Source organism: Hordeum vulgare, chromosome 7H (assembly GCF_904849725.1).
Source record: "Hordeum vulgare subsp. vulgare chromosome 7H, MorexV3_pseudomolecules_assembly, whole genome shotgun sequence".
In the NCBI taxonomy this organism is placed as follows: Eukaryota; Viridiplantae; Streptophyta; class Magnoliopsida; order Poales; family Poaceae; genus Hordeum; species Hordeum vulgare.
Genome location: NC_058524.1, coordinates 228,230,763 through 228,302,851, shown reverse-complemented (window position 1 = coordinate 228,302,851; position 72,089 = coordinate 228,230,763). Strand labels below are relative to the sequence as shown.

General features: G+C 45.3%; 1 protein-coding gene across 1 annotated transcript; it reads left to right on the top strand.

Moving 5' to 3' along the window:
• The first annotated feature begins 34,647 nt into the window (after nucleotides 1-34,647).
• Nucleotides 34,648-36,452, top strand: LOC123410851 (BAG family molecular chaperone regulator 1). Its single transcript, XM_045103787.1, has 2 exons — nucleotides 34,648-35,483; nucleotides 35,606-36,452. The coding sequence occupies exons 1-2, from the start codon at nucleotides 34,995-34,997 to the stop codon at nucleotides 36,086-36,088; spliced, it is 972 nt and encodes a 323-aa protein (XP_044959722.1). The 5' UTR covers nucleotides 34,648-34,994; the 3' UTR covers nucleotides 36,089-36,452.
• The last annotated feature ends 35,637 nt before the right edge of the window (nucleotides 36,453-72,089 follow it).

The window sequence follows — 72,089 nt, the reverse complement described above, 5'->3', positions numbered from 1 at the left end:
TGCGACACCACGTCCTGCTAGAAATCTTGATATGTCGTTTGTGCCTGATACTGCTAGAGATCCTATGCGTGATACTGCCTTGCCTGATGATGCTAGAGATGCTATTTTGCCTGATGATGCTATGCTTGATGCTGCTTTGCCTGATGATGCTAGAGATGCTATTTTGCCTGATGATGCCATGCTTGATACTGCTTTGCCTGATGATGCTAGAGATTCTATGCCTCATACTGCCTTGCCTAATGATGCTAGAGATGCTATTTTGCCTGATGATGCTATGCTTGATACTGCTTTGCCTGATGATGCTAGAGATGCTATTTTGCCTGATGATGCTATGCTTGATACTGCTAGAGATACTACTTTGCCTCATATGCCGCTAGGGGTATTCCTTGATGCTCATATTGCTAGATTTACTGCCAATGCTCGTGATGCTTCTGAAACTGCCGATACTATTGAGATAGAACCTGCTTTTGCTCCTGCTAAATCTAGCTCTCCTAGATATGAATTACCTGATATACCTGAGGGTTATGTTATGGAGGGGGAGATAGTTGAGGATTTTCTTGCGTGTAAGGATGCCTATAACGCTGAGAAATTACTCCTCAAGTGGAAGGAAAATTCTCTGAAAGCTAGGATGAAATACGACCCGAAGTTTGCCACTTCACCTATCTTTATCACCGATGAGGATTATGAATTCTCTGTCGACCCTGAGATAATCTCTATAGTCGAATCTGATCCTTTCCACGGTTATGAATCTGAGACGGTCGTAGCCCATCTTACCAAACTACACGATATAGCCACCCTTCTCACTAGTGAGGAGAAGATCCGCTATTACTATATCCTTAAGTTGTTTCCTTTCTCTCTAAAGGATGACGTTGAAGCCTGGTTCACTTCTCTTTCTCCTGGATGTGTGAGTAGTCCCCAGGATATGGTCTATTACTTCTGTGAGAAATATTTTCCTGCCCATAAGAAGCAAGCTGCCTTGCAGGAAATATACAACTTTGCTCAACTCAAAGAAGAGAGTCTCCCACAAGCTTGGGGGAGGCTCATCCAACTATAGAATGCTTTGCCTGATCACCCTCTTAAGAAGAACGAGATACTTGATATCTTCTATAACGGACTTACCATGCTTCTAGAGACCACCTAGATAGTTGTGTCGGTTGTGTTTTTAGGGAACGAACTATAGAACAAGCTGAGATTCTACTGAATAACATCTTGATCAACGATAATGCTTGGACTATTCCCGAACCACCTCCTAAGCCAACTCCTAAAAAAAAGAGGTATTATTTTCCTCGGTCCCGAAGATACGCAAGAAGCCAAGAAATCTATGCAAGAGAAAGGCATTAGAGTTGAAGAAGTCAAAAATCTACCGCCTATCGAAGAGATCCATGGTCTCGATAACCCGATACAAGTAGTAGAGGTGAATTATCTACGTAGATTCAATGAGAGTGACATTCCTTTTGACAAACCTGCTAGCCTATGCTTTGATGAATTTGACAACTTTGTTGCCTAACAACAGAGTTTCAATGATTGTGTTAGCAGACAATTGGAACAAAGTACTCGTATGCTTAGTCATTTAAGTGCTTGTGTAGACAGAAATGTCAATGATCTGAAGCTTCTGAGTAAACATGCCTCTATGATTACTACTCAGGTAGAACAAGTACTTAAAGCTCAGAATGACTTGCTCAATGAATTAAATGACAACTCTGTCAGAGTCATCACTAGAGGTGGCAAAATGACTCAGGAACCTTTGTATCCTGAAGGCCATCCTAAGAGAATTGATCAAGATTCTCAAGGAATTAATGCTGATACACCCAGTCATCCTAAGAAGAAGAAGAAGGATGATAGAAACCTACATGTCAGTTCACCAAATACTGTCACACCTGAAGAACCAAATGATATTTCTGCGTCTGATGCAGAAACACAATCTGGTGATGAACATGAACCTGGTGACAATATGGACAGCGATGTTCATAATAATGCTCAACCTGGCAATGATAAGGATGTGGATATTGGACCTATGGTTAATCCTGATATCCCACAACCTAAGAGATACGATAAGAATGACTTCACTGCTAGGAAGCATGGTAAAGAAAGGGAGCCATGGGTTCAGAGACCTATGCCCTTTCCTCCTAAGCCATCCAAGAAAAAGGATGATGAGGATTTTGAGCGCTTTATTGAAATGTTGAGACCCGTCTTTCTGCAGATGCGGTTAATTGATATGCTCAAAATGTCTCCATATGCCAAGTACATGAAAGATATCGTGACTAATAAACGGAAGATACCTGATCTTGAGATCTCCACCATGCTCGCCAATTACACTTTCAAAGGTGGAACTTCTAAGAAACTTGGTGATCCCGGAATGCCCACTATCCCTTGCTCCATTAAAGGAAACTACGTAAGAACTGCCTTATGTGACCTTGGAGCCGGTGTTAGTGTTATGCCTCTCTCTCTTTATCGTAGACTTGAACTGGATAAGTTGACACCCACTGAAATCTCTCTGCAAATGGCCGACAAATCAACTGCTTTCCCTGTCGGCATTTGCGAGGATGTGCCTGTTGTGGTTTCTAACGTTACTATCTTGACGGACTTTCTTATCCTGGATACTCCTGAGGATGATGCCATGGCGATAATTCTTGGAAGACCGTTCTTAAACACCGCAAGGGCTGTTATAGATTGCAGCAAAGGCAATGTCACCTTCCATGTCAACGGTAATGAGCATACAGTGCACTTTCCGAAGAAACGATATCAAGTACATTGCATCAATGTTATCGAAAAAACTTCATCGATTCTTATTGGGAGCTTTGAATGCCCTATTCCTCGTGTTAAGATGAAGTATGCTTTGTTTGTTGGGGAGATTCATATCCCCATTGAGGTGACTTAGTGGCTATTTGACAATTCTCCGTTTCCTTTTGCGATTTGAAAAAGTTTTGTCATGAGGATTTGATCAACCCCATTGATGGATTTCTTTCGATGACCATGAAATGGATGAATCAAGGAGTCACATACCTCTGTTTTAAGCTTTCACTTTCTGTTGCTTAGAAGGAAAATGGTAGATTTATTTTAGTTTTCCTGTTTTTTGTTTTAGCGTCCCGGAGAAAAGTACCCCGAAAATAAAAGTTCTCCGATGGTCCTGAAAATCAAATATGATTTTTTCTGGATTTTTTGAAAAATACTGGGACTCAGAGTTGCCCTAGGGGCCACACCAGTGGGCCACAAGCCCTGTAACCACGGCATCCCCCCTGGTCGTGGCTACGAAGCTTGTGGGGCCCACAGGGACCCCCTCCACTCATTCCAGCTCCCATCCTCTTCTTCTACCTCCAGAAAAAATCGTTTCGCAGCTCAAACCCGTGTTCTTGCTCATTTGGGTGTGATTTTCAATCTCCTTGCTCAAAGCACCATTCTCTGAACCGTTTTGGGGAAATTACTCCTTGGTAAGTGACTCCTCCATTGGTCCAATTAGTTTCTACTCTAGTGCTTTATCCTTCGCGTATTCTTGCTACCTTGGTGACCCTGTTCTTGAGCTTGAAATGTTGATTTTAGCTGGTCCCAAGTAGTTTTAGTGCGTGATACGGTCTCTAGGCACTAGTAGGAGTAGTTGCTACGAGTTGGGTTAATCCTTACTCACTTTTCTTTCGAAGTCTCTAGAAATTTCAGAATTTTTCACAGTTAGAAAAGGGAAAAAATGAGGAGGTTCTTGAGAGGCTCTTCAAGCCATAACCCCAAGGAGGATGAGAAGAACCACCCCAAGTACGTGGTTCCTCGAGTCATAGAAGTTCGAGCATGCGAGTGGCCAAGTGATGAATTTTTGCGCGCCGCTGGGCTTTATGAAGACTTTTATTACTTGGTGGAGAACACAGGTCTTACCGCGTTCGTTGAAGATAAGTGCCCACAATACGTCCTCCTCACCAATATTTTCGTTCAAAGCTTCAACTTTTATCCGAGGAAGAATCCTCCTATGGTTGAGTTCATGTTATACGATATCCCCCAGCGCATGACACTACAGGATTTTTGCATTGTGTGCAAATTACCTTATGTTGGGGATATTCATGATCCTCGTCCACGGGACTTGGAGGCTTCCATAGATACTATTGTTGTTGGAGAGGAGAGAGGAGTGTCTCGCGCTAGAATTGCTAGCATACATTTTCCTGTGCTTCGGGACTTCTCATTATTTGTGGGAAAATGTTTGATTGGCCGAGGGGAGGCTGGATCACTGAGCTCTCCAGACCTTGCGGTTTTGCGCGAAGGCCTTTATAATAATAAGACTTATAGCCTAGGTGCTATAGTAGCTCAGCGGTTGAACACAAACCGTTCCAAAGGTGTCGTCTATGGAGGTATCTATGCTACTCGTCTTGCTAGACACTTTGAGATACCTATTAGACTTCATGAGGAAGAAGAAATGCTTCTTCCTGAGAAATATCTGGATTATGACAACATGGTTCGCCATGATTTTCTGGATAGAGATGCTAGTAGACGGATGATTTATAACCTGGTATTTAGTCAGGGTACTCGAGAGACTATTACTTTGCCTGCTCCTTCTTTGTTCAACCTTTATGCAGGCAGGTACATTATTATGCCCTTGGACATCTACGCGTATTGGGGCCTAGCCCAACCACAGGTGCCCGCGCCTGAGCTACGAGTCGAGTACTACACACCAGTTTATCGGAGGGAGCCGGAGGAGCTCGCACAGCAGTGGCACCCTCGGTCCAATCCGGAGGTTCCAGATGCTTACTACTCACCTTGGGAGTAGACCAAGCTAGGCCAAAATCCTAAGCTTGGGGGAGTACGTGTTTGCACCAACTTTACATTCATGCTTATGCTTTCACTTTGTTAGTCGGTGTTTACACTTTGCCACTGTATTATCCATGCTAGTTTATTTTCGTCTTCTTGTTTTCTTGTTTTGTGTCCTTTTGAGAAAACCCAAAAAGATTTTCCTTTCTTCTTTTGCTTGTTGGGAGCTTTCCCGTGTAAATAGTTTTCTTTTTCTTTGAGTCGAGGTAGAAGACCATGGTTACAATGTTTAGTGGCTCTCGCATGCATACCTATTCATTTGTTAAAGAGACATATTACTTTGTCTTCTCCTTTGTGTTTGCCTGCATATTCAGCCCAGTCCAATGCACGAGCACTCTTATTATTGTTCACATCGTTCGATCGTGCAAGTGAAAGGCAATAATGATGATATATGATGAAGTGACTGAGACTGGAAAAGCTGGTATGAACTCTATCTATTTTGTTTTTGTAAATATGACTAGCTTGTCGTCCCAGGTTCAGCTTTGTTCAGAGAGAACCATGTTTGCAATGACAACTTAGAGATCATAGTTTCTGATGCCATGCTTAATTAGCTAGGAGCTTATAATGGTTTGTCTTGAATGCCAACATAGATTTCGAGATGACTATGATGTAGTTGATAGGATGGTATTCTCCTTTGAATGATTCAAGTGGCTTGACTTGGCGCATGTTCATGCATGTAGTTGAAACAAAATCAACATAGCCTCTATGATGTTTGTGTTCATGGTGATTTATATCCTGCTCATGCTTGCACTCAATGTTAGTCAAACTCATTGCATCTTGATGACTATTGTCGCTCTCTAGTTGGTCGATTCCCAGTCTTTTGCTAGCCTTCACTTGTACTAAGCGGAATACTGCTTGTGCATTCACTTCCATAAACCCAAAAGGTTTTCCATGAGAGTCCACCATACCTACCTATTTGCGGTATCTACCTGTCGTTCCAAGTAAATTTGCATGTGCCATTCTCTAAACCTTCAAGAAATAATCTGTTTTGCATACCCGAACCGCTCATGTGGTGACATGGGGATATTGGTATCTTCCATGTTAGGCGTGTTATCCTCGACATGTGTTTATTCACTGTCATTCATGAGAAAGGGGCCGGTAATTGGAATGCCCAGTTCCACGCTTAAATCAAAAACATAACTGTAAAACAAGACTCCCCCGGATTGATGTTAGTATGGACGGTACCCGAGGATTTGGCTAGCCGTGGAGTGTGATTGATTGGTGGTGGGGGAGTTCAAACTTTACTTTTCTGTTTGGGAACCGCCTATAGCATGAGTAGCATGGAAGATATTGAGAACTCTTGGTCTTTGCGTTGACAATGAAAGCATGCCACCCAAAATTATTATCTCTGTTTTCAAAGCTTGAGCTCTCGCACCTCTGCAAATCAATGCTTCCCTCTGCGAAGGGCCTGTCTATTTATTTTCCTGTTGAGTCATCCTCTGCTTATATAAGCACCAATTAGAGAGCACCTCTGTCATTTTTATGCTTTGCTTTTGATATTTAGTATGACTATGACTGGATCTTCGTTGCTATGAATTACAATGTTTAGTCACCCTTGATCTTTCAAAGTGCTCTGCATTTATGTTTTGCGGTCTCACAAAGAGCTAGCGAGATACCACCTATTCATATTGCTTCATGCTTGTTTTGATTGAATTGTTGGTATCTGAAACTCATTATTATTTGCTCGCTAGCTGATTATGCCATTGATATTAGTTTACCGTGCGACATTTGTGTCACTTGCTTATGTGGTTAGCTTGTGATCTTGCTGAAATTCTGGTTATGAGTTAGACATAGTTGCAACAACAAGATCAAACAGAGTTTGTCAAAGTTTTTCTTTCTCTTTCAGTTTTTCAACTGAGTTGCTTGAGGACAAGCAAGATTTTAAGCTTGGGGGAGTTGATACGTCTCCATCGTATCTACTTTTACAAACTCTTTTGCCCTTGTTTTGGACTCTAATTTGCATGATTTGGATGGAACTAACCCGGACTGACGCGGTTTTCAGCAGAATTGCCATGGTGTTGTTTTTGTGCATAAATGAAAGTTCTCGGAACGTCCTGAAAATTTACGGAGAATATTTCTGGAAAATATGAAAAATACCTGCGCAAGGATCCACCGGAGGGGACGGGCCAGTGGGCCACAAGCCCTTTAGCCGCGGCCTCCCCCCTGGCCGCGGCTACCAGGCTTGTGGGGCCCACGTGGCTCTGCCGCCCCCAATTCGAGCGCTATTTATTCCCTTTCGCCCCGGAAAAAAATCAAGACAGAAGAGTTCGTCGCGTTTCACGATCCAGAGGCGCCGCCACATCCCGTTCTTGCCCTGGAGGGCAGATCTGGAGCCCGTTTTGGGCTCCGGATCAAGGAGACCGTCATCATCAACCTTCTTCCCTCTCCAATTCCATGAAGCTCTTCATCGTTCGTGAGTAATCTATTTGTAGGCTCGCTAGGCGGTCATGAGTAGGATGAGATCTATCATGTAATCGAGTTAGTTTTGACGGGGATTGATCCCTAGTATCCACTATGTTCTTAGATTGATGTTGCTACTACTTTGCCATGCTTAATGCTTGTCACTAGGGCCCGAGTGCCATGAATTCAGATATGAAATTATTATGTTGTCGCCAATATATGTGTGTTTTAGTACCGATCTTGCAAGTTGTAGTTACCTACTATGTGTTATGATCCGGCAACCCCGGAGTGACAATAACCGGAACCACTACCGGTGATGACCATAGTTTGAGGAGTTCATGTGTTCACCAAGTGCTAATGCGTTGGTCCGGCTCTTTATTAAAAGGTGAACCTTAATATCCCGTAGTATCCATTTGGACCCCGCTGCCACGCGAGGGATGGACAATAGATGTCATGCAAGTTTTTTTCCCTAAGCACGTATGACTACACACGGAATGCATGCCTACATCACATTGACGAACGGGAGCTAGTCACATATCTCTCCGTGTTATAACTGTTGCATGATGAATGTCATCCAACAAATCATCGATCCATTGCCTAGGAGTTTGTCGCACTGCTACTGTTACTTGCTTTGTCCTGCTGCTGCTGCCACTACTGTTGCTACTACTGCTACTTGTTGTTGCTGCTACTGTTACTTGCTTTGTCCTACTACTGCTGCCACTACTGTTGCTACTACTATTACTTGTTGTTGCTGCTACTGTTACTTGCTTTTTCCTGCTTCTCCTGCCACTACTGTCGCTACTACTGTTACTTGTTGTTGATGTTACTTGCTACTGTTGCTACTTGCTACTGTTGTCACTACTACTGTTCCTTGTCACTGTTGTTACTCGTTACCCTTCTGCTACCTGCTACAATACTTTTCTAGCGCCATTGATACTTCAGTTAGGAATAATCTGCCGTCAACAGATTCTTTCCTAGCACCGTTGCTATCATACTACCTTTGTTGCTTATATCCTGCTTGCACATACTAATCTTTCAGGTGTGGTTGAGCCGACAACTCAACTGCTAATACTGGAGAATATCATTTCACTCCCATCGTGTCGAACCAACAAATTTGGGTTGAATACTCTACCCTCGAAAACTGTCGCGATCCCACACGCTGGTGGGCCATTGCAAGACAATTGCTAATTGTTGAGCAACTGGAAGCAATGCACATTGATGATTTATATCATGGAGATCACCCCCTGAGTGTTGTAAATCATGCATACATATGACATATAATATGAAGAATTTGAGAATGCATGTTGACAAATGGTATCTGACGAATTTCAGCATGCGTGCATTAATATATTGAGGAATAAGCATGTGAAGACAAATGTGCAAAAGCGTCAGAGTACCATCGGGCTTAAGTTACAACTCATTACATAAAACAATTCAGAAGAACCAAGAGTTTGTAACTTAATAAAGTTCATAAGCCCCAAAATATATCCCGCGTGAAGACTAACTCTCGGATTTATCCCCATTTGTCATCAAGTGACGAAAAGGGACAAAACTAAGGACTAACGCCCCTTGAAGACTTTCACTTCTTGGCAGTTGAGGAAGACGTGTGAGGATTCTTGGGAGCAGGCTTCCTCCTTGGACCAGTGGTAGTGTCTTCTTGGTCTTCATCAGGTTCTGCAGTGCAGAATGAAGAAAAGGAAATGTCCTCAAGGTCTGGAACTGGAATTGGCTTGAATTTCTTCTTTGGTGGCCATGACCAGTCAAAGTCCTATGTAAACTCCAAGTCTTCAAGTTCTGCTGGAGTCTTCAAATGAGCCAGTGTGGCCCATGTGCGATCAAAAACCTCATGAATATAGTGATGATTAATCTTCACTGCACTTTGAGTCTCATTGAGGGTTTTCACAATGGTGCTGAATTGGCGTTTGACCCATTTTTGATTGCGATCGACCTTTTGATGAAGACTGAGGAGTCGCTCTCTGTTATTCATCACCCGTGGGGCAACTGGGCTTGGCGGCTATGTTTCAGTATCATCCCATGAAGAATATGCATCTGGTTCAGGAAACTCGCCATCAAGGGTCGACTGCCTTCATCGATCACACACTTGCCTTTTCCTTCAACTGGCTCAAAAGTCTACTTGTTGACTCTGATCGGAGGCATATATCCAATGTGATTATTGAAATCAGCATGATATTTGATGTCTGACCTGCGTATGATGAATCTCATGATCCATGGAGCGTAAATCTTCAGGTCAAAAGGTGACATAGCATTGTCAGCCACAGTCCTCAAGAAGAAATCATGAAGGTTTATGGGGATGCCATGGATGATGTTGAAGAGGATATTCTTCATGATGCCTACAACATCTTCTTCATCATCATGGCCGTTGATTGGAGCAAGGACAGTGCACAAAATCCGGTAGACAGTCATGGGTTCGTACTTCAGATCCTTGACCAGGAAAGTCGTTCTTGGTGGTTGGTCCTTGGCCAAAGCCTTCATGAGGACTTCCATCAGCTTATTGGGCAGCTCACGTTCATCATACATCTTCACGGCATGTTCTGAAGGAATTAACACAGGAAGTACTCGCAGTAGCTCATTTGCACGGGCCTTGAAGTGTGTGTGCTGCGTCATCCAATCCAACACCCAAGTGTTGCTATCTGATGAATCTCCAAAGATGTGCAAAGTTACATAGAATTGAAGAATGATGTCGTTGTTCCAATCGCAGATATCAGTGCAAAGTGATAGCAGTCTTACTTCACGAAGAAAGTTGAGGACTCGGGCAAAGCAAGGAATTTCTTCAAGATCAACATGAGAAATATGCATGTGCTGAAATATTTTGTTTCTTCCACAAAGCATAGATGCATAATAGTTGAGCTGAGTCCTTGTCCAAAACTTCATGTGTCTGATGTGAGGCTTTTCATAAGGATTTTCTCCGATCAAATACATGCGTTCTTCATAGAACGCTTCCTTCTGAAACTTTGGCCTCTTGGAGAAGGGATGATGCTGCATAGGCTGAATGTTTTGCTACTTCCCTTGAGGAGAGACGATCATGGCAGTCTTAGGATTGACAACCACAATAGCAGTTTCTGTAGTTGGCGCATGGGCATTTTCTTCAGCATGTTCCTCAGGATGAGGAATTTCATCAGCATGTGCCTCAGGTTGAGGATTTTCTTCAGCCTGAGCCTCTGGTTGAGGGTTTTTCTCAAGAGGAGGAATCTCTTCATGCTGAGCCTCACGTTGAGGGTTTTGCTCGGGATTTGGATTTTCTTCAGGCTGAGGATCTTCTCCTTGGTTTTCCTCAGCTTGAGGATTTTGCTTGGAGGAGGAGCCAAATTCTTCAGCTGTTGCAGTTGATCCTGGAACAAGTTCTTCAGGAGGAATGAATGTCTGAGGACTGTCATCAATTTGAATTTCATCATCAGTGTGTTCCTCAGACTCAGCAGTCTTCATTTCCTCATCAGTCAGATGCTTCCTGTCTTCGCTCTCGAAGGGAATCATTTCATAGGATGGAGCAATCTTGAGAGGCACAACATCCAAAGGAGCATTTTCATCAAGGGATTTGAGGCGCTTGGCCTTAGTTGATTCTGGTGTTGAGGAAGCTTTTCTTTTCTTAGATTCCTTTTCTGCAGCCCTGGTTTTCTTCACGTCTGATGCAGACGGAGTCATTTTCTTCACCTTTGAGGATTTTGGTGAAGACATTTTCTCTTCAGGAGGCGGAGCCGTATCCGTCCTCGTAGTTTCCTCAGCTGGAGCAGATTCATCAGCTGGAACTTCCTTAGCTATTTCCTCAATAGCCGGTGCATCAGCACGGCTTTCTTGAGGCATTTCCTCAGCAGGGGTGGTTTGTTCTTCCTCTATCTCAGGCTGCTGTGGTTTTGCTGGAGGGGCAGCCTTTTTGTTGTAATCATCAACAGCGCTGGTTGCAAACTTGATGAAATTGTTCTTGAGTCTTTGACGATCAGATAGCTTGGTATACTTGTGTGTCAAAGTCTTCAGTTCTGCCTGGGTTGACACAAGAGCATTAGGCGTCAGACTGAGGAGATTTTGTCTGAGGAATTTCTCCTTCTTCATCTTAGCAGCCTTTGCTTGTTTGGCTTGCATCTCCTTCCACTTGGCCTCATTGATGAATGTGGCCACCATATGGCTGATGCCTGGGGGAAGCTTCAAGTCATCAATGGGTGTGTTGGGGTCATCATACCAAACATTCATGTAGTCCTAAAGGACTTTTGGGTCCATGGCCAGAGGAATGGCGCTGCCTGAAGCTTGAGCGACCCACTCCTGCTTGTTTATGGTGTTTGCTTGCAGTGTCCCATCATCATATTCATCACTTCCTTCTGATGCAGAAGGGACTTTGATGATTTTGCTTGGGCTGGATTTGTTTCCTCTTCCAGCGGTCATCTTAGTCTTCAATGGTGTTGGTGAATACTTTGTCTCTAAGCTCGTTGCAGAAGGAACAGAGGATCTGGAGACAGTAGGCAGTTGCTTCACAATCTGCTTGTGTTCAGGCTTTGAAGCCTTTGGTGTTGCTGAGGGTTTTGGCGTAGATGCAGGCGCAGCCTTCTGAAGCAATTTCTCCTAAGGCTTTGAAGCCTTTGATTTTTGTGGCACAATCTTCACTTGAGGAATGGTCGTGCCAGAAGTTTCAGCAGCTGAGAAGGTGGTTGCGGCAGCAGCAGCAGATTCTTGGTTGAATTTCCTCACAGCGGCTTCTGCTTGCTTCTCAAGTTTTGACAAGTGTTTTGTCTTTTCCTCGGGATAGTCATCAATCGTCTTGAGGCTTGAAGGATGGGCATCCTGATGATCCTCGAGAGGAGGCCTTTTGCCAGGTGACTTAAGAGCGAATTTCTTCGCGTACTTTGGAGTGACGAATCTGTATTCCTTCCACTCCTTAGCCCACCGGCGTTCTATCTTTTGGAGCCTTATTTTCCTCTTGGGCATTGTTTCTTGCTCATATGGTGTGCAATATTCCAAGTATATATCCTCAGGGATATCAATGGCAGTGTTTTGTTCGAGCTTCTTGCCACCCTTTTGCTTCCTGTCATCTTCCATTTTCTTCAGCAGAGGCTTTTGCTGAGGAAATTGATCTCTTGAGGATTCTGATGACACTAGTAGATTTTCTTCAAGAAACGTTGCAAATGAGTTAAGTTGATGAGAACCTAGAGATTCATTAGCTGACATTTTGTACCTGTGAATAGAGTATAGTTGCGAGGAATTTGGAGAGGTCATATGCGTTCTCAAATTTGAAGAAATTGAAAATTTTAAAGTTGTGGAATTTGACCAGTGGGTTGAGAATTTGTCTAAGCACTTTGATCTTGGGTTCGAGAGTTGTACAGATTCGAAAATTTGCACAATTGAAGAATCTCGTGAAGACTTTTAGTTGCTCAGTGAAATTCATCAACAGTTTGAGGAATAATAAGTGTTTGAGGAATAGAGACTGATAGACACTGAGGAAAAACAGATTCCACAAATCTCAGGTAAAATAGTAGATTGGAAGGGACTGTAAAAATAGGGTTTTATTTACCCTATATAGCGCGCACGAAGAACAGAAGAAGAAGTAGTAGTAGATGCTCTTTCGGTCGAGTCCACTGCGCCCTAACTTGGCAACAGAAGACGGCTACGGCGGCGACGGCCGAAGACGTTCCGGTTCTAGCGTGATTTTGGCGACGGAGAGGTCGAGGCAGTGAAGCTGTTCCTCGCCGGCGACGAAACTTCTAGCGGTGGCGCTAGGTCTTTGCTGTAGCGGAGCGGAGGTCGAGAGAGAACGAAGAGTTTTGACCGGAGGGGGTAAGGACATATTTATAGCTCAGATGAAAACTGTCCGACCGATTCTTTCGGACCGAACTACCCCTGCCCTTTCGTCTCCGCATGACACGTGTAGAAATCGTTTAAAGCGGTGGAGATCGTGCTTATCTGTTCGTGGGAAGTGGGGTTCAGTTACTGTGTAACATTATAAAAATCATTTTTGAGGATTTGAGGATTTAGTTACAAAATCAATAGCTGACAAGGACGCGGTGAGTATTTTGAACAAAGTTTCAAGTAGAGCGCATATGAAGAATTGAATAGACTGGGTGAGTATAGCATAGAGGGGAAGAAGGGTCCGATCACATTCACTTAGATGAAATATCAAGTTGAAGAAATAGCTATAAGTGAATGTTGTTGAGGACTTTGAAATCACAGTCTATATATATATATATATATATATATATACATAAATATATATATATATATATATATGCAAATGAAAATCATCAAGTGTTTTGAAGATTTTGATTAACTTGAGGATTTTGTGACAAAGCGTCATTTTGATGAATTTCAGTTTTGAAGAAAAACAAGTTTGAAGAACAACAACTTTGAAGAAAATCAACTTTGAGGAAAAACAACTTTGAAGAAATTCAACTTGAGGAATTTCAAAGTTGGGTGGTGGCATGACCCACCGTATAAGAATGTTGATTTCACGCGCCGCGTACAATTGTCGTAGGGCCCTGAGAATCAATTTCTTCATTAATTTCCTCACACTAAGAGTGATATTCTTCATTGGTTGAAGAAAATCGATTCTTCGTGTGTTGCACATCTAAGTCATCAATTTTACATAAGTGTTTGGATGTGTGCATGTTTTTACAAAACATTTGAAGATTCTAAGATATTTAGCTCACACCGCAACTTCCAAAACCTTTTCTCATCCAAGGGCTTAGTGAAGATATCTGCTAGTTGATCGTCAGTCTTCACAAGGTCGATGAGGATATTACCCTTGAGGACATGGTCCCGAAGAAAATGATGAAGAATCTGGATGGGCTTAGTCTTCGAGTGTTGTACTGGGTTGTATGCAATCTTGATTGCACTCTCATTGTCGCAGTAGAGAGGCACATTCTTCATGTTGATGCCGTAGTCCTTGAGGGTTTGCTTCATCCATAGAAATTGAGCACAGCATGAACCAGCAGCAATGTACTCAGCTTCGGCAGTGGAGAGAGAAACGCAGTTCTGCTTCTTTGAGGACCAGCAGACTAAAGATCTTCTGAGGAAATGACATGTGCCAGAAGTTGACTTGCAATCCACACGGTCACCAGCATAGTCAGAATCATAATATCCCACAAGATGAAGATTTGAGCCCTTGGGGTACCATAATCCTAGTGTTGGTGTGTGAGCTAAGTATCGAAGAATATGCTTCATAGCCTTATGGTGTGACTCCTTCGGTTTTGCTTGAAAACATGCACACATGCAAACACTAGGCATTATATCTCGCCTAGATGCACACAAATACAGTAAAGAGCCAATCATGGAGCGATATACCTGTTGATCGAATTCTTTACCATTTTCGTCAGTGCAGAGGTGGCCGTTGGTAGGCATGGGAGTCTTGGCACCTTTGCATTCATGCATGTCGAATTTCCTCAGAACATCCTTGAGGTATTTCTCCTGTGATATGAAGATTCCATTGCGTTGTTGACGAATTTGAAGACATAAGAAGAATTTCAGCTCCCCCATCATAGACATATGATATTCTTCACTCATCATGTAAGCAAATTCATCGCTGTAACGTTTGTGAGTACAGCCAAATATGATGTCACTGACATATATCTGGCACACAAATAGTTCATTATCATATGATTTTGTGAAAAGAGTTGGATCGAGTGAACCAGGTTTGAAGCCTTTCTTCATGAGAAATTCCTTCAATGTATCGTACCATGCCCGAGGGGCTTGCTTGAGACCATAGAGCGCCTTTTTGAGTCTCAAGACTTTTTCTGGATTCTTTGGATCCTCAAAACCTGGGGGCTGAGCAACATATACTTCTTCCTCAAGCTTGCCATTGAGGAATGCACTTTTCACATCCATTTGATATAAGATAATGTTATGATGATTAGCATAAGCAAGTAGTATTCGAATAGCTTCAAGTCTAGCAACAGGTGCAAAAGTTTCATCGAAATCAATTCCTTCAACCAGTGTGTGGCCTTTGGCTACAAGTCGTGCCTTATTCCTCACCACTTGACCATCCTCATCTTGCTTGTTTCGTAAAATCCACTTGGTGTCGATGATATTGTGCTTGCGAGGATCTGGTCGTTTGACGAGCTCTCGTACGTCATTCAGCTTGAATTGAAGAAGTTCGTCTTGCATGGCTTGAATCCACTCCGGTTCCATGAAAGCCTCAACTACTTTTGAAGGTTCTGTGATAGACACAAAGGAAGAATGCCCACAAAAGTTAACTAAGTGTGACGCTTTTGAGCGAGTGAGAGGACCTGGCGCGTTGATGTCATCGAGGATTTTGTCAAGTTCTACTTCATTTGCAATCCTCGGATGAGCTGGTTGAGGATTTCGTCTGGGCTGAGGAATTGGTTCTGGAGCAATTTCCTCGGGAGCATCTTCTTGATTTTCATCAGTGCTGGGAATGATTTCTTTAGCAATTTCCTCGGTAGAAACAATGTCTTCAGTAGCTTTGAGCTTTATTGCTTCCTCAGGAGACAGCTTATCTGGATCAGGAGGCAATTGCTCTCTTTGCGAGCCATTAGTTTCATCGAACCGCACATCTACAGTTTCAACAACCTTGTTGTGATAGGTGTTGAAGACTCTGTAGGTGTGCGAGTCCTTTCCATAACCAAGCATAAAACCCTCATGTGCCTTAGGTGCAAACTTTGAGCTATGGTGAGGATCTCTAATCCAACATTTTGCACCGAAGACTTTGAAATTACTTACATTGGGTTTCTTGTCAGTGAGGAGTTCATATGAGGTTTTCTTGAGGAATTTGTGAAGATATACCCTGTTGATGATATGGCAAGCTGTGTTGATTGCTTCAGGCCAGAAACGACGAGGAGTTCGATATTCTTCAAGCATGGTTCGTGCCATCTCAACCAGAGTCCTGTTTTTTCCTTTCGACGACGCCATTTCCTGATGTGTTTGATCTTGACACCGAAGTTCGTTGAGGCCCTTGAGGAAAATCGTTTGAAGACTTACTGCACTTCAGTTTTATACAGAATGATATGCACCCATGTGTATCTGGAATAATCATCAACTATGACAAAGCCATATAAAGATGATGCATTTGTTAGAGTGGCATAATGAGTAGGTCCAAATAGATCCATGTGTAGTCATTCAAATGGGCGAGTAGTGGTCATGATGGTCTTCGAGGGGTGCTTGGATCTGGTCATTTTCGCAGACTCACAAGCACCGAAGAGGTGGTCCTTGAGGAATTTGACTGATTCGATGCTGATGACTTGCCTCTTCTTCGCAAGCGTGTGCAAATTCCTCATGCCTGCATGACCAAGTCTTCGATGCCATAGCCACCCTTCTGAGGTTTTTGCAAGTAATCAAGCGGCTAGTTGAGGACCTGTAGAGAAATCAACAATGTACAAATGCCCTTTTCTAACACCTTAGAAGACTTTGGATCTGTTAGATTCCATGATGACAACACATCTATATCTTCCAAAGATAACAACCATATCAGGATCACGAAGCATTGAGACTGACATGAGGTTAAACCCAAGGGATTCAACAAGCATCACTTTGTCCATGTGCCTGTCCTTGGAAATAGCCACTTTCCCAAGTCCCAATACCTTGCTTTTACCTTTGTCAGCATAATTGATTTGCTTCACGGGTGATGGACTTAGTGGCATATTCATCAGCAAGCTTTTGTCACCAGTCATGTGATCTGTGCAGCCACTATCAAGAATCCACTCAGTACTCTTGGGTTTGTCATCCTGTAGATGAATTAGTATAGCTTACCATCTCATATGCTTCAGACATGAACAATATGATATCAATTTCATCAGATAGGAATTTCATCACAAACATTAATTTTGAGGACGAGTGAAATATTTCATTTCATCAATATTAGCTTGCATCCTATCAAGCATGTTCCTCGGGTCTCCAAAAAATTCTTTAGATGATGATTTTCATCTGGAGACCTGACCTGCAGAAGTGATTAGTTCAATTTCTTCACCACCCATATCTCAAGGGGTGGTAAAGCATTCATCATCCTGCGAGCACCATATGAGAAAGGGGGCATTGAAGCTAATGCACTTCTCTTAACAGTGGGGGGGTTAAAGTACTCAAATGAATATGCAGAGAATTTCTTTGAGGATTTATGAACATAATGATTTGAAGAATAACGCTCATATTCATATTCCTTGTAATTTCCGTGCATGTTAGATGCACTAGCACGGGTACGAGCATAGTTTTGACCAGGGTAGGATTTTGATCCTCTTCAAAACTTTGGTCCTCCTGAGGAATTTGATCTGGGGTTCAAATTCTTCATAGGTGGTGTCATGAGGACATTCACCTGAAGATTTTCAAGGCAACTTTTGGGGACCCAGATTTTCCTCAAGGGTGGTCCATTCCTGCAGTTAGTTCCAACATATCGAGCAAATACTTCACCAGATTGATTTTTGAACAGTTTATAGTTGGAGTCAAATGACTCATCTGAGGAATAGGATAATTCACATGCAAATCATGTTAGATTGGGTGGATCAACATGAGGCCCTTTAGCAGCAACCCATGAGGTTTTGGGATACTGCTCAAGTTTCCAGTATGATCCATCAGCATTCACTTTCCTCTCAAAGGCAATTCCTTCTTTCCTCGGGTTCCTGTTCAAGATCTGCTTTTTGAGCACATCGCAAAGGGTTTGGTGCCCTTTGAGACTTTTGTATATGCCTGTCACATACAATTCCTTTAGCCCTGCATTTTCATGAGTGAAATTTGTGGCTTGCTCAAGTGAGGAATTTGACACTAGAGGAGCAGTTGAAGAATTTGTAGTAATAGAAGCATTTGATGATTCTGGTGAAGAATTAGCAGTTTCACGTTCGATGCATTTAAGACATGGAGGAATGAATTCAGCTTGAGCAGCACTGATCTGTTGAGCTATAATGAATCATTTTCCATACGAAGATCATCATGAGAAATCCTCAGCTTCTCAAGGTCAAGTTTCCTTTGAAGAAATTCATAGGAAAGTTTCTCATGATCAGGGAGGAGTGTAACATGACTATCTTGAAGATTATCAAATCTGCACTGAAGATTTTTCATATCTTCAGTGAGGATTTGGGTAAGATTCATTTCATCATTCAACAGATCATCGCTTCTGTCTAGCAGTTTCTGAAGCTTTTCTAGGGTTGTTTGTTGTTTAGTAGCAATGGTAGCAAGTTTACTGTAACTGGGTTTTTTATAATCATCAGGTTCACAGTCACTTGAATCAGAGGAGGAAGCATCATTCGGTACCTTTGAACCTTTTTCCATGAAGCAATAGGTTGGAGCAAAGTTATCAGCATGGTCATCAGTGTGGATGGTGTTATCATTTTCTTCAAGGTTGAAGATTGACTTGCTGATGAATGTGGTTGCAAGTGCAAGACTAGCCTGTCCAGATTCTGATTCTTCATCAGAACCCTCCTCTTCATCACATTCCTCGGATTCTGCCTCAGAATCCATTTCCTTGCCAAAAAGTGCCCGAGCCTTTTTGAAACTAGTCTTCTTGTGCGATGAGGACTTTGAGGATGAGGATTTTGAAGATTTCTTCTTTTTCTTCGAGTCATCAGAACTTTCATCCTTGTATTTCTTCTTCTTTGATTCCTTCACCCAACGAGGACAATCAGCAATGTAGTGACCTGATTTCTTGCATTTGTGGCAGGTTCTTTTCTTGTAGTCCTCAAATGAAGATTCTGATTTCCTCATATCTCTTCTTGAAGATTTACCAAACTGGCCAGGTCTTGTAAACTTCTCGAATTTCCTCACCGGCATTGCAAGCTCCTGTCCAAATTCTTCAGGATCACCAATGCTGCCATCCGAGTCTTCTTCTTTGGATGAGGAAATTGCTTTGGCCTTCAGTGCACTAGGTCTAGAATAGCTTGGTCCATGTAGATCTCTCTTTTCTTCTTGTTGGAATTCATGAGTATTGAGTCTTTCGAGTATATCAACAGGATCAAGCATCTTGTAATCTGGTCTTTCTTGAATCATCAGAACTAAAGTATCAAATGAAGAATCCAAAGATCTTAGTAGTTTCTTCACAACTTCCTGGTCAGTAATGCCTCGAGCTCCCAGTGCTTGCAGTTCATTTGATATGTCAGTGAGGCGATCAAAGGTATCTTGGCATCTTTCATTGTCAAGCCTCTTGAAGCGATTGAAGAGATTGCGAAGAACATGAACACGAGAATCACGTTGGGTTGATACTCCTTCATTTACTTTGGACAGCCTTTCCCAAATTAGTTTTGCCGAGCCCAAAGCACTCACTCTGCCATACTGACCTTTGCTCAGATGGCCACAAATGATATTCTTCGCTTGAGAATCAAGTTGCTTGAATTTCTTCACGTCAGCGGCAGAGACAGTAGCAGTGATGATAGGGACACCATGTTCCACAATATACCAGAGATCATTGTCAATAGTTTGTAGATGCATTTGCATCTTGGTCTTCCAGAAGGGAAAGTCCTTTCCTTCGAAAGTAGGACATCCTGCAGTAACCTTGATCATGCCTGCAGTCGACATAACTAAAACTCCGGGTGGTTAAACCAAAATCACACAGAACAAGGGAGTACCTTGCTGTGATACCAATTGAAAGTGCGTTATATCGACTAGAGGGGGTGAATAGGAGATTTTTAGAATTTCATCACTGAGGAAATTCCTTTTGAGGAAATTCCTCACTGATGACTAACTTGCAGCGGAAACAACAAAGGATCAGGAGTGCAAAGTATCACTACAGCAGTTTTCAAGGTGAAGAATATGAAAAGCAGTTTGCACAGTATGCAGGCATAGAGAAAACTTGTGAGGATTAACTCGCGTGAAGAATTTGGGGTTGAGGAATTTCAGAGAAAGTCTTCAGCAAATTCTTCAAACAGTGACAATGAAAATCTTCAACATACAATATGAGGAATTGAAAGAGTTGAAGAAATAGAACCCGTTTCACATTGAAGACAGTGGTTGATGACCCAGTTCCAACTGTTGTGACAGTTGTACATCTGGTTTGGAGTGGCTTGGTATTGAAACCAAAAGACACATAGTCCCGGGACACACAGTACCTACCGTATTCTCCTTGAGCTAAGAACACACAGTCATCGCCCAACACTCGTGGTAAATCTTCAGGGCAGACTTCCAAACCCTCACAAACTTGGTCACCCGGCGATCCACAATTGATTGATGGATTGCTCTAGACCATGACGCCTAACCGCCTGGAGGATGCACAGTCCTCAAGGTAAAAGGCTTCAGTCCCACACAGGAACAACTTCTTCAATGATGCTCAATCACTTGGTTTTGGTTTGTGGTTTGGTGTTTGTGGTATTTCCTCACTCATGATTTACTCTCGAAGACTCTGAGGAATTTGGGTTGCTCTTATGACAAGTGTCAGTTTCTAACAGAGCAGCCAACCAGCTAATGGTTGTGGGGGCGGCTATTTATAGCCTGGGAGAATCGCAACATGATTTGACATTAATGCCCTTAAATAATATGACCGTTGGTGTGGATAAGATCAGTGATGTGGTGCGAATTGCGGTAACGGTCGGGACCCTCAACTGTGAGAGTCCTCATGTCTCTCATATTCCTCACATGAGGCTTCTGGTAGGATTAGGCTTGGGTTGAGAATCATGAGGAAATTCATTCCAAAGTGTTACCTTGACCCCCTTTAATAGTACGGTGTTCCTATGACCCAAGAATGAAGAAAATAAAATAGAAAGAATAAATCTTCATGCTTCAAAGTCTTCAGATTGATTTTCTTCAGGACACACCGAATTTCTCATCTTCAATATCTTCATGAGGAATATCAATTTCATCGCAATTTCTTTGCGATTCAATTCTTCAACCGAAGACCAATTTCTTCAGTCGAAGATCTACATTTTTAGGGGTCGATATTCATCGAATATTTCAAACTCCTCAGCGACTTATAGAACATGTGTACACTTATGAACACATTAGATACTTAACCTATAAGTCTTCAAACCACCAAAATCACTAAGGGGCACCAGATGCACTTACACCTAGACTTGACCCAACCGACAATTTTGATGGTTTTGGGAGGCATTGTGATTGACAGCAACACTGGGAAGAAATAGGCAGGGAAGGAAAAATAAGCCAGAATGAAAGTATAAGACGACAGAAACACTCACAAGACAAGCTGGACAATGGGGTACGATATATTGAGCTAGTCATGTGATAAGTTATTTGCTAGAGCCAGTTAATGAGTGAAAGTTTGAGATCCAAGGGACTTCGCGCAAATTTTTGAAGCAACAAATAACTTCATATCGGACCGTGTGAACATAAGGATCTAGATGATACGTAAAAAGGAAGAAAAATATGCCTTAATTAGTGGAACTACCAAAACAAGACATCTACAGGGAGTCAAGATGAATCCGCTATGGATCTACAAAGACTCCAACATGATAATGGTGGTGAAATCGCACAAAATACACGAAATAATGTGAAAAATGATAGATCTACAACTACAATCTTTAATGCATATGATGAACTTCCGACGAGCTATGAACAACGATGATGACCTAGGGCAGTAATAGGAGACTCACAAAGCTCGTAGCAGAGGAGAGTTGAGGACGGTCGCGTTCCGGAGGCCTCCGTTATTGATGAAGATGAACTCCTTTGGCAGTAGCACAGGGGCAGAATCACCTATGACAAGGCGGCGCTAGCGGAGCTCGAGAGAAACACTAGAGGCAAGAGGAAGAATAGGAGATGAAAAGGTTAAAATTGGAGGCGAACAAATCTATTTATAATATGACGAGACCCAAACCGGCAAAGTAAAAAACCTGGAGCAGGCTGAGTATTTGCGGCAAGTAAGATGCCTCGATTTTCGCGCCTGGCGGGGGTTTAGGCAGTGTTTGAAAATATTCGCCAAGATGACTTGATGGTGTGAGTGATGTGCACGATAACGTCATGATAACAACACTTGGTAAAATACCAAGTCCCACACAAAGACACATAACCCAGCAAAACGTTGACCCGGGCGAAATTTTCCTCATGAAGAAGATTGTCGGGTCAAAGTTGAAGATGACACAAACATTCACCTTCGAGTTTTTTTATTGTTCAAGATGGACTTTAACATGGATAAATCCAAATTAAACCGGGGGCTAATGTTGGGGGTATGCCCCATGGGTTGACCTGCCAAGCAGGTAACCCGCCTCGGCTATAACTTGGGTTGGAGGCCCTTAAACACGAAGGACCAGGAAGCGGCTTACAAAAGAGACCAGTGCTACGTCTCCAACGTATCTATAAATTTTGATGGTTTCATGCTATTATCTTGTCAAACTTTGGATGTTTTGTATGCCTTTTATATATTTTTTTGGGACTAACTTATTAACTCAGTGCCAAGTGCCAGTTCCTGTTTTTTCCATGTTTTTGACCCCTTTCTGAGGAGAATTTTGAACGGAGTCCAAACGGAATGAAACTGCCAAAAAGATTTTTTCCAAAACAGAAAAAGATCGGGAAGCTGGAGAATCAGGGCAGGGGGCCTGCAGGGACCCCACAAGCCATCATGGCGCGGCCAGGGGGCCGCGCCACCCTAGCTTGTGGTCTCCCTGGGCCACCTCTGCCCTAGGTTTTGCACCTATATATTCCCTAAAATCCCAGAAAAATCAGGAGATCATAGAAAGTACTATTCCGCCGCCGCAAGCTTCTGTATCCGCAAGATCCCATCTGGGGCACGTTCTGGTGCCTTGCCGGAGGGGGATTCGGATACGGAGGGCTTCTTCATCGACACCATGACCTCTCCAAAGATGCGTGAGTAGTTCACCATCGACCTACGAGTCCATAGCTAGTAGCTAGATGGCTTCTTCTCTCTCTTGGATCTTCAATACAAAGTTCTCCATGATCTTCATGGAGATCTATCCGATGTAATCTTCTTTTGCGGTGTGTTTGTCGAGATCCGACGAATTGTGGATTTATGATCAGACTATATATGAATCTTATTTGAGTTTCTTCTGATCTCTCTTATGCATGATTTCATATCCTTGTAATTCTCTTCGAGTTGTGGGTTTTGTCTGGCGAACTAGATCTATGATTCTTGCAATGGGAGAAGTGTTTCGTTTTGGGTTCATACCGTGCGGTGACCTCACCAAGTGACAGAAGGGGTAGCGAGGCACGCATCGTGTTGTTGCCATCAAGGGTAAAAAGATGGGGTTTTCATCATTGGTTTGAGATTATCCCTCTACATCATGTCATCTTGCTTAAGGCGTTACTCTGTTCGTCATGAACTCAATACACTAGATGCATGCTGGATAACGGTCGATGTGTGGAGTAATAGTAGTAGATGCAGAAAGTATCGGTCTACTTGTCTCGGACCTGATGCCTATATGTACGATCATTGCCTTAGATATCGTCATGACTTTGCGCGGTTCTATCAATTGCTCGACAGTAATTTGTTCACCCACCGTAATACTTGCTATTTTGAGAGAAGCCTCTAGTGAACACTATGGCCCCCGGGTCTACTCCACACCATATTTTCAGCCTTACAATTTTTACTTCGTTGCACTTTCCGCCTTCAGATCTCACTTTGCAATCAATCTTGAAGGGATTGACAACCCCTTTAAAGCGTTGGGTGCAAGCTCTTTTGTGTTTGCGCACGTACTCTGGACTTGACGAGATTGTCCTACTAGATTGATACCTTGGTTCTCAAACTGAGGGAAATACTTACTGCTCCTGTGCTGCATCACCCTTTCCTCTTCAAGGGAAAAACCAACGCAAGCCCAGTCTCCGTCAACGTGTCAATTTCTGGCGCTGTTGTCTGTTGCCGTAGCAGAAGAATTTCTGGCGCCGTTGCCGGGGAGGATCAAGTCAAGAACTCATCCAAGTAAGTGTCGCAAACTCATCTCTTGCATTTACTTTTTTTTGCCTCTCGTTTTCCTCTCCCCCACTTTTGAAAAAACAAAAAAAATTACAAAAATATTTGCCTTTTTTCTTTTGCCTTTTTTGTTCGCCCTTTTCTCTCGCTTGCTCCCTGTTCGCTTGTGTGCCATGTGCCTTCAATATGCTTGCATCTTCGCTTGCTGAAAATCTAGTGATATGGATCCTCATCCACTTGCTAATCTCTTTAAGAGATCCAATTCTGTTGATCCAATTGCTAGTGAGTTGAGTGCACTTGACTATCTTTATGGAGTTTTGCTTGAGATGCGTGAATCTGAAAATTGTGAGGAAGAAATTTATGAAGTGATTCACGAGGGCTCCATGGATGAAAAACATGATTGCAATGGTTTCACTATAAATTCTATTAGTGACAATCATGCTAAAAATATGCAAAACCCTAAGCTTGGGGATGCTAGTTTTGCTATGTCCACTACTTGTTGCAATGATCATGAGTGGGGCGATGATTTTTCTTATGATCTTGAAAATTTGTTTAAGCCTCATGATGAATATGATATTTGCAATACTATTGAAAGTGGGTTTGGAGAAGTCATGACATTAGTTGATGATAATCTCACTATTTTTTAAGAGCGTCAACTTTGCATGCATGTGGATCATGAAAAGAATATCCTATTTGATAGTTACATTGTTGAATTCGAATATGATCCCACATGTAATCATTATGAGAGAGGAAAATATGGTGGTAGAAACTTTCATATCACTAAATCACCTCTCGTTATGTTGAGATTGCTATTGTCTCTTTCTTCTTCCTTGCATATGGTAACTATTGGTTGTCTTGACAATCTGTTTTCCTATAAAATGCCTATGCATAGGAAGTATGTTAGACTTAGATGTGATTTTCACATGCTTTATGATGCTGTCGTTGTGCTTCAATTCTTGTCTTTTGTGTGAGCATCATTGAATTATCAATTCCTAGCTAAGGGCGTTAAACAATAGCGCTTGTTGGGAGGCAACCCAATGAATTTATCTTTTTCTTTCTGTTCTGTTGCGTCCGCACTATCATAATTCTGTTATGATTGTGTGTTTTGTGTTTCTTTTTGTGTTTGAGCCAAGCAACACCTTTATGACTAGTCTTGGTGATGGTTGTTTGATCCTGCTGGAAAAAGACAAAAAAAATTCGCTCACGAGATGATTTTTAATTTTTATTCAGAAAGAGATTTTGAGTTGATTCTTTTTTCTTCTGGTTGATATGCCTTTTGCCCATGTAGTCGTAATTTTTCAGAATTTTTGAGGTTCCAGAAGTTTACGAAGTATACAGATTGCTACAGACTGGTCTGTTTTTGACAGATTCTTTTTTTGTTGAGTTGGTTGCTTGTTTTGATGAAACTATGGTTAGTATCGGGGGGGGGGGGTACTAGCCATGGAAAAATGAGAATATAGTAGCCCAACACCAATATAAATAGAAATCAAGATTTCTACAGTACCAAAAGAGGTGGTGGTTTGTTTTCTTGTGCTAATGATATCAAGAGTTTCTGTTTAAGTTTTGTGTTGTGAAGTTTTCAAGTTTTGGGTGATGTTCTCATGGACAAAGAGATAAGGAGTGGAAAGAGCTCAAGCTTGGGGATGCCCAAGGCATCCCAAGCCAAATTCAAGGACACCAAAAAGCCTAAGCTTGGGGAGGCCCTGGGAAGGCATCCCCTCTTTCGTCTTCAATCCATCGGTAACATTACTTGGAGCTATATTTTTATTCACCACATGATATGTGTTTTGCTTGAAGCTTCTTGTATCGTAGGAGTCTTTTCTTTTTGTTGTGTCACAATCATCCTTGTTGCACACCTTTTTGAGAGAGAGAGACATGCACTCATCGTGATTTTGCTAGAATGCTCATAGTGCTTCACTTATATCTTTTGAGCTAGATAATTTTGCTCTATGTGCTTCACTTATATCTTTTAGAGCACGGCGGTGCGTGACTTGGTAGTTGGCTTATGCTATGAAAGTAGTCCCAAAGGTGATAGGTACCCAAAGAGGGTATAAAAACCTCTATCTTCATGTGCATTGAGTAGAAAGAGAAGTCTTGATTCCTCTCAATTAGTTTTGAGACGTGGATTCGGTAATATTAAGAGTTATGTTAGTAGGGTGTTGTGAATCTAGAAATACTTGTGTTGAAGTTAGTGATTCCCGTAGCATGCACGTATGGTGAACCGCTATGTTAGGAAGTCGGAGCATAATTGATCTATTGATTTTCATCCTTTGTGTTGAGGCCGGGATCGCGCGATGGTTAACACCTACCAACCCTTCCCCTAGGAGTATGCGTTTAGCACTTTGTTTCGATTACTAATAGAAACTTTTGCAACAAGTATGTGAGTTCTTCATGACTAATGTGAGTCCATGGTATAGATGCACTTTCACTTTCCACCATTGCTAGCCTCTCTAGTGCCGCGCAACTTTTGCCGGTACACAAACCCACCATATGCCTTCCTCAAAACAGCCACCATACCTACCTATTATGGCATTTTCATAGCCATTCCGAGATATATTGCCATGCAACTCCCACCGTTCCGTCTCATGACTTGTGCCGTCACTCTCATATTGCCATTGCATGATCGTAAGATAGCTAGCGAGATGTTTCAACGTCATACGCTAAGCTAGATCGTTGCACATCCCGGTACACTGCCGGAGGCATTTCCTATAGAGTCACCATCGTTCTAAGCTTTGAGCTGTGAGTAAATAAAAGTGTGATGATCATCATTAGAGCATTGTCCCATGTGAGGAAATAAAAAAAAAGGCCAAAGATCCCAAATAAAATAAAAAAAGAGGCCAGGAGCCCAAAAAAAAGAGAGAGAGAAAAAGAGAGAAGGGACAATGCTACTATCTTTTTCCACACTTGTGCTTCATAATAGCACCATGTTCTTCATGATTGAGAGCTTCGTGCTTTGTCACTACCATATGCTAGTGGGAATCTTCATTATAAAACTTGGCTTGTATATTCCAATGATGGGCTTCCTCAAAATTGCCCTAGGTCTTCTTGAGCAAGCAAGTTGGATGCACACCCACTAGTTCTCCTTTCGGGCTTTCACATACTTATAGCTCTAGTGCATCCCTAGTATGGTAATCCCTACTCATTCACATTGATATCTATTAATGGGCATCTCCATAGCCTTTTGATGCGCCGAGTCAATGTGACCATCTCCTCCTTTTTGTCTCACAGCCACCACCACAATCTATTCCACCTATAGTGCTATATCCATGGCTCACGCTCATGTATTGCGTGATAGTTTTAAAAAGTTTGAGAAAGTAAGAGTGCGAAAACAATTACTTGGCCAATACCGGGGTTGTGCATGATTTACATTAGTTGTGTGAGGATGATGGAGCATAGTCAGACTATATGATTTTGTAGGGATAACTTTCCTTGGCCTTGTTATTTTGAAAGTTCATGATTACCTTGCTAGTTTGCTTGAAGTATTATTTATTTCATGTCAATAGCAAACTATTGTTTTGAATCTTATGGATCTGAACATTCATGTCACGTGAAAGAAGTTGCAAAGGACAACTATGCTAGGTAGCATTCCACATCAAAAATTCAGTCTTTATCACTTCCCTACTCGAGGACGAGCAGGAGTTAAGCTTGGGGATGCTTGATACGTCTCCAACGTATCTATAATTTTTTATGGTTTCATGCTATTTTCTTGTCAAACTTTGGATGTTTTGTATGCCTTTTATATATTTTTTTGGGACTAACTTATTAACTCAGTGCCAAGTGCCAGTTCCTGTTTTTTCCATGTTTTTGACATCTTTCAGAGGAGGATTTTGAACGGAGTCCAAACGGAATGAAACTGCCAAAAAGTTTTTCTCCGAAACAGAAAAAGATCGGGAAGCCGGAGAATCAGGGCAGGGGCCCTGCAGGGACCCCACAAGCCCTCATGGCGCCGCCAGGGGGGGCCGTGCCACCCTGGCTTGTGGGCTCCCTGGGCCACCTCTGCCCTAGGTTTTGCGCCTATATATTCCCTAAAATCCTAGAAAAAATCAGGAGATCATTGAAAGTACTTTTCCGCCGCCGCAAGCTTGTGTCTCCGCAAGATCCCATCTGGGGCACGTTCTGGTGCCCTGCCGGAGTGGGGATTCGGATACGGAGGGCTTCTTCATCAACACCATGACCTCTCCAATGATGCGTGAGTAGTTCACCATAGACCTACGGGTCCATAGCTAGTAGCTAGATGGCTTCTTCTCTCTCTTGGATCTTCAATACAAAGTTCTCCATGATCTTCATGGAGATCTAGCCGATGTAATCTTCTTTTGCGGTGTGTTTGTCGAGATCCGATGAATTGTGGATTTATGATCAGATTATCTATGAATCTTATTTGAGTTTCTTTTGATCTCTCTTATGCATGATTTCATATCCTTGTAATTCTCTTCGAGTTGTGGGTTTTGTCTGGCCAACTAGATCTATGATTCTTGCAATGGGAGAAGTGCTTGGTTTTGGGTTCATACCGTGCAGTGACCTCACCCAGTGACAGAAGGGGTAGCGAGACACGCATCGTGTCATTGCCATCAAGGGTAAAAAGATGGGGTTTTCATCATTGGTTTGAGATTATCCCTCTACATCATGTCATCTTGCTTAAGGCGTTACTCTGTTCGTCATGAACTCAATACACTAGATGCATGCTGGATAGCGGTCGATGTGTGGAGTAATAGTAGTAGATGCAGAAAGCATCGGTCTACTTGTCTCGGACGTGATGCCTATATGTACGATCATTGCCTTAGATATCGTCATGACTTTGCGCGGTTCTATCAATTGCTCGACAGTAATTTGTTCACCCACCGTAATACTTGCTATTTTGAGAGAAGACTCTAGTGAACACTATGGCCCCCGGGTCTACTCCACACCATATTTTCAGCCTTACACTTTTTACTTCGTTGCACTCTCCGCCTTCAGATCTCACTTTGCAATCAATCTTGAAGGGATTGACAACCCCTTTAAAGCATTGGGTGCAAGCTCTTTTGTGTTTGCACAGGTACTCTGGACTTGACGAGATTCTCCTACTGGATTGATACCTTGATTCTCAAACTGAGGGAAATACTTACTGCTCCTGTGATGCATCACCCTTTCCTCTTCAAGGGAAAAACCAACGCAAGCCCAGTCTCCGTCAACGTGTCAATTTCTGGCGTTGTTGTCTGTTGTCGTAGCAACCGACTCATGGACCATCACCTGGTAGGCCGGCTCATGAGGAAAGACATGAAGATTCTCCCTCGCCCATGTCAGTATGAGAAGGAATAAGTCACGGGGTGTGTTATGACAGAGACTCTGTTGTAATCTTAGGGACTCCACCTATATATAAAGCGGAGCCCCTGAGGTAGAGAGGAGAAGTTAGAAATCCTCGAGAGCTAGGTAGAAATTGTGCACCGTTGTAATCGAGAGCAACATCAATAAACACCCAAAGCGGGATGTAGGCTTTTACCTCCATTGGAGGGGCTGAACGTGGGTAAATGCGCGTCTCTCGATTCTAGTCAACCACGTTCAAGTCGCCACCTTGTTGCGAAGGCCTCACACCTAAGTCCTTTCACGAGGACATCAGCCATGAAAAAACCACGACACCCGTGATCCGCCTCATCTATGTCGTGTGATTGACCTCATGAGTGTGTTGCATGCGCCTCCGGAGGTCCTGTCATGGTTGTCCCCCAGTAGAGAGCGCCCCTCCACCGATCGAGCAACAAGGTACCGCTGCGCCGCCCCGACGGGCCGCAGTGCCACCGTCCCATGGTTCTCCCCGCAGCTGCACAGACCCGCGAGCCGCCCCTACACCGCCCTTGAGGTTGTAGTGTCGCGACACGCGGTCCCCGTTATAGCTCTAGGCCGTCCCCGTGGTTGCACCGACATGTCGCCGCTACGTCGCCTCGTCGGACCGTCACGTCACATCATGCGGTCCACACAGCCGCCCTAGGGTCTTCCTGCCATCGCCCCGACCCCCTGCTACCTCTACGTCGCCCCTTCGGGCCGTAGCGCTGCGACCCACGCTCTACTCTGCCGTCTCCGCACGTCGACTCTATGTGGTATGCGTCACGCAACCTTCCTTGGCGCGGGAACGCCTCTGTCCACGCTGGTCATCATCATGTTTTTGGGTTCTTCCTCACCTACTTCGAGCCTCGCCGCCGCTCTCCTAACCAGCAACCGTTGTTGCCGTCACGTTGCGGCCGCAGCTCTTCTTCGGCGTCGTTTTTGCTTGCTCACCCGAGCCGCGCCGCTCGTCCACCTCCTTCATCTCCGTCCAACACCAGCTCATTACGAGTGTCATCTTCGTCTACCCCAACCACTTCATATACTCCGACCACCGCGGGTGACATCGGCCCCTCGCCGATTTGCGCCGCAACCATCGCCGAGTCCTTCTCTCCTAGCCTCGTCGACATGGACTACCAGTTTGTGCAGAGTCCCTTCTATGCATGCCCGATGCTGGCAACATCGACGCATGCCTTCGTCCCTGATGTGTTCCCAGCCGTGGTAAACCTTGAGAGACACATCGTCAACATTGCCTTCGTCCGCCTACGCATGCGTGGTGCTCGCAACACTGATGTGTGTCTTCGTCCACGATATGTCCTCGGGCTTGGCAAACCCGGTGCGACGCGTTGTCAACTACATCTTCTTCCTGGCGCACCCCTTCTTCGACACCACTGTGCCCATGACTAACTTGGCGCCTCCTTGCGCATGTGGCTCCATAGTGACTTATTCGACACTGGCCTCCCTGGCCCGACATCAACCATGACGTTCTTCGCCGGCTACCTTGACCACGGCGACACCGTCCTACGCTCTTGGCTACCTCGACAATGGCACAAAGGGCTACCGCCTTGCTTAAAGAATATTGTCGATTTTACTCCAGCCACAACTTCCACGATGCATCCACTATTACGACTGAAGGGGGGACTCTCGGCTTACCTTCGAATTCTTCTCTAGTCTCACCTAGGGGCGGAGACAGGGGGTGGGCACGGGCTAGACCCCCCCCCTAATGTCTCATGGCCCACACTAGTAGTATTATATATTAATATATGTGCTAATGGACGTAGATAATGGCTGTTCATTTAGTAATTAAGCCCTACATTAATACTATTCTATGTGTATACTAGCCGAAGCCCAAATTTTAGTACGGTGGCCCATTATTTGCCCACTTTTTTACCATCAGAAAAATAGGCCTATGTATAACCTTTCCGTGAACCACCGCTATTCAGATCTTCAAAATCCATCTATCAATTTTACTAGGGTTCTTGCTCCCGCTCGTCTTGTTGCTCCCGCGTAGTCCAGCCGACGGTTGCTGCTCCTGTTTGCAAGCCACTAAACAGATCAAGAAGGGCACGCAGGTTGCTTCCACGTGTTAGCCGCTGTGATAATTCTGCCACATGTAGCTGAGTCGGTCGAATGCTTGTTCAAAGATACACAAACATACACTACCTCTACTGTTAATACGTTTCCTTCGGATTACAACATAGCAGCCTAATTAATCTAGCATGTGTGGACACAGATTAATTTTCTAATTACATGTTCTTTTGAAAATCCAAATTGCTGCTAATTGATATCCTTCTATTTCCTAATAAAATTTCATAGTTATATGATTAGTATATCTTCCGCCATATATATTAAGTACATTTGATTAATTAGATAATTGTTAAAAGGTCCATTTGCAACGTTTCGCGAGCTGAAAAAGAATTGGGTTTCGACTAGCCCCTTATGTGCAATTCCTGGCTCCGTCCCTAGTCTTACTGTATGCGTCGCTACTTTTATGACTGCAGGAGGAATGTTGAGTATAATAATTAATTAAGAAATATGAGATATATTATAATTTATTTTACCTTGTCTTGTATTTTAAGTTAATCACGTACTCTTATATATATATGTCCGTGATGTTCAAATAATACACACTGACTCAGACCAATCTCTTTCTCTCCCTTCCAACACTAATAAATAGTACGAGCTCATTGTATGAATGATTTTCTTATATTTTTCATAATTTTTTACACCTTAAATATAAAACTGTTTTATCAATCATTGTACAGGCTCAAAATGCAGCGATGCACCTACACCTGTCTATTACGGTTCTCGTGCGTACGCTTAGCTAAGGTAACGATCGAGCACCGACGAAAACAAAATGGGTGGTAGGTCCGATTTGCACGTCGCAACTTGCAAGCCTGACGCCTTACATTAGGTCCCTCGTCGTCGTCGTCGTCCGTTTCAGAAAGAAACAATCATCACGGTGCTTTTCCATAATACTATACAAATACACACGAACCTTGCTGATGTACGTACATGAAAGGTTACGGCCGGCCGGCCGGCCGGCGTCTCGCGCACAGCAACCGCGGTGCGTACATACGCGCCGATGCGCGTATTCAGGGAGATATACCGAGGCGCGCGGTGGGTGCCGCGTCGCCGGCGAGGGTGGTGGCGGCCGGGGCCCACTCGAGCGTCCCGGTCTCGGCCGGCGGTGAGAGTCCCCCGTAGGTTACGCCGTCCCTTTCCGATCACGTATCTGGGAAGCCGCGGAGGCGTAGGATCCTGTGATGCGCCCGTCTGTCGGTGCCACTTCCATGCTTTGCCGCGGGAAAGAACGTAGGACTAGCATCAATCGAGCATGACAGGTGGGCCCGGGACGCCCATTCATGTCCCCACGTGGCGGCAGCCCGGCGGCCGATAGGACGGTACGGATTTGCCCCCACGCGCACTCGCTGGCTTTAACTTCGCCCCTTTCCACGCGACGTGAGGTGAAACATCTTCTTTCTTTTTTTTTTCTTTTTTTTGTGCTAGTGTTGAGGGACGCGAGGCCGGGTTAATTATTCGCGTGAAAAGAGCTCACTCTCACTGCCGGCAGCAGTGTGTGCTTCCTTCGTCAATCGTCAGTGAGCTTTCTGCTGACATGGTGATCATTAGGAGGATGAACTTGAACGTACTGTTGCACGTGTTTTGTGCGCTGGCCAACAGCTGCACGCGAGGCGCACGCTTTGTTTGGTCCTCTTGGTCCTCCGTTCGCCCCTCGGCATGGGGCCGGGCGACCGAGCTAGCTTAGTGCTAGCGAAACATGGTTAAATGGACGGCCACGATGAAGCATTTGTGTAGCTGCTTGCCAGCGGCCAAAGCCACGTACTGATGGTACGTAGGTACCTGGCAGGCACATGTGCATGGCGCGTAGGCCGCATGTGACTTGCACGCATGCCCACCATGCAATTGGATTACAGCCTGCCTCACGGAACGAGCTGTGGGACGATCAGGTCTACTGTACCCATGCACACAGCAGCACCTAAGGGCGTGTTTGGTTTCTCTGCTCGCATCTGCATCGCACTAGGCATGCAAAATCTAACCTGTTTGGTGTCCTGTGCGGTGTCCCTAGCCTGACCTAGCTGATGCAAAAGCAAGCCCCTTAGCCAGGCTGAGAGGAACGCAGGAATCGAGCGTTCCTGCGATGCAGCCTCCCGCCTGCACCTGCGCTTCCACTCCCAGGCGCCGCCGCCGCCGTCCTCTCCCACGCGTCGCCGCCGCCGTCCTCTCCCAGGCGCCGCCGCCGCCCTCCTCTCCCAGGCGCCGCCGCCCTCCTCCTCTGCCAGGCGTCGCCGCCGCCGTCCTCCTCTCCCAGGCGCCGCCGCCGCCCTCCTCTCCCAGGCGCCGCCGCCGTCCTCCTCTCCCAGGCGCCGTTGCCGTCCTGCCATGGTCAAGTCGCTGCGCGCCGGATCCTACCGCCCCGCCCTGCCGATCTCCATTCCCCATCTGGTGCAGCCATCTCATGCATGTTCACCAAACACTCATCTCTTCTCATCTTTGCATCAAGTCAACCTGGCCATACTCATCCTGGATCCCTCATGCGATGCAGCCAGAAGCTAACCAGGGAACCAAACACGCCCCAAGTGTTCCAGGTTCCATCATAGCAGCAACAATTAGCATACAATCAAAATATGCAAACAAGCTTGGGTGTCCCGACTTCCAAGTTCCAAGGCATGCATGATTGGCGAATGAAGGATGCTCTCCCGCTGGTTCCTCCCAGAGACCGACACTTGGGCTGGATAGATAGATATATGGCATATTTCTGTCAACGCCCACGTACGTACTCCTACTCCTACGTACACTCCAAGGTTCACAAGGAGAAAAGACTTTACAATGGTGTGCACATGAAGCATGCAAATGCCGATCCATATGAAAAGAATATTCAATTGAAATCTGGTAGTAGTAGGTAGGAGGGGAACGAATAGGACCGGTGAAGCGGCCGGCGAGCTCGATCGCCTCAAACAAACAGGCGGGGTGGCCTGGCTTTGCTTGGAGGCGAAGGCCGGCAACGATGGTGAGAAGGAGGGAGCAGATGAGGAGATCCATGGATGGATGGAGCCGTCCAGGGCAAGCCAATGCCCAATTGCAACCAACCACCAACCCGAGCCACCCACCCGAACCCCTCACCAACCCGGAACGGACGCGTCGATCCATTCAAGCGTAGGTACTCCTACACGGAAACGCGCCACCTCGACCACTCAGCCCGCGCGCGGTTACTGTCTCTTCTTCGTACTACTAGTACCTCCCTCCTGTCTGGCCCTGCACACCCAGCCGTACGTTGATGACACTGATCATCACTGGGTGAAAACCTAGCCGTAATTTCAGGTCAATTTACAGCGAGATCAGGTGCAAGCGTGCAATGCCATTGTGTAGAGCCCCCACACCAACACTTGTTTAACAAACTGCATGTTGCTCGCTTGCTTCGTTCTTATTTATCTATCACTATAAATATTTCTCTGCTCCCCTTCCACGCCCCGCCCTGTCTCTTATTACTTGTACCCTGTCCCTCCCTCCCACACAACCTGACACCCACTTGCTTCTTCTTCCTCCTCCTCTTCCTGATTTCTCCAATTGGGGATCGCAATTTTGGTTTCTTGCAGCCTCTTCCTGCACAGCTAGCACATAGAGAAAGAGAGAGAGAGAGAGAGCATCGATAGCAACACTGATTAGGCTAGCTAGATAGATTAGCCTCTGCGGCTCTGGCCATCACTACACAAGCTTGATTGATTAGGATTAGGATTAGGAGGAGACCGAAGCGAAGATGATGCGCGGGAAGGATGAGAGGCCCGCGGCATTCTCCCCGATGAGGGAGTCGGTGGCGGCCGCGGTGCAGGAGGAGGTGTGGGAGGTCCGGCCGAGCGGCATGCTGGTGCAGAAGCGCACCCCGGACTCGGACCCTCCCCCCGGCGGCGCGCCCGTCCCCACCATCCGCGTGAAGGTCAAGTACGCCGGCGTGTACCACGAGGTGTACATCAACTCCCAGGCCTCCTTCGGGGAGCTCAAGAAGCTCATGTCCGAGAAGACGGGGCTGCACCCGGACGACCAGAAGGTGGTGTACAAGGACAGGGAGCGGGACTCCAAGGCCTTCCTCGACATGGTCGGCGTCAAGGACCGCTCCAAGATGACGCTGCTCGAGGACCCCACCGCCCAGGCCAAGCGCCTCATCGAGGAGCGCCGGAATGCCAAGGCCCAGCGCGCCGCCAAGGCCGTCTCACGCGTCAGCCTCGACGTCGACAAGCTCGCGTCCAAGGTCAGCTCTCAGCTCTCAGCTCTCAGCTTCCTTTCCTTTCCTTCCATCACCGCGTATCGCATCCAATCCTCCCTACTCCTGTTCCTGTTTGATATTCATGGGTGGGCGTGCGTGCTTCGCAGGTGTCGGCGCTGGAGACGATCGTTAGCAAGGGCGGCAAGGTGGTGGAGGCGGACCTGGTGACGCTCACCGAGGCGCTGATGAGCGAGCTGCTCAAGCTGGACGCCATCGTCGCGGACGGCGACGTCAAGGCCCAGCGCCGGATCCAGGAGAAGCGGGTGCAGAAGAACGTGGAGACGCTGGACGCCATCCGCGCCAAGATGACCAAGACCAACAACACACCTGCTGCCACGCCCAACAAGGCCCGGGCGCCGCACCTGCCCCCTCGTCCGCCGCCGGCACAGCAGCATCAGCAGCGCCGCCAGTTCCAGCCCGCTGCGCCCACCACGGCGACCGCCCCCGCGCCACAGACCGCGACGGCCAGCTGGGATACGTTCGACCTGCTGTCCTCCGCGCCCTCTTCATCGTCATCGGCACCGGTGTCCACCATGGCGCTCGCGACCACCACCTCGCCGTCCCCGAGGTTCGAGTGGGAGCTCTTCTAGACGTCCCTGCGGGATGGGGCCACCCACCCGCCACATGCGTGTACACGTTCATTGGCTCGATCAGCCTCATCTCCGTCAACTGTCACATTGTTCCCTTCTTCTCTCTCCATCTTTCTTTTTTTCTTTTCGAGTGTATATTGATCTCTTCAGAAAAAGGCAACAGCTCCAGTGATATGATTGTGCTCCGAAATCCACATGAAGAAGATACGCACACCCATGATCTCTATGCATCCGGTGTGGTGTGCTGTGCTGCAAATAAGTGGTGGTGGCCTTATGTTGATGAAGGAATTTCCACGCCAAATTTGTGTATAGTATTGTACAGTGTACATCAAACCATCAATTACCATTACATGTGCCTGTCTTATTCGTGAGGGGTGTACTACCGTATATGATCCATCCAACATTGTGCAAACAAATGCATAGCTGGTGTATTAATTGATTCAAGAGGGAGAGTGAGCATGGAGATGAGTGGGGATTGATTAACTGCAGATGCAAATGCAGCACTGATTGACCAATCGGGTTGCAATTATTTAGGCATCTTCCAGGGCAGGGTAGGTAGCTTTGTCTGTTCAAAAGGTTCCATTCACTATACTAGTGGTGGCTTTGTTTGTCCATCCCTTAATGTAGGCTACCTTTTCTTCACCTCTGGCTTCCTCTACCTTTCTTCCATGCGGCTGGTGTCCTCTCGTATATGCTTAATTTGTTGTGTCGGCATGACAGGTATCATTAGCTGTTGGGAACTTAGTGCTGGGAAAAAATTACATACTTCCTCCGTAAAGAAATATAAAAGAATTAGTCTAGAACATATACAGATGTGATATAGTTATTGCACATCTAAATAAGTAAAATCAAGCATAAAAAAGAAAAAAAAATACTCACACGAATCTTTATATGACTTAGATGTACAATACTTGTCACATATCTAGATGTGTTTTAACAAAACCGAATATAAAAGCATTTAGATCACTAAAATGATGATCTAAAAGCTCTTACATTTCATATTTGTATGCTCAGCCTTGCTATAATAAGCTTGAAGCTTCCATGCTTTTCATGCATGTGATTGCTAGGTCAGTATGTGCTAGCTGTGATTGAATGGTACGGCAAAAACAAAAATACTCATATACTATTATTATTGTAGGCCGATGCCTACAATGATCTGCTGGCATTAATGACCAGATCATTGCATACCTTCGTTCTGTTCCATGCTAACGATTGTAGTGTATGTTCACTGGAAATGATACTAGAAATAGAAGATGACCTACCCTGGGAGAAAGCAGGAACAAACAACGGCCCGAAGAGAAAGAAACTAGGTGGAACAGCCTTAAAAGAGAAGTGGAAGATTTATAAATATACTCCTTCCGTTCCTAAATATAAGTCTTTTAACACATTTCATTAGGTGAGTACATACAAAGCAAAATAAATGAATCTATACTCTAAAATATGTCTATATGCATCCATATGTAGTCCTTTAATAGAATCTCTAGAGAGACTTATATTTAGGAACGGAGGAAGTACATATTAACTGCTAGTATGTCGAGCCTCTGCAACAACGCAATGTCCTAATGGCATGACGGATGCACACAACCAAAAAACGAAGAAACTAAAAAAGAAAAGTCCCGCTTCAAAATGCCTCCCGAGGCGATCGGCTGGGCGAACCGCGAGGCGATCGGCGGGGCGGACCGCGAGGCGGCGCTGGGGATAGATCGGAACGGCGTTCAGATCGCCGGAGCAGACGATCCTGCTACGGCGTCTGATCTTTCTGATTCCTTGGCGGATCCAGGAGCGGGAGACTCATTTTCTACAATGCATCGAAGGTGGGCGGTCAGTTACAATGAGGGCGCTCATGCGAAGAGAATGGAACGTCCAGGATCCATGTGCCTCCACCAGAAATCGCGTTGGATCACGGTACGGGATGAAGATGATGATATCTTGGCAGGTCGATACCTGCAGGAACACGAGTTCCCCAAGGTTGGCGATAGCCTTGAGATTGGTGGTTACCGTATTATCGTGAGGAGTTCGTGGTGTGCGCGACAGAGATTTCAGGATGAAGTCAAGGTATGTGTCGATCTCACTACTTATTCTCCTCATCTTGGCAGACGCTTTTGGGTTCTCGCAGATCAAGACGATGAGGAAGATGAGGAGGAGATGGACAATATTACGTCTGATGATCAGGCGCAGCGCGACAACGCCTCCTTTCGGCCGGACTCGTTGATCCACGACAGCAAGGTTTCACCGGATGTTCGCATGACGAAGAAGAAGACGGTGCCGGCAAAGGGTATTCGACCATGGATTGGTCTGATCCCCAAGGTACAACTCCAACCCTTTACTCTCGCTGATTTCATCAAGCCAAGTAGCTGGACGCTAGTGGCTAAGAACAAGAAGAAAAAAGGGTCTGCATTACGGTCGTCGCCGACGTCGGTGCTTGACCGAATGATGCGTGATTCAAGGAAGGAATTTTTGAATGCCATCGGCGTTGATTGCGGGCCTGGGTATAATCCCAGCGACATGGGCTAGTTGGTGTCTGGGTATTTGGCCCAGGCAAAAGCCCAGGAAATCATCACAGATATTCCTTTACATAACTTTCCTGAAGCGGATCAGCTCGTTGATCGAGCGTTTTCGGGACCTAGGGTTCCTATCCGAGCGAGGCCAAGGTTTCCATCGCTGAAGCCGGGGGGAGCTGCTCGAGTGCCTCCTCCGTGCGACTTCTCTGCGGTGAGCATGTCAGGCCGGGGGCTTCCCCAGCCGCCGAAGCCGGTTCTGCCTCCTGCTCGCCCGACGGGGCAGGGGCATCGTCCTCCCTAGAATCAAGTTGATTCTCATGGGACGACGGGATCGGGAGTAGGCGGTGATGTTCTTGCTTCTGGTGCGCCCAAGGCTACTGATGTAGACCGTCAACAACCTCGTGGTAGATGGGGTGATGATGGCGTCAACGCCTATGGGGACGGCCAGCACCGTGGTTCATCTTCTTCGGTCGGTGGTCGTGGATACGCTTGGCAGGGCAATGCAGGGGGTGGCAGAGGTTTCAATGGACCGCCGGGCAACTTTGTTCAGGGGGTATCAGGCCCTCCTAATCCAAAACGAGGGGGCTACATACCTAATTGGGGTGGCAAAGGAGGGGGTAGGAAACCGAAACCACCTTTCCCCCCTCAGTTACCACCAGTTGTGAAAGACGCCGACAAGCTGCGTGATACCAACAGCCCTAAGATGTCGGGGCCGGAACGTGAGATTGTCAAGGACGTGGCTCAAGCCCAGGTTCAAGAGATGGCTGTTGAGGCCAATCAGGCTGACAAGAGTAAGGCCAACGGCAATCCCGATGGAGGTGATCGTCCTTCCAAATGGGCGCGCAACAAGGAGAAAATGACGTGCTACCGTTGCAGCGAGATGGGGCACTTTGTCTCTGAGTGCAAGGCTCAGTTGTGTGAGCTTTGTTTCAAGCCCAAGCACGACACGACAAAATGTCCTCTTACGGTTGGACCAATGCCGGTGGTGACTATATATGGTGTTTGTTGCCAAGAACTTATGTTCTTTGAGTCGCCGACTGCTACGTCGACGGTCCGTGTGGAGGATGCAGCTTACACTGGGACGGTAACCGTCACGCAGGGCACCATGAAAACTGAGCAGGTAGTGCAGCAACTACGGGAGCTGGTTTCTTCGACCTTTCGGTGGGAACCAGTTACGATTGTGGACAATGTTTTCAAAGTGGTTTTCCCCACGAAGGAGGATCTCGCGCGTTTGCTCAAGTTTGACATGTGTAGGGTTCCTAGCAGCAGCTGTGTGCTCGAGTTCGATGCGTGGAAGATCGAGGAGCCACAAGGAATGCCTTTACCCCATATTTGGGTACGTTTCTCGGGAGTTCCTTCTAAGGCTCTGAATGATTTTTTGGTTACTTAGAGCTTGGGCTCTCTCATTGGCAAGACGTAACAAGTCGACATGTCGTTCACTCGTGCAAAAGGTCTGGCGAGGCTGCTAGTTTGTGTAGTTGATATTGAGCTCCTTTCGGATGAAGTTGTATGGACTCATGCGGGAATGAGATACACACTTCAGCTTGAGATCGAGAGCCCACCTCTCTTCGATGACGGTGTGGCGGACAAAGATGTTCGTATGACTGATGGAGATGATGCAGCTGGCTCAAGGGATTCAGATGGAAACCATGACCCGTCTGCTGCCTCTAAAGAGAAGGAGCAGGCTGGCCAGTCTGCTAATAGTGGAGGAGGGGGTGGTAATTCGGTCACGCCACCTATGGCTGAGCTAAGGCTTGGTTCTTTTGAACCTGCCTCTACTCCGGCTCGGTTTAGGGGATGCAGAGCGGCAACGGACAGGGTGGAGCCGGTCCAACCTCTGCCACTTAAGTCATCGGGGAAAGAACCCCTGGTCATCGCTAGTTTGAAACTATCGCACCCTAAGGAGGATCTGCCTGCTATCTCACTTGGCGATTACCTCAGTGGTACAAGGATCGAAGGGTCTTTGGAGCAGAAACTCGGATTGAACAACCAAGATATGCAAGTTGTTTCTTTCAAAACCGAAGCTCCTGTAGCGATGGATGGTTCCACCACTGATTCAATGGCGACAGTGTCGAGGTTACAACCAAATATGGAGTTTGTGACTGATAACTTACACTTGTCACCGACGGGACGAGCAGGCAGTGCGAGCCCCGAAGATGTTCCTGCACAGTTTTCTGCTGACGAGGTCATAGCTTTTGGTAGCATTTTGAATCCGATGACCACAGACAGAAGGTCCAGTCATCGGATCCAGACTCAACCAGATGTGGATGACTTGCAGATGGAACATTCAATGCGGGCGGTAAAAATGAGGGACGCCAAAGTTTCAACAGATATGTCAATTAACAAGGCTCATTTGATTCTTCATTTTTCGCCGCATGAAATTATAGATAATGTTGTTTCTGTTGGGGTCTCTTTGGGAAACACGAGTAAAGAAATTTCGATATATATTAGTGAGCTACTTGACTTAGAGGTTGATAGGGCTTTGGACATAGTATGGAATTTAGCTGCTGCGAAACCAATGAACGACTCCGAGATCAATGAACTTGGGGGGCTGAATTCTCTTTGTGAGAATCTTGCACTAATGGAGGATCAGGAGGTGGGGGAAGACCATCTTTCATATGAGTTCTTGTCCTATATGCAGCCTAATGATGTAGGCTCACAACAACCTGGTTATATGGATCACGAGGTTGGCTGTGTAAAACCAAAACAACCTTGGAAACGGAAAGTGTATCCGGTTTCTGCGGTCGTAGAAGTGCGAGATTCAAGACCGCTAAAAAATTCTATGAAGAAAGATGAGAGGGATTTTTTGGAATAGCAGAGGTCTAAAAGACTTGGCTAAAATAAGATTCCTAGCGGAGGCTACTTTAGATCATAACCTTGATTTTATCGCGCTGATGGAGACAGGGCGGGATAACTTTACATCACAGTTCCTAAACACTTTATCAGCAGGTGTTGATTTTGATTGGCACTGTCTCCCTCCAAGAGGAAGGTCCGGTGGGATTTTACTTGGAGTTAGATGTGACACACTTCAGGTGCGAGAAGTGGTGTTGGGGGGAATTTGCGGTCAAGTTCAGGGTTCGATCTAAAAATGACGGTTTTTAATGGGCTCTTGTTGTTGTGTATGGTGCAGCCCAGACGGAGCTCAAGCACGATTTTCTAGCTGATCTGGTCCGGATTTGTGATAAAAAACTACCTCTATTAGTTGGGGTTATTTTAATATTATTCGGATGTGTGATGAAAAGAATAACAATAATTTTGATGGCAGATGGCCATTTATGTTTAACACAATTATCGAGAGCGTGGACCTCAGGGAGATCGAACTCTCAGGTAGGAAGTTCACGTGGGCTAATTCTTTACAAAACGAGACTTTTGAAAAGCTAGGCCGGGTCCTTACTAGCATCGAATGGGAACAGAAGTCTCGCTAGTAACTGTCCGCGTGCTTCAAAGAGCGATTTGTGACCACACTCTACTTCTGCTAGATTCCGGTAACACAAATCATATGGGGAATAAGAACGGTTTCTCTTTCGAATCAAGTTGGTTCATGCGAGAGGGATTCACTGATATGATTGCTAGGGAATGGAACAAGGAGTTGGGTGGGAGGTCCAACGTTGAAAGATGGCAATATAAGATCAGACATCTTCGACAATTCCTACGGACATGGGCTAAGAATGAATTTGGGATTTATAAGGATGAGAAAGACAGGCTTCTCAAACTTATAGATGATCTTGATCGCAAAGCCGAGACTTTTTTATTAGATGCAAATGAACGGGCATCGAAAACGCGGCTGAACAGAAAGTGGGAGTACTCCTTAGAGAGGAGGAAATGAAATGGGCACTTAGAGCCAAAGTGCGGGCCATTGTTCACGGCGACGATAACACTAAAATTTTCCATTTGATTGCAAATGGAAAGCATAGGAAAAAGAGAATTTTGCAGATTGAGCAAGATGAGGGTACAATCGTAGGCCACGAGAACCTAAAATTAGATATCTCAACTTACTATAAACAGCTGTTTGGAGCTCCAGACCATAGTTTTGTCTCTATGGATGAGCAAAAGGTGGTGGATATTCCTCAAGTCGGAGATGTCGATAATGAGATGTTATCCGCTCCTTTTACGGAGAAAGAGGTGCTTGATGCCATCGAGCACATGAAGAACAACAAAGCTCCAGGTACGAATGGGTTTCCGGCTGAGTTCTACAAGAAGTGTTGGCAGATAAGTAAGAATGACCTTATGCCAATGTTTCATGACCTGTTCAACGGACGCTTACAACTCTTCCATCTGAATTTTGGTACCATAACACTGCTACCAAAGAAGGAGGGGGCAGCGCGTATTGAACAATTTCGTCCTATTTGTCTGCTAAATGTTAGCTTTAAGATTTTCACAAAGGTGGGAACTAATACGCTGACTAAGATGGCCCATTCGATGGTGCAATATACTCAAACGGCTTACATGACTGGACGTAACATCCTAGAAGGGGTGGTGGTCTTGCATGAAACCTTGCATGAGATTCACTCGAAGAAACTCGATGGAGTTATCTTCAAGGTGGATTTTGAAAAAGCATACAATTAAGTCAAATGGTCTTTTTTACAACAAACCCTATGTATGAAGGGGTTCGACGAGCTTTGGCGGAAGCATGTCGACTGCTTTATAAAAAAAGGGAGTGTCGGTATTAAAGTGAATGATGACGTGGGTCATTTCTTCGAGACACTGAAGGGTCTCAGACAAAGGGACCCTATGTCTCCTATTCTATTCAACATTGTTGCAGATATGTTGGCTTTAATGATTAGGAGAGCCAGTGAGAAAGATCTAGTAGGTGGACTAGTACCACATCTAGTGGATAGGGGTGTCTCAATCCTAGAGTATGCGGATGACACGATTCTTTTTATGGAGCATGATTTAGACAAGGCCAGAAACATGAAACTCATCTTATGCTTATTTGAGTAGCTATTTGGTTTGAAGATTAATTTCAATAAAAGTGAATTGTTCTGCTTCGGAAAGGCCAAAGTTGAACATGACACTTACAACCAACTGTTCGGTTGTGTAAGTGGAAATTTACCGTTTACTTATTTAGGCATTCCTATTCACCACCGAAAGCTAACAAATAAGGAGTGAAAGTGTATCGAGGATCGATTTGAAAGAAAGTTAAGCTGCTGGAAAGGCAAGCTTCTATCCTATGGAGGACGCTTGGTACTTGTTAATTCTGTATTAACAAGCATGCCTATGTTCATCCTATCTTTTTTCGAAATATCGGTTGGGGTGCGAAAAAGGTTGGATTTCTATCGGTCTCGTTTCTTCTGGCAGAGTGGTGATGTCAATACCAAGTATAGGCTTACTAGATGGGACATCATCTGTAGACCGAGGGAGAAAGGGGGTTTAGGGATTATTGAGAATTTAGAGGTTAAAAATAGATGTCTGCTCAGTAAATGGCTGTTTAGACTCTCGGTGGAAACAGAAGGTATGTGGGTACAAATTCTTAGGAACAAGTACTTACTAAATAAGACCTTAGCACAGGTTACCGCTAGGCCAAGTGACTCTCCTTTCTGGAAGGGTTTGATGCGGTCTAAAACTGCCTTTTCCCACAAGACTAAGTTTATCATTGGTAATGGTGAATTAAGTAGATTCTGGGAAGATAGATGGCTAGGGGAGACGCCCTTAGCTTTTCAATATCCGCAGTTTTACCATATTGTCCAACGTTAACACGCGTCCGTTGCGACAATATTGCGCGCTACGCCTCTAAATATTCAGTTCCGTAGATCCTTAGTTGGTGACAGATGGATCAGCTGGCTGCACCTAGTGAGAAGGTTGATGGACATCAACCTCTCCGATTCACCCGATAGTGTTCAATGGAAGTTGACTATTAATGGAGTATTAACTGTAAAATCTATGTATCTGCACCTCATAGATATGGCGCCTATTCCCAAGTCCATGCATATATGGAAGGTCAAAGTGCCGCTAAGAATAAAGATCTTCATGTGGTTTGTCCACAAAGGAGTTATTCTAACAAAGGACAATTTGGCAAAACGTAATTGGAAATGCAACCAAAGATGTGGCTTTTGTCATAATAACGAAACTATCAGGCACCTCTTTCTCGATTGCCCTTTGGCTAAACTTTTATGGCGTTCGATTCATATTGCTTTCAATATCAGTCCTCCTAATAGCATAAACACGTTATTTGGGACGTGGTTAAAGGGGGTCGATTTTGGATCTGCACAGCTTACTCGTGTGGGAACCTGTGCACTACTTTGGGCTACATGGAACTGCAGAAATGATTTGGTGTTTAACAGATATAGCTCTATCAACTTTTTGCAGGTTATCTTCAGGGCTACTGCCTTGTTCCGCACGTGGTCCTTACTCACTCCTGCGGAAGCCGAGAAGCCTTTGGTTACTGGGTGTGCCCGTTGGTAGATGGTAGCTCAGAGTATCTTCAACCGGTTTGGATGGCGACACAGTAATAGGATAGGTGGTTAGTCATCTAGGCCTATTTTCATAGCCGGTTGTGGCGCGCTTGGCGCCTTGTATCTTTTATTTCTTTTTAAACCTTGATGTACTATGTTCAGACTGGTTTCGCTTTGATTAAATAAAGGGTTGCATGCATCGTTCGATGCAGAGGCCGGAGCTTCGCCTCTTTTTTTTAAAAGAACTGCTAGTATGTCAAGGTCACATCCATCGTTCGGGTATACTACTAGACATCCGAAATCACTATTCTAACCTTATCAGGAAACTATAGCATAAAATAAACTCCGCATGAAACTATTTCATAGTCTGATCCTTTTGGCAACGCGAGAGGCCGTGATGTTTCTACTCCACATAAAAACGTCGAGGTAGTTCGTGTTTTCGACCAACATAGAAACTCTGACCCTGACCGCGTTTCTACCCTGGCCCACTGTCAGGTAGAGCACGCGTTGCTCGCTGACGTGGCAGGCCAGAAACGCCGACCCATATTGCGTTTCTTAAAACGCTAGTGTTTTGGGCGTTTCCGCCCTTATATGCAAGCAGCTCGACCGGTAGAACAGTTATTTCGGCCAGCGGGCGACACAGTATGAAAACGTCAAACCTCATGGCGTTGCTGAACAGAGTAGAAACACCAAATCTTCTGGTATTTCTATATGGACTGCAATGCGAGCTATCTCAGCATTTTCATGTGAAATAGCAACACCAACTAGCTCGATGGTTCTACGTGGAGAAAAAACATAACTATCTTTGACTGTGCTAAAAGAGTCAAATCGCAAAATAGTTTCAAACAGAGTTTATTTTATGCTATGATTTCGAATTAAGGTCAGAATAGTAATTTCGACTGTACTACACCCGTGTCTTATTTTAGGATAATCTGTTTGGGGTCGCGTGCGGTGTGTAGATCATCTGCATCGTGAGTCGTTGGTAGTTTCAGAAAGAATCAACGGAAGAAAGAAAAGAAAATCCAAGCAAATGCGGGCAAGTACTATGTTGTAAGAGCAGGAATAGGAGCGCATCCATGAAGTAGCTTAATTATTGGGCAGGTGGAAATGAGCTGTATTTGTTTCATGCACGCTAGCTGTTTTTTATTCCCTCCGTTCCTAAATATAAGACATTTTAGAGATTGTATTATAAACTACATACGGATGTACATAAACATATTTTAAAGTATAGATTCAGTCATTTTGCTTCCTACGTAGTCTCCTAGTAAAATTCATAAAAGGTCTTATATTTTGAAACGGAGGGAGTACCTATCAATTCAATTCAGCACCGGTGCATGGTCGCCGTCGACGGCGACAAGGGCAGAAAACAGCTTAATTTGACATCCGTTCTCTGCAAGCCTCTGTCCTTTTTCCTTGGCTTGCACATCTTGTAGCTACGAGTAGTACAGAGACAGATGAGGTGAGAGATCAACTCGTGGCAGTGATCTCTCCGTGAACACACGGATTTACGTGTACAGCTGCACATATTTTGCAGTTGGAACTGAGGCGTCGCCCTGTCGGTAGAGCCTCAACAGCTCGTTAGGTGCAAGCAAAGCTAGGCGTGTGGTGTGAGTTTGGTCGACCTGCTGAGGAAGGAAACGTTGCATTGACTTGTTATTTAAGCAGGTGCTGGTCTTTCCTTTCCTCTCCTCTCGGGCCTATGTCACTCAGACGCTGACTTTACGTGTGCAGGACTGCACGCAGATGCCTAAAAGCTGAACAAGTATCCTTCACGAGCAAAAAACCTACTACTGCTAGTGCCAAGTAGTACTCTTTTCTTTTTTTTGAGAATGTGCCAACTACTGGTAGTATGTATGTGTACGCATTGCAGCAGACATGTGCCGCGTTCGCCGTTAATACGGCACGTTTGGGATCGTACGTATATCGAGTGGTGGACTGCTGGATCGTGGACTTTGTTTCGCTAGTCCGTGGATCCACTGCTGGAGAGAAAGATCGGTGATTAACAATGGCCTTGTTCGGTTGGTGTCAGAGTAGTTGACTTTGCTCAGCCAAAGGGGGGCGTTCATGTGTCGACCAATCCCGACATCTTCTCCACAAACACGGAGATCAAACAGTATCCTGGCTTCGCCGCTGGTCAGCTTGGTTTCTTTGAGGAGGAAAACCAGTGGCGGAGCTAGGCAAGATCTGTTGGGTGGGCGAGTCAGAAAATATAGATGTTTGAAGCCGGAAAATTATATTTTTTTCTCTAATTTAAGGACCCTAAAAAAAATCCTTCACAATTTTTAGCAAGGTGGAGGGGCCGTGGCACAAGCCCCGGCCCTAGCTCCGGTAGTGGGTAAAACATTTCAAGTATGTCAAGTATGTTTTAAAATTTTGCCCTTAAGCTGGTGTAATGTGCATGAGATAACAGGGAGCAGGCGTGATTAGTGCGAATGCAGGGATTGGCTCGCTCCTCCATGTGCTTGTGCTTCGGGTCCGTTTGGTTGGTGACTAATTTTGTCAAGCCAAAGTGTGGCAAACCATAAAGTGTGGTTGAAAAAATGAATGCCAAACTTTGGCAAAAGTTGGCAAAAAAATGACTCTATAACAAATGGGCCACAGGGACAATAAAATGTGGCAAACCAAACTCTGGTAAAAACCAAACACATGCCAACAAAACTGTGGTTGTTAAATTTTGGCTTGGCAAAATGTGGTTGGGAACCAAACACCCTCGAACGTTTCACTCATTCCACCCTGTCCTCGTTCAGCCTCCCGTTTGCATGCATCGGTTTAGGAGTAATTGCTAGGAAACTAATGGTGGGGATAGATTAGAAAAGAACCGTTAGTTTTGGCTCATCCGCATAGTCTAGTTTTGGCTCATCCGCATAGTCAATAGGCAGAAACCACAAAAAGTTTTACGCAAACTATTTAGGACCGGAGGGAGTACATGTTTGCGTAATTTGTTGGCTCGTGAGTCCCATTGTGTGATCCTTCTCGGTCTAATATTGTTCTACATTTATTAAAAATCTAATTAATTTAAACGTGTCATGCTAGTATTATAATTACTGCACTTTGCAGATTTTTCAGGACATCCACCATCGACTCCATGCCTCGTCATCGCCGTGTGACATCTCGTACCACACCATCATCCTACACTCCTACGCGAGAGGAGCCACGCGGACCTCCTAGATGGGTGCCTCCTCAATGGGTCGTGACGTGGGCAGTAAGGATTAGGGATGTGGTAGACAAGTGATGGGAGTTTCGGAAGGAGCTGGAGAGGATGGAGGCTCTCGCACATGGGACCACGAACATGAGATGCAAGTTTGCAAAAATCCTATGAATAGTTAATTGAGAAATGCAAGAGACGTTGTCATATTCGAGGGCAACGATGAAGAGCTTTCACATATGCCGGATCAGAGCACACCATAATTGGTCCTCAGATGTGCACAAAACGAGATTAAATCTTTGATTCGGGTTCAAAGAGCGAGATGGGGATGTATGTTGGGGATAATGCCGCCAAGAACGCCCCACCCACCACCATGAAGAATGGATTTAATGCCCCAACTAACACCGACCGTTTGACGAGTAGGTGTTTTGAGAGTGCAGCTTTGAAAACATTGCTATTTAGTATGCATGTTAGTTAAGCATGTTGAACTTATGCTCGATAATACTACGCTATATTTTGTTGGCCTGAAAAGATGTCATGGAAGCATAATTAACCTTTTGGATCATAAAATCTCCCATGACACCATGCTGGGATACAAAAGGGAGATATTTGTTGGCTCATAGAGGATGCATGGCAAAAATATCGTCATGTGGTATGACTACTATGTGTGATTGTTGTATAATTCTGGTGTACATTTGCACTATGTGGTAGGACTTGAATGAAAGCTACTAATTGCACCAACTAGTTTACATGATTTTGTTTGGCCGAATAATAGGATCAAAATGCTAATAAAAAGTAAATGATTTTATTTTTTATTTGGGAAATTTAAAATTGATTCATGCCAGCCATCTATGGTGGCATCAGCTCGGTTCCATGAGTAATCCATCCATGATCCGTGTAGATTCACATCTAAGACAAAGATACCAATTCCATGTGTTAGACAGAAATTAGACAATCCTAATTTCAAGTACCCGCTATTATGATAAGAGATCCCGCTTAATGAGTCAACTCAAAAAAAATACTCGTTATTTTTCTATTTACATTTACAAAAAAGGACCACCAACATTTTTTGTGACACTGAGACTCGTCGTAGAAAATATACATGCCTAATGACATACAAATACGTCGCCAAAAATCAGTCCATAACATCGCCAAAGTTGTCGAGAGCGCTGCCCTGCGAGGAAAACAACTCATGACGGGGGTCTGCCACGGAAAATGATTTTAGGCAACGTTTTCTGTTTCGTCACAAGGGTTTTTGTCACTGAACAAATTTTGTAGTGACATATTATTGACCTAATATGTTCCTTGAGTATATTTCAGGATAAGTTCAACCTAGGCACAACTTTGGGGTGTGAAGTGGACCCCACAAGATGCTAAGGACAAGTGTTGGCCAAGCCTTAAGGCTCCATTTCATCTTTAGGTGATCCAAGATCGCATTGAGTCCATGGGTGTGCCAATACTACCAAATGGGTATGAGATTGAGATAATGGATTCATTGCTCAAAGTGCTTAGATATCAACTCCAAAAGCCACATACAAATTCCCACATTACCACTTTATCACAAACCACAAATGCTACTCGGACTCACCGAAGCAGTTTACACCGGAGTTACTGACCCAACATTGATATAATCGTTGCCTAAACTCTAAACTTTCGGTCTCATCAAGTTGACTCTTTAGTCTCGCTGAAGAACACTTGCGGACCTTTTATTGCCTATCGTAGTTCATTTAGAATTTCTGAACAGTTTTAGTCTATGACACCAAAGTGTGTAAAGTTCTTAGGTCATCACAGTTTGAAGCCATCGAATGTTTTCATCCAAAGCCATCAAAAATCCTAAAGTTCAAACCTTTCGTATTGTTCGGTCTAACCAAGTAGTGTCACCCGGTCTCACCAAACAGTGCATAAAGGTGCATAATGGTTGGGACTATTGTGTTGCCTATATACATACCCCACCACTCCACCAAACTCTCAGAGAGCAACTAGAGCGAAGCGTACACATTTCATATCCATATTTCAGAGAGGGAGGGAGGGAGAGAGGGAGAGGGAGAGGGAGAGGGAGAGAGAGGGAGATAGATAGAGAGAAAGAGAGAGGGAGGGAGGGAGAGGGAGGGAGGGAGAGAGAGAGAGGGTGAGAGAGAGGGAGAGGGAGAGGGAGAGAGACAAAGACAGAGACACACAAAGATATATATATATATATATATATATATATATTATAGAGAGAGAGAGAGAGAGAGGGAGGGAGGGAGGGACACCTATCGTTGTGCTAATTTCAGAAGGATTCCACTTCAACCATTTAACATTTGATTTCTAGTCACCTCATTGCTTTCCACCCAAACCCTCTCCTACCCCAAAACCAAAATCTATCAGAGAGTGTTCGAGTGTTGAGGAGATTAATGTTTGAAACAGAAGACTAAGGATTTCATCATAAACAACCATATATGTTACTTTTTGGATGATGGTGCCTCCTAGATTGGTTAGGTGTGCTTGCGAGTCTCCAAACGGTGTGGAGAAACCTAGAAGTTGGGAGGTCAAGGAGATCGCCTACTTCATTAAGATCTACCGTGAGTGAGTTGAGTCCTTCGTGGGCGTAAGTCACGGTGGGATGGACAAGGTTGCTTATTCATGAACCCGTTGTGGGTGGAGATATCCGTGGACTCGATTTCTTAGTCTACAACACGGATTACAGTTGCGAGATTCCACTGAGGAATCGAGTCCATAGGTGGTTCTCTCAATGGACTCGATTCCTCCGTGAAATCTTGCAACTGTAATTCTTGTTGCGGAATAAGGCATGGCCTAGTGATGGAAAGGGGTTGATGCCTTTCCACCCACCCAGGTTAAAGACATGGTACTCACAATTTGAGTTTGTTGCACCAATTATACTATAGAGGCCTCCCTTATAGTCTTTTTGTCAAACAAATTGTAATCCTCATGATCATTAATCCTTGTGATTGAAGCCTCCATCAACGTGGATGTACGATAACACCACCTACCGGAGCAAGGTCAAAAATCTATCGTGCCAACCATTGTTTGTGAATCTCTCAAACTTTACTCCTTAATTTCTTGCACATGCATGATTGTTCCTTACCGCTAATTATACTCTAGATATGCACGTGTAGGGTGTACTTATTGCTATCTTTGCTTGTGCAAAAATCTGCATAGAAGTGAAGAACATTTTAAATTGCTAATTGGGCATTGCTAGTGTCTATTCACCCCCTTATAGATGCTCCTTCCAATCCTATAGGGTGGAAGAGTGAAATTGGTCGAACAAGAGGAGGAAGACAAATCGTTGATGAGCGGATCGATATGGTTGACTAGAGGGGGTGAATAGGCAACTACCAATTTTAAGGTTTTTTAACAAATTAAGTTTAGCAACAAATATGTTGTCTAGATATGCAACTAGGTGAGCAATCTATATGATGCTAACGACATCAATAACGAGCAAGAACAAATACAAGTAAAGGTAAGAAATAACCACAAGTGGACTCGATGAAGATGAGGATATGTTTTCGAAGTTCCTTCCCTTTGAGGGGAAGTACGTCTCCGTTGGAGCGGTGTGGAGGTAGAATTCTCCCCAAGATGCCACTAAGGCCACCGTATTCTCCTCATACCCTCACACAATGCGAGATTTCATGATTCCACTAGTGGTGCCCTTGAAGGCAGCGACCGAACCTTTAGAAACAAGGCTGGGGCAATCTCCACAACTGAATTGGAGGCTCCCAACGAAACCACGAAGCTTCACCACAATGGAATATGGCTTTGAGGTGACTTCAACCATCTAGGGTGCTCAAATACCCAAGAGTAACAAGATTCACAAGGGATTAGGGGGGATCAAATTTCTCTTGGTGGAAGTGTATATCAAGACCCTCTCAAGCAGACCCTAGAGCATCAACAAGAGTTGTTGTCTAGGGAGAGAGATTGGGCGAAAATGGAGCTTGGAGCAACAATGGAGCTTAGGGTTGGGAAAGGTGAGCTTATTAAGGAGGAAGAACTCGTTTATATAGGAGGGACATTTCTAACCGTTGCCCACTCACTCAGCGTGCCCATGAGTGGTACTACCACTCCCGAGAGTGGTACTACCGCCCATTGGAGGTAGTACCGCTCCTGGGGGAGCAGTTCTATCGATGAAGCACAAAGCAGAAGTCTAGAGGGAGGCAGAGTCCGGTAGTACTACTCGGACGGTACAACCACTGCCACGAGCGGTACTACCGCCCATAAGGGGTAGTACCACCTCCTACAACCGCTCAAGGACATGCTGTACGCCTAGACCAGAAGTATTGAATGGTCCTGGCGTGGTAGTAATAAGCGGTACTACTGCTCTGTGGGAGGTACTACTGCCCAGTACTACCGCTCGAGGAACCTCTTAGTCCGACAAGAAAAGTGTCGAGACCCAGGGGCAACAGCACTAGCCAGCGGAAATGGCCAGAGCACTTTTGCCCCAGTGCGGTACTATCGCTCACGAGGGTGGTACTACCTTCGATAATAGGTAGTACCGCTCTAGGTTGCGGTACTACCACTTGGATCTTTCCAGACATGGCAAAGCAAGGTTAGGGTCTCGATTGAGGCGGGAAAGTGGGTGCGAGAAAACATGTACGTGATGATTCCACCAAAACCTTTTCGGTGCGGACTCCCTCTTAATAGTACGACTTTTCCTACGACCCAAGTCCACTGTCCGTGAAACGTAAGGAAGAAATTTGTCTTCATTTTAATATACCGAGGGGCATGAACCACCTTGTGCCATATGATGAAATACGTGAAAGGCTTAGTGCACATGATTAGTCCACAAAAGTATTGCCATCAATCACCAAAACAACTAGGGCAGATATATGCCCTTACAATCTCCCCCTTTTTGGTAGATTTATGACAACATGGGATTTTCACAGATGATATACACAAGATAGAATGCAAACCCCACTATCTACAAAATATAGACGCTCCCCATAGATGTGTGCACTATTTGAGTATGCTTCTCAAATGCAAAATGCACACACTAGGATCAACACCACCTTATATTTTATAGACATGTACTACTTGCACTAAGAGAATATGAAAGAAATATAGATGAAAGAAGTGATGTGAGCACTCATAATAGGGCACACGATAACCATCTCACTAACTAAGACGTAAGATAAAATTAAGATAGCATATGTCTCACACCATATGATGCAGTCTCACAAGAGTCTCACACACATAAAAACAAGCAAAGCAACGCCAATGATAGAAGAGTTCACGAGCAAAAAATAAAAATAGGCAACGAGAAACACACTCGTGACTCTCGCAAATCCCTAAATCTCTTTCCCTTTGGCAGCAAGACACAAAAAGGCAAAGAGAACTAAGAAGATCCTGGAAGATGGTAACTCTTGTGGGTGACATCAATGCTCTCCGGACTCAAAGTGAGGAGGAGCAGGTGATCCAGGAAACTCGGCATCAAAATCCCATGGACAGTGTTCAGCGATCCAGATGTCTTCATTAGTGAGTCTGTCCTCATAACTGCTAGAAATGTGTAAGCCCATCTTCCTACCCACAACCCTGTGACAACTAATCGCCGCCTTCTCGGCGGCATGAGACATGTACCAACCCTTTGCCTGCATACAGAATAGCTTCTTCATCTTCTCGTGCAACTTCTCAGCCCAAGATGGCTCATCAGAAGGGGGCGCAATATTGGGGGTAGCGCCACCTGCTGCCACAAAGTCCTCATCTTTCTCGTAATCTTTATCCTCTTCATCCTTTGCCAGATCCTGCTAAGAAGCAATATGAGTAGCCCACTTATCCTTCTACCGTAGCTGAACCACCTTGTGTGATACCAGCTCTCCACACTCAAACATATCATCAAGAAAAGTTGCTGCCCAAGTTTTCTCAATCAGATGCATCAGATAGGGCCCATAGATGGGGCACTTACCCTCAAAAATACCAGAAAGGAGCTCAGACCACATAACATGAGAAACATCCAATGGCTCCACACGGACCTTGAACTTATGATGCTGACATAAAAGTAGAAAATCCACCAAGTACGAGTGTACGTGATCCAGATTCCTAACAGGGGAAAAGAGAGTGTGCCGGAAGATGCGGTGCATAATATCTAAGAATGGTTCCAACAACTGAGTGGACTTGCCCGTGGTGGAGGAGATCTTCTCCGTTCTGTACTTGTAAAGGTGTCACTTGTGGGTTGAAGCAGTCTCTTTGTGTGGAGAGAAACCAAGAGCGTTGTCGAGTCCACTATCCTCATAGCCTAGCAGATTCCTAAAGGTCTTAAAAGGAGCAGAGAGTAGCCTACCATTGGTCATCCAAGTCAAGGTCCTGTCCTCATCAGTCCCCAAATGCACCGTGGCAAAGAACACAACAATAATCGCGGCGTCAAAGTCTTTGTTGAACTACATAATGTTGAGAATGCCAAGTTTTTCTACTGCATATATTCCACGTCAATGTTGACATGTGTAACATACAAGTTCTCCCTGTTGGGGAACATCGCATGGGAAACGAAAATTTACCTACGTTCACATAAGATCTATCCATGGTGATGACCATCAAAGAGAGGAGAGATCGGATCCACATACCCTTGTAGATCGCTAAGCGGGAAGCATTAAGAAACGCGGTTGATGTAGTCGAACATCTTCGCGATCCAAATCGCAAGCCGTCCCGCGATCAAATCACGATCTAGTGCCAAACGGACGGCACCTCCGCATTCAGCATACGTTCACCTCGATGACGATCTCCGCCTTTTGATCCAGCAAGAGAGACGAAGAGGTAGCTGAATTTTTTGGCAACACGATGACGTGACGGTGATGATGGTGGAGCTAATCCGGCAGGGCTTCGCCATGCACCACCGGAATAAACTACGGGGTGTCATGAAGTAGTGGAGGGAGAGGGGCTGCGCCGTGGCTTGAGGTGTGGCTAGCCTCTCTCACCTCCACTATATATAGGTGGGACGGAGGGGTGGCGTCCTAGGGAAAATCCCTAGGGTTCAGTCGGTACACCAAAGAGGAGGAGGACTCCTCCTCCAATTCGAATTGGTGGAGGAGGACTCTCCTTTTTGGTGGACTCCTTCCCCTTTTGCACTTCCGCCGAATCGGCCTATTTCGGCTGGCCACCCAGCCCACGAGGGGCTCGGGCGCCACCCTTAGGCCTATTTGGTCCCCCTCCGGGTGGGTGGCCCCTCCCGGTGGAACCCGAGAACCCATTCGTCACTCCCGGTACTTTACTAGTAATGCCAGAAATCTTTCCGGAAGCCAAATACACCCTTCCTATATATCAATCTTTGTCACCGGACCATTCCGGAACTCCTCGTGACATCCGGGATCTCATCCAAGACCCCGAACAACATTCGGGCATCAACATACATAATTCAACTATACCAAAACTTCACCGAACCTTAAGTGTGTAGACCCTTCGGGTTCGAAAACTATGTAGACATGAACGAGACACTCTTCGGTCAATAACCAATAGAGGTACCTGGATGTCCATATTGGTTCCTACATATTCTACGAAGATCTTTATTGGTTGAACCTCTATGTCAAGGATTCAGTTAATCCCGTATAACATTCCCTTTGTCCGTCGGTATGTTACTTGCCCGAGATTCGATCGTCGGTATCTCTATACCTATTTGAATCTCATTACCGGCAAGTCTCTTTACTCATTCTGTAATACAAAATCCTGTGGCTAACTCTTTAGCCACATTGCTTGCAAGGCTTGTTATGATGTTGTATTACCGAGTGGGCCCCGAGATACCTCTCCGTCATACGGAGTGACAAATCCCAGTCTTGATCCATGCTAACTCAAAGGACACCTTCGTAGATACCTATAGAGCACTTCTATAGTCACCCAATAACATTGCGAGGTTTGATACACACAAGGCATTCTTTCGGTGTCAGTGAGTTACACGTTCTCATGGTCATAGGAACATATATTTGACATGCAGAAAAATAGTAGCAATAAAAAGACACGAGCACATGCTACGTTCATAGTTTGGGTCTTGTCCATCACATCATTCTCCTAATGATGTGATCCCATTATCAAATGACAACTCATGTCTATGGTCAGGAAACCTTGACCATCTTTGATCAACAAACTAGTTCTTTAGAGGCTCACTGAGGACAGTGTGTTGTCTATGTACCCACACATGTATTTGAGTTTCCAATCAATACAATTATAGCATGGATAATAAATGATTATAATGAACAAGGAAATATAATAATAATTAATTTATTATTGCCTCTAGGGCATATTTCCAACAGTCTCCCACTTGCACTAGAGGCAATAGTCTAGTTCACATCACTATGTGATTCACACCCAATAAGTTCTGCGGTTTATCACGTTTTGTCTGTGAGAGAGGTTTTAGTCAACGGGTCTGAACCTTTCAGATTTGTGTGTGCTTTACAAATATCTATGTCATACCATAGATGTTGCTACCATGCTCCACTTGGAACTATTCCAAATGACTACTCCACTATACGATCCGGTTTGCTACTCAGAGACATTCAGATTGGTGTTAAAGCTTGCATCAACGTAACCCTTTACGACGAACTCTTTTATCACCTCCATAATCGAGAAATATTTCCCTCATCCTCAAGTTACTAAGGATAATTTTGACTGCTGTCTAGTAATCGATTCCTGGATCACTCTTGTACCCCTTAACAAATTCATGGCAAGGTACACATCAGGTGCGGTACACAACATAACATACTATAGAGCTTATGACTAAGGCATGGGGGATGACCATCGTCCTTTCTCTTCTTCTTCCATGGTCAATATTTGAGTCTTTACTCAAATTCACACCTTACAATACAGTCAAGAACTCCTTCTTTGACCGATCTATTTTGAACTCCTTCAAAACCTCATCACGGTATGTATTCATTGAAAGTTTTTATCAAGTGTTTTGATCTGCCTCTATAGATCTTGATGCTTAGTGTGCAAGTAGCTTAATCTAGGTTTTCCTTTGAAAAAATCATTTCAAACAACTCTATGCTTTACAGAAATCTACATCATTTCCGATCAACAATATGTCAACCACATATACTTATGAGAAATTCTATAGTGCTCTCACTCACTTTCTTGGAAATACAAGTTTCTCATAAACTTTGTATAAACCAAAAAGCTTTGATCATATGATCAAAGTGTATATTCCAACTCTGAGATGCTTGCTCCAGTCCATAGAAGGATCGATTAAGCTTGCATACTTGTTAGCATCCTTAGGATCCACAAAACCTTTTGGTTGTATCCCATACAACCTTTCCTCAAGGAAACCATCAAAGAAACAATGTTTTGACATCCATCTGCAAGATTTCATAATTGAAAAATGTAGCAAGTGCTAATCTAATTCCAACAAACTTTAGCATCTCTACGGGTGAGAAAGTCTCATCGTAGTCGACTCCTTGAACTTGTCAGAAACCTCTTTGCGACAAGCCAAGCTTTTCTATTTGGTGGCATTTACCATCATCATATGTCTTCCTTTTAAAGACCCATTTGTACTTAATAGCCTTACGACTATCAAGTAGTTATTACAAAGTCCACACTTTGTTTTCATACATGGATCCTATCTCGGATTTCATGGCCTCCAGCCATATTTTGGAATCCGGCCCCACCATCACTTCTCCATATCTTGTAGGTTCATTGTTATCCAGTAACATGACCTCCAAGAAAGGATTACCGTACCACTCTGGAGCAGTACGTGTCCTTGTCGACCTACGAGGTTTGTTAATGGCTTGATCTGAAGTTTCATGATCATCATCATTGGATTCCTCTTCAATTTGATGTAGGCACCTGATACGTCTCCGTCGTATCTACTTTTTCGAACTCTTTTGCCCTTGTTTTGGACTCTAACTTGCACGATTTGAATGGAACTAACCCGGACTAACGCTGTTTTCAGCAGAATTGCCATGGTGTTGTTTTTGTGCAGAAATAAAAGTTCTCGGAATGTCCTGAAAATTTACGGAGATTTTTTCTAGAATAAAAGAAAAATACATGCGCAAAGATCCACCGGAGGAGGTGGACCAGTGGGCCACAAGCCCATAGGCCGCGGCCACCCCCTGGTCGCGCTGTGAGGGCTTGTGGGGCCCATGTGGCACCACCGCCCCCAAACTCAGCTCTATATCTTCCGTCTCGTCCGAAAAAAATAAGATAGAAGGTTTCATCGCGTTTTATGATACGGAGGCGCCGCCACCTCTTGTTCTTCATCTGGAGGGCAGATCAGGAGTCCGTTCGGGGCTCCGGAGAGGGGAAATCATCGCCATCGTCATCATCAACCTTCCTCCATCGACAATTCCATGATGCTATTCATCGTTCGTGAGTAATCTTATCATAGGCTTGTTGGACGGTGATGAGTTGGATGAGATCTATCATGTAATCGAGTTAGTTCTTGACGGGGATTGATCCCTAGTATACACTATGTTCTAGATTGATGTTGCTACTACTTGGCTATGCTTAATGCTTGTCACTAGGGCCCGAGTGCCATGATTTCAGATCTGAACCTATTATGTTGTCGCCAATATATGTGTGTTTTAGATCATATCTTGCAAGTTGTAGTCACCTACTATGTGTTAGACCTGGCAACCCCGGAGTGACAATAGCCGGAACCACTCCCAGAGATGACCATAGTATGAGGAGTTCATGTATTCACCACGTGTTAATGCATTGGTCCGGTTCTTTATTAAAAGGAGAACCTTAATATCCCGTAGTTTCCATTAGGACCCCGCTGCCACGGGAGGGATGGACAATAGATGTCATGCAAGTTCTTTCCCTAAGCACGTATGACTACACACTACTAGGAAAAGGCTTGCTAATGGCGCACCATTTTTTGCTACTAATGGCGCACTATAGGTGCGCCACTAGCATCACGCCATTAGATTTTTTACTAATGGCGCACTACAAGTGTGCCATTAGTATCTGGTATACTAATGGCGCACCAGGTAGTGCGCCATTAGTATTGCTCATGGTGCGCCATTAGTATCTGGTATACTAATGGCGCACCAGGTAGTGTGCCATTAGTATATATCCTGGTGCGCCATTAGTATAGATCCCGGTGCGCCATTAGTATAGATACTGGTGCGCCATTAGTATATATCCTGGTGCGCCATTAGTATAGCTTATGGTGCGCCATTAGTATGCCTCCCAGGGCCATATTTGCCCATATGCTCTGGCTTACTAATGGCGCACTAGTGTGCTGAGTGATGCGCCACGAGTATGAATATTAGGTATTTATTTTATTTTTTCTGATATTTGCACAAATTACAAAATATATTATTGCACAGAATATAGATAGCACAACATATAAACAACAGATTTATCGAATACAATAGAGGATTAGTCTCCGAATACAATTCATCATATTGGTCTCCGAATTAAAAGTACCGAACAAAGTTAGAACATTACAAGTCTCGAGACCGCGAGTAGCGAGTTTGTCTTCACATTACAAGTCGATATATCGACCATCTAAACTAGCATCACATATAGAAGAGAGCTGCGGTCATCATGATGAGCATAATCGCAATGAAACTGGTCTTCATCCGGTTCCTCCAACGCTCCCTCCTCTCTCCCGCTAGATAGTGTGTGTATCTAACTTCCGCCTCCGCCCTTGTGGTGTACCCTTTGTAACTGTTACCGCTGAATCGGTGATCCTGTCTCCGACACTCCTCCCAGTCGTCGTAGACTCCGGGAACCTTACCCTTGTACACGACATACGACGGCATCTCTATGCACTAGCCAAACAAAACGTTAGTAGCAATTCACAGAGACATACAAGTTCATTAAAGTTTAATATTACAACTATAACAACACGATTCATGGTCCTACTAATAAATAGCATCGATTATATATAAGTTGAACGAATGTCCAAACCAAAGAGACATACCGGTTCATTAAAGTTTAATATTGCAACATGAATTAGTAGCGATTCACGGGAACGTGGATGAAGCCGCCGTCTTTCGTGATGGTCATGAAATTGCGGTCGTTGTCAGCCTGCATTTGTAGCATTGTATCTATCTCACTATTGGACAGCGGAGATCTGAGGTAGAATTGCCCCGAGGTAGGAAGGACATCTTGATGGATGATTTCCGCAAACTCCGACTGGATGCGAAAGAATTCTTGTCTGATGTCCGCATCCTGGATTGCCGACAAGCGTGCGGCCCAATCTTTGAGATTATTTGGTAGCCGAAGGTGATTACTGTCCCGTATGATCGCCCGCATGTGATGGAGGGCGTAGTAGGCATCCTTCTGACTGCTAGGCGGCTACTTGACACAGGCGAACGTCGTATTGTGGGTGAACATGTGCTTGCCGTGCCTGAGACTTGTCCTGCTGAAGGTGCCTCGAGATATGGCATAGCCGGGAAGAGCTTCATCAAGAACTTTCTTGATATTTGTGTAGTCTTTTTTTGACTGACGGTCTGAGTCGAAATACGTGGCCGTGGAATATTTCAGGCTTAAGAGGATCAGTGTACAACGTGTGTTACTGCACAAAACACGGAATGTTAGAAAAAAAAGGACGATCAAAATCTAAGAAATCATATGTTACGTGGCGATGAGGGGATAACTTACCAGGGAAAGTAAGGCACGAGGAAGTTATCCTTTTCTGAGTTTGCCAGAATGACGCCTTCGAGGTATGAACTCGCGACTTGCCGGTCCCCAGCGCTGCCCAAGATCTTGGCACGCATATAGAAGGGGTCGACTATCACTAGGTCCGGGGTCTTGTCTCTAATGATCCGCATCTCCATACTCAGCGAAAATAGCCGAACGAAGGTGTAGTGCAGCGGATGAAGGTTAAACATAGCGAAGATGTCAGGAAACCGCAGGACGATCATACCCCCGATGGTGCTATCGACAAAGCCCTTGCCCTCTGGCACCTTGGCCACAAAAACCGGGTATGCCACATTATTCTCGGAGAGACGCCGCTTCTACAAACAAAGAACACTGTCATGCAGACTCCGCATAGCACTGGTTGCAGCATTGAGCAGATTAGTCGGTAGCATCGGCCTACCCGCCACATGCACCCTCCTCGAGATATCCTTAGGTGAAGGTGGCCCGTCCAGAGCACGGATCGTACTCAGTGCCGGCTGGCTCACACCCTTGTTAGTCTTTCTTTTACGTCCCTTCTTCTGCTGATGTAATGGGATCCAGTTCATCTGCTCAGAGACCACCTTCTTGAGTGTGTTGGGGCAGATAATATTTCGCACCTCGGCTATCTGAGGCTCGGTGAAGGCGGCAGCTGGAGGTGTCTCCTCAAAACTAAATGCCAGACAACGCCTGTTGCAATTGGGTTTCTCCGCGGTACCAGCTAGATCGCGGTCGTCTTTTGCAGGGTTGGGTTCTTGAGAAGGAGGCCCCAAGAATTCCTCACCGTACCCATGTTTGGCAAAGTACTTATCAACCTTGGTAAATGTACCATCATCGTCATCGTCGTCGTCCGGAACCTGGGCCATATGCATGTCCGGTAGCGTTGCGGCGGTCTTGCCATGGCTTGGCGCCGCCACGACTGGCGGTGTTGTGTGTGGGGTGGTGTCCCCCGCCCCCAAACGAATCTGGCTCTTCGGCCAAAGAAAGGGCCAGCTTAAGCAGGCGCTGAGGGTCATCACATCATCTATGTCGGCCCCAGCGGGGTGGAACGGAGGTAACAAGTCGTCGCAGCCTGGCAGCACTCGAACCAGTTGAACCCTATACGTGGTGGGTGGCATCGGTTTACCGTGGAACATGGGGTTGCCCGGTTGAACGATTCTGCCCTTGGCGACATCGATCAACTCGCCGCCCATGAAGTCCAGGAGAGTGCATGGAACGTCGGCGCCGGCGCCCTGCGAAAACATGTAGGGTGTCAGGGGATGCCCAGTCAAAGGCAAGGAGATGAAGTCATCGGCCGAGAGAGGCTTAGTTACCGTGATGGCGTCGAGCTTGGCTAATGTCGAGGCACCGCCTACGGCGGGCGTGCGAGTGACGGAGGGGCCGCTTGCTGCCGAGGTGCCGGCCGGCGCCGGAGACACCAAGGGCGTCGCTTGCGCGTTGTGCGAGTTGCTGGCCGTGAAGCTCGGAATCGGGGGTGACCCCTGTTGGCTGCCCGCAATCCACGCCTGCAGCCCCTCAATCAAGGTAGGCACAATGGCGGTGATCATCCCTCCCACTTGGTGTTGCACTAGCTCTTGGACCATCTCCGGAATCCGCGCCACTGTTGCCTTGAGTTCTTCAACCTCGCGCGACTGGCTTACCAAGTTGGTATTTCTCTCCTTTCGCCCACCAGCGTTATAGTATGACTACCATTTCGTGGACAAGCCTTTGCCGGCCACACGACCAGCTGACGACGGCTTACTGGACTTATCCTTGTTTTTCATTATGTTAAATGCCCTATTTAAATTGGTGTCCCAATGGGAGCTCTCAGACGACCCCGCGCTACTGCTTTCAGTGTCCTGCGGAAGGAATGAACCATTTAGAAATTTGGCTTCATTAATTAGAATGCAACCATATGGAGCTAATTACGTGGGGTGTATTCCTTACCAGAACACGCTCAAGCGCCCTGGTCTTCGCATCCGTGGTAAGCTCCTTTGTTACTGGGTCCACCTTGTACCGGGCCCTGACATAGTTCCTGGTCTGCTTGTCACCGTATTTCTCGAAGCAGGGTGGTAGGCCTTGCTCGGCACGCTCCGCGTCCTCCTTGTCCCATATAGGTTCCGCCACTCTGTAACTGCCGGGACCGAGTTGGTGGACCCCTAAGTTCAACTCCTGCATTTCTTTCCCCCACTGACTTGATTCCGCGGTTGCCTTGCTCTCGCACTTGATCTTGAACTCCTTGTAGTCATCTTCGTTGATCGAAGGATTTTTCGCCTTGATCTTCTCATAACTATCACCTTTGTTAATCATTATCTTCACCACGCTTCTCCAAGTAGACAGGGCCTTGCTCATCTTCGTGAGGGCGGCACTGTTCACTTTATTCCTTGAGAGGCGTGTGTTTGCGACGTCACCGGGGAACTTGTATCGTTCGTGCAACTTCGTGAAGAGGAGGTTGCGCAAATTCCCTCGGTCCTTATGCCTTAGGTTCTCGGTGTTGATCGAGACAGTGCTCCGGAGAATGCACCCGAGCTGAACCGCGTACCCCTTGACTATTTCTTTGGGCACCGTTGGATACCCGTCGGAGTTCACTTCAGTAAATTCCTCCTTTACGGTGCTGAGCACGTTCGGGCGCCGGTCCTTCCGTTGCCTCTTCGATTGGCTGCCATCTGTGCGTGCGCTGCCATCATCAGTGGTGGCATCCTCGGCGGCACCATCAGTGGTGTCATCCCGAACGCCACTAGGGGTTGTGTACTCGGGATCGGTGTCTTCCGTGGCGTCCTCATAGCGGTGAGGTTCTTCCTCCATCTCCTCGGACAACTCCCAGAATGGCTTGCCCGAACCGCCGACCTCATCATTGTGGGCCATGTTTCGCTCTAAATAGGAAAAAAGTTTGGTCAAAAAGTTGGTTATTGTCAAGGAACAAGATCATGGTCTCATCATTTAGGGTTTGTCGACACCAAGGCATCCTAAAAGCTAAGATTTTATCATTTAGGATTTGTCGACGCCGAGGCACCCTAAAAGTCTAAGCTTTCATCATTTAGGTTTTTATCGACACCGAGGCACCCTAAAAGCCAAGGTTTTATAATTTAGGGTTTGTCGATGCTGAGGCACCCTAAATGCTAAGTTAAGTTTTCATCATTTAGGGTTTATCGATGCCGAGGCACCCTAGGTTGACTGATATATATGGCTATCGTCTAATAATATACCCTATCAAGAAAAGGGAAGGAGAATTCTAAGTTGGGCCTAATCACTTGGCTCTATTGCCACCTATGGTTTAATGCAGCAAGAATAAAGGGGCAGTTGATCCTACTTAATTAAGTACTAAGATACCCCGGCCCATGCATTAGTCGCAAGTACCCCATATGTCCTATTTTTAGCAAAGTCATGCTAAAATTCACGGAAAATTTCAGCATGACCTTTGCTGAAAATAGGACATATGGAGTACCCGAATTTGCCGGAACGGAAGTTAATCGACATTCCGGCAAACTCAAGGGCCTCTCGGGGTACGTGCAAAATCATCACGACACGATGGTCGGAAACAAAACCCAGCAAACTAGCACCACAATGTGCCTCTACTTTCATATGGATGAAAAGGACACATACCATATGGTCCTCTGCTTTCATATGGACAAAAATAGGTCACCCAACAAAAAATCATCAATAGTTTAGCAAGTTTGTAGCCTCAAGAATGAACATATAGCAATATCTGTTGGCCCCCCATAACATACGGAAATCAAAATCAGCTCAACTTAGATGACTAGCTAACTCATTTTTCAGATAGCAATATCTGTTGTCCCCCCATTGTACCTGAAGAACTAGCGGCTGCTGCTCCTCTGCCCGTGCTGCTGATGCTCCTCTTCCGCTGATCCAAGTACTGTACCTGAAAATTAATGAAGTTGATTTAGTGTTAAAATTAGGCATGCGTTAAGTATGACAACGCATGTAAAATTGATAAGTACTAGGGCAGACTAAGTTAAGTGTTACGGATTACAATGTAGACGTTTTTGCAAGCTTACGAAGTAAACTAAACATTACTTACGAAGTAAACTAAACTTTGAATGGAAGGGAGGATCCCACCTTGAAAGTATCTATCATAAGCAATCTGCCATCTAACAAAATACAGAAAACAGACTTTCTCAATAGTTGCCTTGACACACGACATGTGATTATAGAGAACAAGATAACCCTAAGGTGTCGTTTAAATTCACCCTGTGATGTTTGGTACATGGATGCATTTATATAGTTGAAAAAAAACACGTGCTTGTGTGAAAATAAGAGAGTCCCGTTATACGAGATCATGTGGTAAAAAATTATTTTGGCCGTGTCTGATCTCTGATGCAGCTAGTTGGCACAGAACCAACCTTCTAAGCATTTGCACAAGCTCCACCAGAACGCACATGACTGACTATAATCGCACATTTCCCTGAGCTTCAGTGCGTAATGTAATATAATATGCATCTTTATCTGCTAGTATGTGTGATATCATAAACTTAAGTTTTTCAGATATATAAGCTTGCTTGGTGTACTGTAGAGATCAAATTCATAAGGACAAGGAGGAATCGAGCACTACAGTCAAATTTGACTTGAGGAAAACTACAGATGCGAGTCACTGAAAGATGTTAAGTATGAAAACAAATATAAGTCAACATATGACCGTGGAGTATAATGACCAACCTTGTATTCGGCCAAGAACAACTCCACTTGCTAGCCCTCCAACAAGAGAATTCATGAGGTCATCGGGTCTTGTAGCTCGAGCATCTCTTGCAAGTTCACGTGCACCTAAGTATCAAAAGAGTATGTGCCTTACAAGTTTACTCCAACATGCTGTTTTTCACCTTGATTAATACACATGAGCAAACTAACATTTCAAAAGTAGAGAAAAAGAGGTCACGAAACTGTGCAAGCGTGCGATACCACAGGAGCTGACACTAGTATGGGCCACTGTTTGCTGTTTAAATTAGCTTGTAGCTATATATTTAACTTGCATCATTAAAGTAAACTTGAGCCAGCAGGTGAAACTTATATATAGCCAACTAAAGATCAAAACATAAACAATATTCAGTGACTTAACACTCATCCATGCCAACCAATATAAGCTAAACCAGCAGAAAAAATATAACCTTGCAGCATCACCAGCCACTTTGTTTGGACTATTTAATTACAGACTTAGCAGGACTGCAACTAAAGCAAGAAACCTTGATAAACAAAAACTGCTTCAAAACCTAACTAAAACAGGACACAACACATAGACAGCCTAACCTAAGAAAATGGAGAGAAGGTCAAAGTAATGGGAATAAGAGTGTGCAGACAAGGTCAAAGTTAATGGAGAGAAGGTCAAGGTCAAAATATGAATAGTAGGATTAAAGTAACGGGAGGATTCATATACATGCAGTAGGCCGCAACAGCAAACCCCAATGACGCCGATTTAATGAATTATAAGACGACAAGAAGAAATTGAAGGAATAAGACCTGAATTTGTATAAGAAATTTTGTTTTAATGATAAATCTGCAAACATGGAATTTACAAAGCATGCATACGAGTGTGATGATGATACTGACTTGGTATTCCCATGAATCAAAATATTTCCTGGATATTATTATAACTTAAAGGCCAATAGCATAACAACATAGATTTTATACTTATATATAGGAGAAGTGGAAGAAATCATCTCTTGGTTCATGAAACGTGAGGCCGGAATTGGGATTAGGGATCGGTTTCGTACCTACTGTACATCAGGCGAGCATGCAAGGTTGCTGCTCTGTTTGTCAGATACGGATACATGAAGAGAAAGACGAACATCGCGACCTGGTGGTGGAGGAATTAGAGGACAAAAATGAACGGGGGTGAGGGGGGAGCAAATGTTCTGCAATAACACAATTTGGATGCTGTGCGTTAACTTCTGCCACGGATTTCTTAGAGGTGATTGATTATTTTGCCCTATTGGTTCCCCAAAATTGGTGTCTTTCCTTCTCGAAATAGGCCGGTTCATCCTAAACGGAATCAAATCACAAGGCGCGGACTCAATTCAAGAAATCACAAGCAGATAAACCTAACGACCCGGGAGCGGCATTGTGACATCAGAGAGTTCAACCCTAGCTAACTTCACCCCAGTTCGTAGTACAAAAGCTGCAGGCAAACCGATACTACCGACCAAAACAGGTAGAGAAAGAGAAGACAAAACCTTGAGCTCCAGGCATTCGTGGCCTCCCCAGCAACTCAAGCAACACCAGAGTTCCGTGGGGAGGGGGAGGGGGGAGACGAGGGTACCTGCGCGGAGCGGGAAGCCGCCTCTGGGGGGAAGAAGGAAGGAAGCCTGGCCAGCGCGGGGGCGGAGGCAGAGACGGAGCAAACCCTAGCTCCGCCAGAGCTCCGTGGGCTGCATGGACGAAGGTGGGGGAGCTGCTGTTTGGTGGAAAGGGGTAGGGGGGAGGCCGCGGGAGAAGAGAGGAGGGCGCGACCCGGCTTAGGAATGGCGCACCCCGAGCGGTGCGCCATTAGAATGTTTTTTATGTAGTAATGGCGCATGTATATGAGGTGCGCCTTCTCTATGTTGTTAACCTCCGAAGTAGCAGCGCAGTGGTCCGTGGGTTTTGCCTCCTAGCAGGAGGTTGCGGGTTCGAATCCTCTTCCCCCCTCTTTTTTTTCCTTTTTTTTTTCTATGCATTGTTTTCTTGTGCTGGTTGCACCTTGGTTTGAGAAGTGCCTAGTATTTTTTTTGATGTTTGCAAGTAGATTTCTAGTATTTTTTTTGATGTTTGCAATTAGATGCCTATGAATATCTAGTGCCTCACAACAACATCTAGTGCCTAGTATTTTTTTGCATTGTTTTCTTGTGCTGGTTGCACCTTGGTTTGAGAAGTGCCTAGTATTTTTTTGAGAAGTGCCTAGTATCTTGTGAATAGGTGTTCTAGTGGTAAGTATGCCGACGGCGATGGCGGTGGAGCGGGGGAGCGTGCGGGGGGTGCTCGGCGGCGAGGAGGATCTTGCGAGGGGTGATAGCGATCGAGATGGAGGGGATCGAGATCGAGTGTCCTCATGAATATTCAATATTTTTTCATATTGAATATGAAAAAATATCGTCAAATTTAAATATAATCGATCTTAGCTAGCTATTTGTTCACAATCTTCTTGCCCTTATTTTTCGTAAATGGAGTTCTTCTCTTGAACGGACGTCCTTTAGGTAGGGTGGTCCTGCTTTTTCTTGTGGTGTATGCTGGTACTTCATCATCGTCGTCATGTTCCATCTTCGGGTCGCCGTACTTGTCGAAGTCTTGCTCATTGGCGACTCCATCCATTCCGATGATCTTCCTTTTGCCTCTCCTCACGACAACACGACTGGGCTTTGGCGGGTCGGTAGTGAAGAAGCATTGGTCCACTTGGGAAGCCATTACCCATGGCTCATTTTTCGCGGTGACGTTTGCGCCCACGGTCTTGGATTTGGCTTCGGGTATAACCATGGTGGTGAAATACCGGTCTTCTTTTATGACGCTCTTGGCCCATCTGACACGGAACATCGGGACCTTCTCTCCAGCGTAGCTCAGCACCCAGATCTCCTCGATCCTTCCGTAGTATCTGTCCTTGTCGTTACCGGTGTAGGATTCCATCGTTACCCCGGAGTTCTGATAACCATCCTTCTTCATGTCCTTTCCCTCGGTGTAGAATGTGTAGCCGTTGGTATCGTACGCCTCATACGTCATCAGGTTGTGCTCGGCGCCCTGTGACAAGGCGAATATGAGTTGTTCTTCCGCGAAAGAATCCTCATGTAAAGGGTACGACAAAAGCTTCTGCTTGAACCAACGCGTGAAACATGAGTTGTGCTCTTTGATTATATCTCCGTCCGTCCTCTGTTGGCCTCGGTCATTGTACGTCTTTTCAATAAAGGTTTTGTGCTCTACGACCCAAGGATCGACCACGTCTATGTGTTGTAGCGCGACTAGGTTTGCTCTTTCAAAGTCGGCGAGTCGACCCTCGAAGTCGACATGCATTTCACGGCGACCCTCACGGTGACCCCATCCCGCGAGCCTGCTGAGGTGTCTGTTGACGGGCAGACCAACGGGGTTCTCGATGCCTAGATAATTCGTGCAGTAGGAGATGCACTCTTCGGTCAGAAAGCCCCTGGCTATGCTTCCCTCTGGACGTGACATGTTGCGAACGTATCCTTTGATGACACCATTCATCCTTTCGAACGGCATCATGCTGTGCAGGAACGTTGGCCCGAGTTGGATGATATCCTCCACGATATGGACCAGCAGATGCACCATAACGTCGAAGAATGCGGGCGGGAAGTACATCTCAAGCTCGCATAGTATCACCACGATATCTTCGTGTAGCCTTCTAAGTTGCCTCACGCCAACCGACTTCCGAGAGATGAGGTCGAAAAAGTTGCATAGGCCAAATAGCGTTTCACGGACGTGCGCGTCCATGATCCCACGGATTGCAACTGGAAGTATCTGCGTCATCAGCACGTGACAGTCGTGAGACTTCATCCCGCTAAACTTCTGCTTCGCTGAGTCTAGGTATCTGCTTATGTTCCCCGCGTAATCGTAAGGAAGTTTTACTCCTACGAGGCAGGTGAAAAACTGATCGATCTCCTCCTGACTTAGAGTGAAGCACGCGGGAGGGAAGTCATTTCCGGTCTTCTTGGACTTTTTTCCTTTGCGACGACTTTCCGTGTCCTGCTTCGCCTCATCATCATCATCATTATTAGCGTGAAGCTCCTCCCTGATGCCCATTGATTTCAAGTCTGCCCTTGCTTTCGGTCCATCTTTGGTCCCCTCTGGCATGTTGAGCAGGGTACCAAGCAGATTCTCGCACACGTTCTTCGTGATATGCATGACATCAAGGCTGTGAGGCACACGGAGGATCTTCCAGTACGGCAAGTCCCAAAAAACAGACCTCGTTTTCCATACCTTCAGCAGTGGCTCTGGCGCCTTTCGCTTCTTTCCCGGCTCTGGCGCCTTTCCCGGCGGTGGGCGCTCTTTCCAATTTTTCAATAGCTCGTATATTTCCTCGCCGCTCCTCATAAGGGGGCGTCTTCGGGGTTCGGTTTCACCATCGAACAGATCCTTGCGTTTTCTCCATGTGTCATCGTCGCGAAGCCACCTTCGATGTCCCATGAACACGGTTTTTGAAGACCCGGGATCTCTGTCTAGCTGGCGATACATTGTGTCATCCATGCACCTGACGCATCCAGAAAATCCGTGGACCACCTGCCTCGCGACATATCCGTAACCGAGATAGTCGTGCACCGTCTTGAGCAGTGCGGCTCTCATAGGGAAATATTCTTTCTCTGCGACGTCCCACGTATTGGTTGGCAATTTCCACAGCGTGTCTAGCTCCTCTTTCAGCAGCCCCAGATATAGATTGATGTCATTCCCTGGTTGTTTCGGCCCTTCAATTAGCATACTCATGTGAATGTACTTCGTCTTCATGCACAACCAGGGGGGAAGGTTGTACATCCACACAAACACAGGCCAGGTGCTATGTGTGCTTCTCTGGCTGCCAAACGGATTGACTCCATCCGTGTTCGCGCCTAGCACGATGTTCCTTGGATCGTCCCCAAATTCTGGGTATTCGTAGTTCAACGCTTGCCAATGGCTCGCATCCTTAGGGTGACTCAGCATCTTGTCTTTTTTATTTATCTCCGGATCATTTCCGTCATCTTCTCGCTTTTTCTCCTCCCTATCCGCGTGCCAATGCAGGAGCTTTGCTATCTTAGGGTCCGCGAAATACCGTTGCAGACGAGGAGTGATCGGAAAGTACCACACCACTTTTCGAAGAGCTTTCTTCCTCTTCTTGTATCGACTGACGCCGCACACCAGACATATGGTAGACTCCGCGTGCTTGTCCCGATAAATGATGCAATTGTTCATGCACACATGGTATTTCACGTGCGGTAAATCCAGAGGACACACGATTTTCTTCGCCTCCTCGAAACTGGTCGGGCACTTGTTCCCCTTGGGAAGACGTTCGTGCCAGAATGACATGTTCTCGTCGAAGCATGCGTCGGTCATTTTGTGTTTTACCTTCATCTCCACAGCCATGAGCGTTACTTTCAGGCGGGTATCCTCGGGCCTGCATCCTTCATACAATGGAGTAACCGCGTCTATCTCCAGTTGATCCAGCTTGGCTTTCTCTCGGGCGGCATTCTTGCGTTATCCGTCTGCTTGAGAAGCAGCTCTTGAATATGAGGGTCCTGCACCCAGGCCATGGATGGTCCATCGTCGTCTGCTCCGGCATCTTCATCTTCATGATCATGCCCTTCGTCTGCTCCGGCATCTTCCTCATCATCATGTCCGGCATCTTCTACATGATGACTGTGTCCTGGAGATTCTTCGTCTTCTCGCCCGCCCTCGCCGCGGTTGTCTTGCTCATGCCCTTCCTCATTTCTTTCCCGGCCCCCATGGACGACTTCATAATCATCTTCATCACCTTGCCACTGATAGCCATCCATGAAACCACGCAAGAGCAGGTGGTCCCGCACCTTTACGGAATCCGGGTCCATAAGGCTCTTCAGCTTGCATCTTCGACACAGACATCTTATCTCCGTCTCGTTCTTTTGAAGCATCTCGGCCTTCGTGGAGCTCCAAAACCTATTCACGATGCCTTCGGTCATTGTGCGGACCATTGTCGCCTGCGGGGTAGAGCAAAACGATATTTTAGAACAAAAAAATATTGGCATGACTTTGCCTAAAAATAGGACAAAAAAAGAATGCATAGTGCCAAATTCTCGCCGAAACGGAAATGAATCAACATTCCGGGAAAATATTGGCAACTATCACATTTCAAATACCGGTACCTGCAAACACAAACATATATGCAACACCACAAACATATGCAACACAACAAACATACGTAGATCTAGCTAGGCCATAAAAAGTGCATGTGCACGTTGTTGGAGGGAGAAAAAAGTAGATCTACAACATAAAAGCTTTCCCCTTACTTACCTATCAAAAAAAAAGGTAATTTAACCACTTAATTTGGGTGAATCTATGATGCAAATGAGGTGAGGAGGAGGAGGCACCCGAGACAAGCTTGCAGGAGGAGGTGGAGAGAATGAAAGTGGGGAAAGTGAGTGTGGTAGGTGGCTGTCCAAAATATCTAGCTGGTCCCAGGTTACCAATGGTGCACCACCTACATATGCGCCATTAGTAACCCTGGTTACTAATGACGCACCTCCTCTGGTGCGCCATTAGTAGTTCCGTAAAAAAAAATAGTAGTGGCGCACCACCAACAGATGCGCCATTAGTAACACTGGTTACTAATGGCGCACTAGCTTTGGTGCGCCATTAGTAGTTTGCAAAAAAAAACCAATTTTTATAGTAGTGGCGCACTACTAACAGATGCGCCATTAGTAACCAGGTTACTAATGGCGCACCAGGTGCTGGTGCGCCATTAGTAGTTTTGCAAAAAATAAATAAATATAGTAGTGGCGCACCGAGAGTGT

Bases quoted from the DNA above. Each gene is read 5' to 3' on its own strand.
- LOC123410851 (XM_045103787.1), top strand. From the start codon at position 34,995: ATGATGCGCGGGAAGGATGAGAGGCCCGCGGCATTCTCCCCGATGAGG. The intron at 35,484-35,605 runs GTCAGCTCTCAG...CGTGCTTCGCAG, and splicing joins TCGACAAGCTCGCGTCCAAG to GTGTCGGCGCTGGAGACGAT.